This window comes from Nicotiana tabacum, chromosome 16 (assembly GCF_000715075.1).
Source record: "Nicotiana tabacum cultivar K326 chromosome 16, ASM71507v2, whole genome shotgun sequence".
In the NCBI taxonomy this organism is placed as follows: domain Eukaryota; kingdom Viridiplantae; phylum Streptophyta; class Magnoliopsida; order Solanales; family Solanaceae; genus Nicotiana; species Nicotiana tabacum.
In genome coordinates this window covers 101,997,923-102,070,011 of record NC_134095.1, presented here as the reverse complement: position 1 = coordinate 102,070,011, position 72,089 = coordinate 101,997,923, and the positions used below count along the sequence as shown (strand labels likewise).

The following is a 72,089-nucleotide window of genomic DNA, read 5'->3' as shown; positions in this document are numbered from 1 at the left end:
GTGCGAGGTGAATTCCGCATATGCGATGCCCGCATATGCTCTATAATGTTCGTAGAAGCGGCCAAGGACCGCCGAAGTGGGGGAGTGTCCGTAGGTGCGCACACGCAGGTGAAGCCACCATGTCGCAGATACGTGACTTGAGGACTTAAGTGATTTTTATACCTGCAATGGTTATATCACAGGTGAGGTACAACAAATGTGGTTGAAGCTTCTTAGAAGCGAGTTTGTTGGGCAGAAAAGAGAGAATTTGGAGAGTTTGAATTCATTCTTCATTCTTGGACTTGAGAGCTCAGAAATTGGCGATTCTTTGAGGGATTTTCAGAGAAATCTTTGAGGTAACGATTCCTAACTCGTTTTTGGTTGTATTACATTAATCCATAGTGTTTTCGTCATTAAATTAAGGAATTTGGGTGAGAAGTTAGGCAAATGGGGGGAAACGTTCTCCAACTGAATTTCTAAGTTTTGATTGAGATTTAAACATCAGATTTGGATTATTTTGGTACAAGTCAACTCGTGAGTTAATGTGAGTTCATAATTTGTGACTTTTACCCGATTCCGAGACGTGGGCCCGGGGAGGCTTGTTGGTCGATTTTTCCAATTTCTCGTGTTAGCTTTGATTTCATTAGCTAGATTAGTTTCTTGTAGTTATATTTATGTTATGTAATTGATTTTTGCTAAATTTGGGCCACTGAAAGCCGGATATTCGTGGGAAAGGCATTGTGATGGATTGATTTGAGCTTAGTTTGAGGTAAGTGGCTTGCCTAACCTTATGCCGGGGAGCTACCCTTAGGATTCGGTACTATTTTCGATATATGAGCGTTGTGTACCTGAGGTGATGAGTGTGTACATGGGCTATTAGTTGCAAAACTCCATTTTCGTTAAGTAAAATACCTGTTTTCCTTTAACTGAGCTACACTAGCATATATATTTATGCTGTTGGTTTAGAACAACATGTCTACGTGTCTTAATTGCTTATCTGAACTCTGTGCAGTATGCATAGTGAATTTTCCTACTTCTTCCTTGACTTGTACTTAGTCTAAAATGTATGATTTCACGTTATAGTTGTATTTCTATTGTTTGAGCTGCATATTTACTTTGGGACTACGGAAAGGTATTCTAGGAGATCCCCCTATACTGCATATTTACTTGGGACTACGAAATGACTGCACTGCATATTTACTTTGGGACTGTGGAATAGTATTCCGGGAGGTCCCCCTACACATTTACATTTGGGACTACGAGACGGTATCTCGGAAGATCCCCTATTGTTATCTCTATGTATTGAGCTGTTACCTTCTGTGATTTCATTCTATTAAATTTCAGTCTTTATTTTACTACAATATTTCATTCCTGCCTTGTCTGACTATATATATATATATATATATATATATATATATATATATATATATATATATATATATATATACCAGTAGGGCCCTGACCTGACCTTGTCACTACTCGATCGGGGTTAGACTTAGCACTTACTAGGTACCGTTATGGTGTATTCATGTCCTTCCCTGCACATATTTTTTGTGTGCAGATCCAGGTACCGCTTATCAGCCGCATTATTAGTAAGGCGAGACAGCTATAGAGACTTCAAGGTACATCTGCCGCATCCGCAGACCTCGGAGTCCCTATCTACTTCTCCCCATGTCAAACACTTCTTGTATTTCCATTTGTTAGACTCTGGAGTATAGATCTACTGTTTTCTTTTTGTAGTTTGTGACTTACGATATTCCGGGTTTTGGGAGAGTTTATGCACATTTCGAGAGTGATTATTGTATATGACAAGCAGCATCTTAATTTCTTATTTAAAATTTCCTGTTAGTTGTTAGCTTTTATGCTTTCATCTCATTTTTCCGCAAATATTTGGCTTACCTAGTCGTAGAGACTAGGTGTCGTCACGACGGTTCATGGAGGGAGAACTTGGGTCGTGACATTACCAATCATCCTTGCAAAGCAAAGACCTCGTGCCACAACATAAGTCTCAAAATTTGCTCATCATTTTCAACAATAGGAACCAATATCCTCAACATTTCTCTAGCTGGGTTTATTTTACTCACGTAACCGATTAATTAAATAATATATAGAATCAAGTAAAACACAAAATCAAACAAGTCACAGAGTAAGCTAGAATCTACCCCGATCTTGAAAACCCATTGAACATGTATATACGCTTGTCACCTCATATATTCATTACCCCCGCATGTCGCAAACAATATTAATTAGTAGGAAAAATTTCCTCAACTAAACTTAGGCAAGAACTTACCTCATCTGGGCTAGTCCAAAGCTCTAAAATCACATTTCCTTTAGAAAACAACTCTAACCAAACGTCAATGAAGAACGTTAACCAATGCCAAAAGAAGTAATCCCAATCAATAAAGCCTTGATCTTTAAGGAATTCCCCAAAAGTTAACAAAAGTCAATCCCCGGCTCGCGTGCCCGTAACCAGAACGAATAAAAAAATCCGATGAACCATAACCCGTTGAGTCCAAATATATCATTAGATTCAAAAATCGAATCCAAATCGGTACTCAAATCCTCAAAATACATTTTCTTAAAGTGTAGTTAAAAACCCCAAATTTTGCATTAAAAATTCATGTTTTTGGTGTAGAAATCCATGTAGAATCTTGAAATATAATCACAAATATGTAGAAGTCACTTATTTCTTACTTTATATGAAAATTCCCATGAAGAATCACCCCGTACCAAGTCTACGGTTCAAAATATGAAAGAATGAGTTGAAATCCCAAAATTCCAACTCTTAACCCAATTGCAGATGTTGCTTTTGCGACTAAAATTTTGTATTTGCAAATGCTTGCCATTGTGACCACAGGTTTGCAATTGTAGAGTTCGCAATTATGACTACTTGTTTGCGCGATCAAACTTTCGCAATTGCAATAAAATGTTCTCAATTGCGAAGTATCTGCACCAACAATCCTAAACTCCATCAAAATGATTTGAAACTCATTCAGAACCTCCCAAACACAAACCATATATGTATTTCAATTATAAAATATGCTACAAATCTGCTCGTGCATGCAAAATACCAAAAACAGGTCATCTTTGTCACGCCCCAAACCTGGGGAGGCGTGGCTGGCACCCAGTGCCATACTGCCCGAGCGAACCACTCCGTAACTTATTTTGTTTCTTCTAACTATCATGGGCCAAGATGGCCACAACTTGTAATGTATAACTATAAGTGGGCAAGCGTTGTATCTATGAACCATTATTCTTAAAACATGAATACATATGGGTCGTCAAGGCCTCTGACATACTGTACAAAATGAACCCCTGTCTACAAAGCCTCTAAGATTATTTGACATCAAATGGGACAGAGTACTGGCTTACCCATAAGTTTGTAGCAAAACTCTAACACGATGACTTATAGACTCGGCTGCACTCCGAATGAGGTAGAGGCTTACCATCCTTCACTAAATGCTAACCTCGTCCACTATGAGGGATCATCAAACTGATTATCTATACATGCAGGCATGAATGCAGCATCCCCAACAAAAGGACGTCAGTATGAATAATGCATCGAGTATGTAAGGCGGAACTGAAACATAACAATAAGTCAACATTAATTAAAGACATATAAGAATCAGCCTGAATCTCTGAAGTGCCACACATATATACAATGCTTCTATTTGAGACAATTATTCATATATTATGATGCATGACTATCGAATTGATCAGTGGTACCTGCCCGACGGGCCGTAGCACGGTGGTAAATGCATAGTTGCCCGATCGGCCATAGCTCGATGGTAAATGTGTAAGTGCTCAATCGGCCGTAGCGTGGTGGTAAATGCATGACTGCCCAACCGGCCGTAGTGCGGTGGTAAAGGAATATGCATGATTGCCCAACTGGCCGTAGCACGGTGGTAAATGCATGAAGATGCACGGCTCACTCTATTATACACATTAACATCTTTATCATATTCATCGATAGAGACTTAGGGACATAATTATACATACTTTGAATTACACTCTATAGGAATGAATAACGTGGACATCCTTAACTTCTAAGAGTAGAACCATTTATGGAATAACATTACGTTTACGTATCGTTACTTAGATCATGCCAAAAAGGAAAGAAAGCATAGCCTTAACATACCTCGGCCTATTCTCTTGACAATCCCTCTGACACACGTTAATTGCGACAAAGCACGTAATAGCAGATCAAAGTAGGGAAATATATGATATTCTTGAGAAATATTGCACCATAGTTCCTTAGAATCGCAAATCTCACGTTACTATAGTACTAAGTAGTCTTGTATGAAATTTTGTTATAGCAAATCATGGTGCTATCATATAATCTTGTATTAATTGTTGATGATATTCATTATGTTGTAGAGATAATGTAATGAATTAGATATGTCTTTAACCTTTGGGTGAGGGCCCCACTTATGTGTTAACTTAGCCACCAAAATCTTCTAAATGTACCACCTTTCACATGGATTAAGAGTCACATTTACTTAAGGTCCTTGGCTTCCACATGGAGTCTCATTAATCTTATCCAAGTATCTTAATTAATTAGTTAATCTCTCACTAAAAATCAATAATTACCCAATTATTCACAAAAATTATCTCAAATTACTTAAAATACTACTCACTTTTAACATACCTTATTCATCTTACTATCATGGTCATGTGGTACCTTATATGACACTAGTCCTTAAATATCGGATATTATAGCTTGGACTATATCTTATCCCAAAATGTCAAACTTCGACGAAACTCATTGTTTTCAACTCATTTACCCTATGACCTTCACGGCACATACTTATCACTTGTTATAAATAGCATAAATAATTATAACCTCAAAAATAGTCTTGTTCTCATCCTAAAGTACTACTATTAAAATATTAATAAATTATGGCACCATATAAAATTAATACATACACTAATACTTTATTAAAACATCCATGTAAAAATACATATATTTTCTCAACTTCTAATTTTTCTAATTTCATATAAAGAGTATAAATTTTAGTACGCTTAATTCTTAAAATGGTAAAAAGATTTCTTTTCTTGTGAAAAAAATAATCTATCTTTACAATAAAGAAAATTTCATAAACTTTCTCATATTATGTGTATAATTTAAAGCATATTCAAAAGTAGTAATATTAATAAGTATATAAAATCATGTTTTTTCACTTTGTTTTCAAAAATATTCCACTCAAAATACCATATCAAATGTATATAATGGTATCAAGGTTATTAAACTTATGGGGTCTTACAATAACATAGTCACAAATCCTCTATAATCTCATGAATGGTCTTAATCCCTTCAAGTTCATATGACTTATTACGACTCATCTTAATATTAAAGTACCGGATATAACAGTCTTGACCTAATTTTGACCATGGTCAAACTCCAAATCCTTAACTTAGCTAGTCTCTTAACCAATGACTAAAACACACTCGAGATCCTGTAAAATCATACAAACAAGTACAAATACCTTATTATAACTTGTCCAGAGTCTCAAAACATGAATTAAAACATCAAAACCATGAATAGAAGATCGAATTCATCTATTAACTTTCAAACATTCAAACTTAGCCAAGCACATCCGAGCGTACCAAATCAACTTGAATGAGACCAAACTTTGCATACAAGTTTCAAATGACAAACAAACCTATTTCAACTTCCGAAACAATGATCCAATCTTGATACCATCAAAGTCAACTCCCAGCAAAACTTATTAAGTTTCGAAACCTTCAAATTGCCAACTTTTGCTATATATAACTAAAACAAAATAGGAACCTCCAAATCCAACAGTATGAATTCGAGACCGGGTCATTATATTCTCTCCCTCTTAAATATACATTTGTCCTCGAACGTGCGAAGAGTCGTTCCAAATCCATAAAATCACTGTATAAACTTACCATACACATACCATGATTGATACCACGTTACCTCAATCCATATAAACCTGTCAACACAACCTAATTGAATATTTTCCTTCAACCCTAGTCCATAAACCATAGAACCCAAGCTTCAGCATCCGAAGTTCCTTATAAGATTTGATCCTTGCATATATACACTGTATCTATCTCAACAAGCAACATCAAGCAGTCAATACACTGCCAATTACTAACCATATGATGTACCACATAAAGCATCTACTCGTAGCAATATATCTAACCACGATAGATGCTCATTACTAAAACCGGTACCTGATGAGTGGTGATTTTACCATTTATTTTAGTCTTTTTTCTTTTGTTTTTATGTCCTTTAATTATAAGACGAGGTAACTTATGGTGTGCATTGCTATATTTTCAGGTACAATGAGTCTTGAAGAGAATTGAAATCAAATGAAGTGAAATTGAGGAAAAGAGAGATGAAGTAGTGCAATTCCTTTGGTGATCTCGCATCTGCAGAACACTATTCTCTTCTGTGGAATTGAATCTGCGAGTAGAAGGTCGTATCTACAGAATTTCCAATCTTCCACTAGGATTGCATCTATGATTGGACATCCACATCTGCGGAACCGCTTATGCGCAAGAAGTCTGCATCTGCGGAGCCATTTCTGTGGCGACATGTCCGCATCTACAGAGTAGAAATGCTCCATAAGATTTGTGTTTGTGAGTAAATTTTTGCATTTGCGGAGCCGCATCTGTGATGATTTTTCCTGTCACGACCCAAAATCCTACTAGTCATGATAGCACCTAACCCAACCCGCTAGGTAAGCACACTAACAATTGTCCAATTCCAATGAAATTAATAAAACAATTAAATAGAAAAAATTAACTGAATCTTATACATTTTCCAAGAACTAGTAGGACAAATTATGAGCTTCTAAGAATAGAGTTTACAAATCTGGAGTAAATATATAATCTATTGAAAATTACATAAACAGGGTTGTATGAATCTAAGGCTACTGTGAACAAGAGGCAGCTACAACCGGAACGCAGGCACGTCTTCAAATCCAGCTCTCATCGAACACATCCACATCAGCAGTCAACATCTACACGCAAGGTGCAGAAGTGTAGTGTAAGTACAACCGACCCCATGTACTCAATAAGTAACAAACCTAACCTTAGGTTGAAAGTAGTGACGAGATGGAACAAAGATCGGGTCTAACACCAATAGCCAACAACAGTTCATAACAATGTAAAGCAAGTAATAAAAGAAGTAACTCAGAGTTAAAAATTCTCAGCTTATTCATAGCTTCCGAAAATAGTTCCGCCTTTCAAGTATATAAGTGAAAACCCAAGTCCTTTACCGAAATCGTCGAAAATATGAGTGAGTTTGGAAACTGTAATTTTACCCAAAAACCATTCAACAATACATAATATGTTTCATTTTTAAATAGCATGAGGAAAATATATCTCTATGTCTACATATCAATACACAGGTAAAATCATGAATGTCACCCAAAACCAGGTAGCAGAAGGAAATGCATCTTTATGCATGTATCTCAAGTACGCATGTCAAATACAGTCATCTCAGTGATGAACTCATGTACTCACACTCATGGAGTACTAAATCTCAATGTCTCATACTTTCTACTCATCACGCTCAATCACTCGACACACTCGATCACTTAGTACTGATTAGGGCAGATCCAGCCCAAACATAATAACTGCTAGCAACTACGTTCACTGGGGTGTACAGACTCCGGATGGGCTCCTGCAGCCCAAGCGCTATAATCCCATGGACAACTCATGTGCTGCACAAACGACTCGCGTGTTATAATATCAAAATCTGGGTCTGCACGGACTACTCACATGCTGCACGAACAACTCACGTGATATAGTATCAATATCTATATCCGCACGGACAACTCACATGCTATAGTAACAATATCCTTACAATCAGGCCCTCAACCTCACTCAGTCATTAATCTCTCCAGTCTCTCTCTCACGGGCTCACAATGTCATGAATCTAGCCCGAAAATGATGATATTATATATCAATAAATAACAACAGAGACTGAGATATGATGTTTAATGAATGAATATGGCAGAGTACGAAATTTCAATGAAAATCAATAAGTCAATAGCAAGAAACGACAACTATGGGTCCTAACAGTACCAACATATAGCCTAAACATGATATCTATCATCATTGATAGCTCAATTACTTTAGTATGTAGAGCTTTTTTGGTTACAGACAAGATCAGGTAACTACACAGTGCCACAGAAATAACGGAGTCACAACTTACATGGTGCACGCCGACACGCCCATCACGTAGCATGTGCGTCATCTCAGTACTAACTACATAACACATAATTCGGGGTTTCATACCCTCAGCACTAAGTTTAGAAGTATTGCTTACCTTCAACAAGCCAATTCCAATACCGAGAAGGCCAAACGATGCTCCAAGAATGCCATCCTACACGTACCGACCTCCGATCGACTCAAAACTAGCCAAAAGCAACTCAAATGCTTCAAATAATGCCAAAGAAAACAAACCCATCGGTAAATGTTGAATATTTAATCAAAAGCCCAAAATCGGCTAAAAAGTAAAAATCTGGGCCCGCATCTCCGAACTCGACAAAACACATAAAATCCGACAACCCATTCAATTATGAGTCAAACCATACTAGTTTCACTCAAATAAGACTCCAAATCAATATTCAAAACTCAAAAATTCACATTATGAAACTTTAGGCCAAACCCCCCAATTATTCTTTAAAATTCATCAACCAATTACCAAAAAATGAAGATAGATTCATGAAATAAGATCAAAACCAAGTGTAGAAAACTTACCCCAATCCTTGTGATGAAAATTGTTTCAAAAATAGCCTCAATCCGAGCCCCACATCTTAAAATATGAAGAAAGAACCAAAACCTCGATTTTTATAGCTTCTGTCAAGCTATTTCTGCTTTTGCAGACACAAGAGCCGCTTCTGCAACGTCGCTTCTATGACACGAGCTCCAATTCTATAGACTGCACTAACCAGTTGACCCCTCGCACCTGCAAATATCCCTCTGCTTCTGCGCTAAACCTCGTTTCTACGTCCAAGACCTTCGCTTCTGCGGGGCCGCAGATGCGCCCCAACTTTCACTTTTACGATCTGTTCCATCCAAGTCTTCTTGCGCTCTTGCGACCAACTGTCCACGTCTCTGGACTCACATCTATGCCCATCCTTCTGCAGATGCAGAAACACCAGAACCAACATACCTAAAACAATGCAACATGGAATAGAAATGATCCGATCCTCGCCCGAAACTCACCTGAGCCCCTCGGGACCCTGTCCAATTATACCAGCAAGTCCAATAACATAACACGGACCTACTTAAGGCCTCCAATCATGCATAACAACATCAAAACGATGAATCACACCTCTACTCAAACTTTATGAACTTTGAACTTTCAACTTCTATAACTCTTGCCGAAACATAGCAAACCAACTCGGAATGATCCCAAATTTTGCACACAACTCCCAAATGACATAACAAAGCTATTCCAATTCCCAAAACCACAATCTGAATCCGATATAAAAAATTTCACTCCCGGTCAAACTTTCTAAAAATCCAACTTTCGTCATTTCAAGCCGAATTCAACTACGGGCCTCCAAATCACAATCCGGACACGCTCCTAAGTCCAAATTACCCAAGGAGCTAAAGGAACCATCAAAACTCAAATCTGAGGTCAAATACTAAAAAGTCAAAACTTGGTCAACTATTCCAATTTAAAGCTTCCTAGTTGAGAATCATTCTTCCAGATCAATTCCGAATAACCTGGAAACCAAAGCCGACGATTCACACAAGTCAAAATATATCATACAAAGACACTTATGCCCATACACTACCGATCGAAGTGCCAATGCTCAAAATGACCGGTCGGGTCATTACACTTCCGCAGGTGCAACCAACAGGCTTCATCTCTGGACATACTTGACATTTCATATTTTCTTGAACCCAAACCCATAAATACACGACCTAGCTTATTGGAAACACATCTTTGGCTAATTTTTTTTATCTTCTTGACTTAGAAAGAAATGGAGCTAGGGTTTATCACACACACTTGGGACTTGATGATTTGAAAACTTTGGTTGAGAGTTTCTTACCCATTTTTACTCATTTCTATACTTTCTTGCTTTTTATTGAATATTTAAGTGTGATGCATTTATTCAAATATTTGAATCTTCTTTATGGGAATATGAATATTTAAAGTTTGGATTAAATATCTTGTTGTGCTTATGTTTCGAACGATTTTTATTTGTTATGAAGTGAGTTATTGTTTGTTTAATTACTATTATTCCTTAATGTTTTCAAAGAGATTAGCTAACCCTAGAACTCGCCCATTAACTTTCAATTAATCTTGGAAAAGATAACTTGGGGTTGGGAACGATTAATTAACAAGAACTTGAGGCGTTAACCCTCATTTTATAGATTCCACCTAGGGATGGAATTAAACTACTTATATTCATAATTGTGTGAACTTAATCTCTTAATTCTTTTAGGGATAATATAATTAGAAAATCTTGTTAGTATTCGGAAGAAGCTAATATAGAATTAATATCTGGGACTAATTAATATAAACTCGCTCATATTTGTAAAATCTTGAAATACATTAGATCGTTACTTGAGTATACTTCTCTGTGTATCCATGCTTGTAGCCATTGATCATTTTACTTACTTTTTAGGTTAGTTTATATTTTCGTATTTAGACATAAGTATTTTCTCAAAATCCTTTTAAATGATTGGCTAAGCATAATAAGCGATAATTTTCTTACTTGCCTAATCGCCTACATATTGTTCTCTGTGGGATTCGACCCCGACTCATAGTTGAGTAAATTATATTGCATGTGACCGTGTCTACTTACTTTTGAGTAGTGAATTTGGACATCATAAAAATTGGTGCCGTTGTCGGGGAACAATTTGGCGCATTTAGGTTGTTTGAGTAAACGTACGAGCTTTGGTCCAAACTTATGAATATTTGTGTAGCTATTTTTCTTATATTTGTTTATTCTCTTATCTTTGTTTATTTTTTTAGTTTTTAAAAAATGGCATCATTTAACAAAAATTGGTCGGATGGTAGTTGTTCATACTTTGATGACCCTTGTTCTTACTATTGAGGACCACACTCATGGCATTTTTTGGCTAATTTTTGGTCTTCTTGACTAAGAAAGAAAAGCATGGAGCTAGCGTTTATCACACATACACACATTTGGCACTTGAAGATTTGAAGACTTTGGTTGAGATTTTCTTGCCCTTTTTTCTCATTTCTTCATTTTCTTGCTTTGTATTGAATATTTAAGTGTAGTATATTTATTCAAATATTTGAATATTATTTATGAAAAATATTCATATTTAAAGTTTGAATTAAAAATTGTGTTGCTTATGTATTGAACGATTATTATTTATTACGAAGTTAGATATTGTTTCTTTCATTATTCTTGTTCCTTAATGTTTTCAAAGGGATTAGCTAACTCTAGGACCCGCCCATTAACATCGAATTAATCCTGGAAAAGGTAACTTGGGGTTGGGAAAGATTAATCAATAAGAACTTGAAGCGTTAACCCTCACTTTATAGATTCTACCTTGGGATAGGATTGAATTACTTATAGCCATAATCGAGTGCACTTAGTCTCTTAATTGTTTTAGGGATAATCCAATTAGGAAGTCTTGTTAGTTTTCAAAAAAAAGCTAATATATAGTTAATATCGAAGGCTAATTGGATCGTTACTTGAGTGTAATTCCCTGTGTATTCATGCTTGTAGCAATTGTTCACTTTACTTGCTTTTTAGGTTAGTTTAAATTTTCGCATTTAGAAATAAATATTTTCTCAAAACCCTTTTAAGTGTTTGGCTTAGCATAATAAACGATAACTCTCTTACTTGCCTTATCAGCTACATATTGTTCTCCGTTAAATTCGACTCCGACTCATAGTTGGATATATTATATTGCATGCGACCATGTCCGCGTACTTTTGAGTAGTGAATTTGGACGTTATCAGTAAAGGTAACAAATGTCATATCAATTAAAACCTTGTTCCAAACCTTCATAACACTGCTAATGATGCAAGAAACATGTAGAAACTCTTAAGCACTCACCTAATTAACAAGTCGTGGAGTTTCCTCGCCCGATAAGAGCCATTGTAAAACACTAAGATGAGTAATGCCATTCTTATCCAAACATACCTCATCCAAGTCTTATTGCACTAATTTTAGTTCTTGTTTATTAAGTAGTAGAGGAGGATCATGGTATTCCACAATGATGGATGGATTTGTCCGAGGCACATCTCGTACCTCTTGCAAAAATCCTGAACGTTTGGGTCCCGGACGCAATGTGAAGGGATAAGTGTAAACACTTAAGTACCACTCTAGATGGGTAGTAACGGCGTCCTCGGGCCCGGGGACTACTACATCCTTACCTTCCTAATTCCAGTCCTTACAAACTGTGGGAAGATCGTCCTCGGTCACAGAACATATACATCTCGAGACTCTTTTGCCTCGGTCCTGTTTGCGCAATGGCATCTCAACCTTGAAGTCGTCTGCAATTGAGCATCCCGCGGTGATAAACACCGGCAATGGAGGCTTGGTGACTGGTTCATTAGTAGTCGCAATGGGGGAAGTTGTTTCAAGGGAAACCACCTGATGGTTAACCGCTTCAATACTAGCGGCCGGTTGAGAAGATGAAGAGGAAACTTGTTGAGGAATACTTTTTGATATTTCTACCATTGTCATATGGAGGAATGTTTGAAAACTTGAGGAATAAAGACGAAGTATCTGAAAAACGAGATTTTGAAGATGAAAAATAGGGTATGAAGATTTGAAGAAATTTTGGGAAAAAATCTTGAGATTTTTGTGAAGATTGAAGAACAGGGATGAAGATATGAAGATTTTAAGAAGGTTTTGATATTGGTTGGAAGGCTCGAAGATAGTTGTTTGATCGGAAAGCAGAAAAAGGACAAATAAATGAGGCTTTTATAGGGAAACAACCGACGCGATTGAACGACGTGATTGATGGGACATTTTGGCTCCCAATCGTAACGTACGAATGAAGGAAACGGAGTCAACTGTCGTTTTCTATCATTTCAGCTAGCCTATTCTTTGGGAAACGAGGGGACTACCTATATACAGGTAAAACTGTGGCCCCTGCATGAATCGACTTCCCGATGAGCCAAGTGAAGCAGGAATGTGACCGTAATTTGTCGGGGCCAGGACGAATAACCCCTCGTATCGGGGCTCGGATATACACCTGCCCTCGAAGATATCGGGGGCATATCTACGAGATCCGATTTAAGGACTGAGACTTCGAAGAGCATTACCAAGCAGCTGCACACAGCTAACAAAAGGGTCATGATGTCCGTGCCTAACCGGATATCACGACGTGAATCTCGGCTCGTGTCGGTAGAAAATCAGTGATCGGCGAAACAAATGATTTTTACCTTTTTTAGAATTGTACTTAGGGTAAAACTCCCCTACTATATAAAGAGAAAGACATAATAGTCATGGGACACATTGTAATACGTATATCAAGGCAATATACTCTTATACTCTATGTTATTAAGAATTCTTATTTTAGTTCATCAGTTCTCAATTAATGCGAGCCAGGGATAGAAGGTAGGCGTTTCGTTAAGGCGTTACCGAGATCGGGATCACTCTCCCTATTAGTTTGACCATTTATTACTCCCTCCGTTTTAATTTAGATGAGGTAGTTTGACTCGGCACGGTGTTTAAGAAAAAAGAAGAAGACTTTTGAAACTTATGATCTTGAAAGTTTAAGGGATAAAAGCTTTGTGGGGTCATGACATTTGTTTAGCTATAAAATCTTCTCATTAAGGGTAAAATAAAGAGTTTAAATTTGAATCATTTTCAAATTTAGAAATGTGTCATTTATTTTGGAACAGACTAAAAATGAAAGTACCTCATCCAATTTTAAACGGAGGGAGTACATCTCTTATCCGTTTAATCTAATGTCATTTATCATTTGTATTGAATTAATCCGCATATCCTTAAAACCACATTTAAATTTAATTGTTATCCGTTTTTTAGGGTAAACAACTTTATTTCTATCCTCATAGAATAATAGCAGATTAAATTTGTTGCTCTTGGTCTGCACGCAGCGAGGGCTAACATTCACCAGCGCTGGAAACTTGGAGGAATAACCATTACCAGCTCCAAGAAATTACTACAGCAATAGAGAAAAGGAAATCTGAAAGGAAAGAAACTGGACTGAGAGGAATTACTACAATCAGGTACTTGAAAAACTAAAAAGAAAGAGAAAAACAGAAAATACCAACGAAAAAAAAAAAAGAAGAAGAATCTGAAAGAAAAAAGTAGAACCAAATGTTAAATGCCATACATGAAACCAGCTCCATGAAACTTTTCTTTTGTCAGTGCATCAATATGCTCAATTGTTTTAGCGTCCAGATAGCTTTTATGATCCCCAATGTTACGTTGTCTGAAGTAAGAACTGAAAGGAACTGGAAACCAAGAAGTAAAATCCCCAGATTTGTTCACTTCATGGCTGGTCAGAATGTCGAAGCTGCAATTCTTCACTACCTCCTCAACTTCCTCCTCTTTGTCAAATGGGCAACCGAGAAACTCAGCCAATCTCTTGACATGAGTTTTTGTGTCTTCCATTAGCTCCTCATAAGTTATAAAGAAAATATATTCAGGTTTCTCCAAGCTTGCCGTTTTAAATCCCATAACATGGTCATAATAAGGCCCACAAGGAATTATTTCAGAGCAAAAATTCTCTATGGCCTCTTCAAGGGGTAACGATCCATCTGCATCCTTCATTTTATTTGTGAAATGCCACATTGATATGAGCGTGTCCTTTGGATTTCTTGTAATGTAAATTATTCGACAGTTAGATAAATCATGAGTTGAGCCTAGAATCTGGTACGGAGTATGGGTTGCATAGAGCCTCCTTGAATCATGAGTTGATGATTCAAATCCTTCAAAACCCTGGACCTCAATCGTAGGAACAAGTACATGTGGGTGGATATTGGCTAATGACTCTTTAAAAGAGCGATAGGTGATGGAGAAGAGGAGAGATTTTAACCATGTAGTGCCCGTTTTTGGAAAAGAGGCCAGAATTACATCATTAGGAAGTGGCTTGAAGTCATTTAGAGCTCGAACTGCGTTTGGCACATATTTGGGATCAATCCCGACACCATTAAGCTTTACGAGATCGTTATTTCCCCACCGGTGTACCTTTGGTATGGACTGAAGGAACTCATCGAGAGATTCCTCGCTATTCATCATAAGTAACTCCTCGAGAGATTCCGAGCTATCCATCTTGAATAGATCGAGCGTTAGTAGAAACAAGTATACTGAGACAAGTATATCTAATGAACCAGAGAAACTGAGAAAGATGCTGAAAAGATTTCAAGTATATATAGTGTTAAAGCCTTTTAGCTCAAGACTGGTTTTGCTCATGGTAAAAAGTGGTGAGAACTTGCAGTTTGTAGGTTTTCTATAAGGCAAAATAAATAGTTTACCCATCGATCTTGCAGCGAAATTCATGTTACACACCTCTCGTTCACAGAAAATATTTTACTTATCCACTAATATTTCAAAAGTGTATCTAAGATAAATCACATTAATGTGATTTGTGAGAAAAACATTAAAATTCAACTTCCCATTTTCTATCCTAAGCACCATTGTTGCCGCCACCATGGTTATTTGTGAGAAAGTTTTCACCAACACCAAAATTCAACCACACTATCTAATCAACTAGTCGGAGAAAATTGAGCAACAAATTGAGTTCAACAATCCAATAATCAACAAGACCAATTGAATTTTTAAGCTTTTTGAATACCCCAATAGTGGTGGAGTCTAGATTTTTCTCACAAACCTTTAATACTATTGTTAAAACTTTTAAATCTATCACAAATAAATGACTTTCACTATATTTAGATAATAAACCAACAAAAATCGCTTTTAGATCTGAAATTTTATGTTCTTTCAAAACTTCTATGTGGGGAAGAAAACCATGGGGAGGGGGAGGGGTTCTTGTGCGGAAGGGAGATAAAATATGGAATTTTTTATGGGGTTCACGTGCGTTTTTGTGTGTGTAAACACGTGAGTGCTACTTGGTCAATAGTAGTGTGTCTTAGACCCACTTTTGAAAAGTTGATCGGGTAAAAAGTTTTTCGCGAAAAAGAAGTGTGTAACAAGGGATTTCGCTGCAAAGCTGATGGGTAAATTATGTATTATGCCTTAATGTAATTCAATACTTTGCGTTAACTTCTATAAAGGTCGGCTCCTAATATCGCCAACCTCGAAAAATCTATCACGAGGGGTGACTTATTGGACCTTGTGGTTCGGTATTTGCTTAGCAACCAATGTACATATAAAAGAATATAAAAATTCTTTTTCGTGTATTGTTGAAGCCTGCGAGGAAGCAATTTAAAGGCTAGCAGTATTAATTTAATTAACTGCTCAACTGTTTTGTAATCTCATAACCAAATCGGTACGGTTTGATCAGGTTAAATTATTCATCAGTCACTATATGACGAAGTTCAATTAGCTTTCAGCAGTTTAAACACATGTATTGTTAAAAAGAACATTATTGCTTAACGCTAAAGATTGGAGGCGACTCCAATAATCATCCATAAATTAAGAAGCGAAGTTCGCTAGATCCGAAATATTTGACAGATAGAGAAAATGTTAAAAACAATATTGCACAAAAATCACGCACTTCTAATGCTAAATTTAATTATATTTGTATACGGTAGAAATTAGGGTTACCCGATTTAGTGGGCTCGAGGGTCACTTGAAGAGCGAGATCGAAATAGACTTGGAGCGAGCACGATGTATACGGTCAAAATCATATGCCTCCGATTTTGTAGGCTCGAGAAGTCGCACCGAGGACAAAAGTTCGATATAGCCCAACCACGGGCTCGAAAGTAAATAAGAGGCGCGAAGACCTAAGTGCTCGAGGAACATGGGAGCCAAGTACGACAGACTCCGAAACAGTGCCGTTATGAGTTTGTTACAGAAGGACAAGATTCCCGCCACGTCCCCAAGATCATAGAGTAAATTCCAGAATAGATTTGTACGAATTAGTACAAATCCGTACTAGGCGGTTATACAACTATCACCAATAAGATTCCTTGCTGTAAATAGAAATGTACCCTATTTTAGGGTTCCCCTATTATATAAAGAGGACCTCAATCATTTGTAAAGATCATCTAATCATTGACAAAAGAATATACTATCTCACTTTTCGCTCATTATTCATTAGAATTGTCCTTTAACTTTATATTTCTTGCTTTATTTTTCTTGACTCACCTCGAGGTCGCTTGAGCTCGAGGTCGATACTGCCTACTAACTTATCTACTGGTTTGATTTTGCTTATTTCCTTCATCTATACTTCATATTTCTTAATTATTAATTGGTATTGAACTAAATCACGTATCTTTAAAACCACAAATCAAATTTAAGTGTTACTCATATTTTCGAGGTAAACAGTTTAACGCCCACCGTGGGGCTAAAGATAATAATGATTATTTCAGTACTGATTCTCATAACACACGTTATTTTTACACTTGTTCTTGTCAAGAATTTTTGTTCTCATGTAAAAACATGTCAGACTCGCAAAATGCACCTATACACGACAACGATGGTCTTGGATTTCATGGGAAAAACAACAATGCAGGGGTCGGTGTACCATCGATAAACCCTGAGGAAGTGGCAAATGTGGAACTAGTCGATGTTAGTTCACACATTGCTATGAATGCGGATCTAGGCGCGGACCCCTGAGGAAGTATACGCAGGGAAGCCCGATCCGGGGGCGAAGGAACATAGGGTATAGGAGCCGGGGGGAATCAGCCTCCAAATAATATTTGAGATGCTACAAGCTCAACAGATTGACATCGCTCAACTTCAAAGTCAGGATAAAATTCCAAGTGTGGTTGAAACAGGGAATACTCGACGTACTGAGCCGGTGCCAGAGAGACCAAACGGTAATGGCTCAGGGACTGACCCCACGATTATGAGGATGCTTGAGGAACTCACCAAGAGAATTGAGTCTGGGGAGAAGAGGATTGAGGATAATGACAAAAATGTGGAGACTTATAATTCCCATGTTAATCAAATACAGGGGCACCCCCGATCATATAAGGACTAGATTCTAAAAAGTTCGTGCAAAGACCCTTCCCCCTAGTGCGGCTCCAAAGCCAATCCCCAAGAAGTTCTACGCTCGAGATTCCCAAGTATAACGAGACAACCGATTCGAATGAACACATCACCTCACATACATGCTCTATAAAAGGAAACGACTTGGAAGATGACGAAATTGAATTTGTACTGCTGAAGAAGTTTGCGGAGACTCTATCCAAGGGCGCCTTTGTCACGACCCAAACCGATGGGCTGCGACGGGCACCCAGTATCTTACTCAACTGAGTACCAACGTAATATATCTTTTATATCATTCTATCATAGGTAAATGAAACGGAGTAAACATGAGGGAATACAGACTTATACATATGAAGTACAAGCTATAAGACCAAGATAACCACTCGTGTACTGAACATGAGCCGACAAGGCCATACAATCTTTTACGTACATGACATCTGTCTAGAAGCCTCTAAGAGTAGCAAATTTTTATAAAGGTCGGGATAGAGTCCAACCATACCAACCACTACATGTCTAAATCATACTAACCAAACAAGCAACTCCGAAGCAAATGGAGCACACCAACATTTTCCACTAAGCTGATAGTCTATTTGGAGGACTCTCGACCTGTCTATCGGGATCTGCGAGCATGAAACGCAGCATCCCCAGGCAAAAGGGGCGTCAGTACAAAAAATGTACCGAGTATGTAAGGCACATAAATAAGTACATAACAGACATGGAAGAAATATAGAGTAATTAACTCAACCTGTAAGTCTGGATAACTCTATAAATCATAAAATACTTATAGTGTCATACATATGCGTATGAATGTCATATCGTGTTACATGTTTCATAACATCATCAGCCTCTGAGGGCATCCCATCATATCATCTCGGCCATTGTGGGCAAATCATCAACGTATACCAGCTGATCAGGTGGTGGTGCGTATATAATGCCATAACTTTTTCCATATCCCATATACATACATATATAATACATATATACGCGTATATAATGTCATCTGGTCATGGGTCAATGTACATGAATGCAATGCATGAAAAGTACGTTAATAAAATCTCTTGGAGTGTCATAAGACCATTATGCCTTTGAATAATATCATGAAGTAAAGTTTTTTAACTTACGTATTTTTCTGAGACCCATAAACAGATGATAGAATAATATGACACATGGGGGATCAAGAACATAAGCATTTCTAATATTTCTATGAATAAAGTCATGTATGAAAATTGTGCATTTGCACGTTTCGTTTATGTCGTATGGATCATGCCAAAAGAAAGAAGGGATAGCTTTAACATACCTGAAGTAAGAAAAATCCGTATGATATTTTTAAGAAAGATTATACCGGCTTCTTTAGAGTCACATTGCCAAGATGCTTAATCTTGAACTCCTGAGTTCTTGTGTCCTAAGAATTTTCTATGAGACCTTTCTATAAATTCACATGATCAAAAATGACGTGAGCATGGATCTTGGAACATATGCTCTTCATAATTTCATATCATTAAGGTGTTCTAATTCCTTATCTTAGAAAGAAAATTGGACAAGATTTTGCTCCCACATACTACTTAAATTTTCCACCATTTCACTCATAATATGAGTCATAATTGGGATAAGGTCTTGCTGCCACATACTACTTAAATTTTCCACCATTTCACTCATAATATGAGTCATAATTAGGACATGGTCTTGCTGCCACGTTAGACTCCGTAATCCCATTACCCAATTAATTAACCAATTACCCGCATAATTAAGAATTATCTCAAATTACTTAAAATACTACTTATTTTATATACCCTTTTATATATCATACTATCATGGTCATATGGTATCTTGTATGACACTAGTCCATAAATATCGGGTATTAACGCTCGGTCCGTATTTTCTCCCAACATGCCAAACTTGGACGAAAATTCATTTCTTTGACTTGCTTCCCCTCTCATCTTTACGAATTTACTCATCACTTGTGAAATAACATAATCCTTATATTCTCTGAACATCTTTTTCTTGGACTGATGTCAGTTACCTTACGATAAATTCAACGTACAACACTATAGGGTGCAACATCGTCGTAATTTAATACTGCAAAATGCAACATCATCGTAATGTAATACTACAAGGCGTAACATCATCGTAATATAATACTGCAGGATGTAACATCAATGTAATATAATACTGTAGGATGTAACATTATCGTAATATAAACTGTGAGATGTAATATCAGCGTAATATTGTGGGGCATAACATCATTCGCCCCTTTGGAGCATTCTTCCTCAAATGTTGACTGATGCTCTTATCATTTTCATAACTTATAGATCTTGTGAATACCTTAACACTCTCCTTTCCATTTAGGCAGATGTTCTGTGAATAAATCGAAAGGCCAGGGAATTCCCCCCTTTAGGACTCTTTCTCATACCACTACTCGTGGTCGAAATCTTTCCAATCTCGTAACCGTTGCTACCTTCTCTCATGCAGCCTGTATGACACTGACCTTGTAAGTGCGCCTATGCGTTTTTTTTTGCTCTAGCTTCTAGCCAATCTGTAGACCTCACTTTTCAAACACATATAGAGCTTGATAAAATGTCCCTCTAGGCATTAGTAGGTATACCAAATTTCTTTGCTCGGTACTTCGCTAAAATTACGAATATTGCTACATCTTGTTTCATAGACCTGGTTACCTATTTGCATGATTTTACTGCATCTAGGTATGTCATATTATACCATAACTCTTACTTCGATTTATTGTTGCTGAGAGCTGCTACTAAATTCCAACTTACTCTTGTTGATTATCCTATATATATAAATCTAAGTCCTTTAATGCTTCCTCATTATTGTTCATCTTAAGAATGACGACCTAATCTCAGCTCACACTTTGTGAATTTTGTCCATCCATTTTGATTTGCCTCAATATTGATCTACAATGTACCACTGATAACTTGAAACTTCTTACGTAATACCTTGCCACTAGGGCTTACATTGCATCGAGAAATATTTGAAGTGATTTCCATAATCGTATTTCATAGTATCTAAATGTGATTCACCTTATGGGGGAAGGGTGGGGGTATCCGAATCCTATGCAGTCCATGAAATCCTTTTTTTCTTCAAATCATTACTCAATCGAATGCCCAATGTCATTCTTTATCTACCACAATTACATCGTCATCTCTTTCAAATGATATTAGTCTTAGACTCCTTTGAGTTCATTCAGGCTATACTGAGCTTTCTATAACTTAGAGAAACTATTAGCTCGCTTGTTTTGATGGGTTTAATCCCGAGGACTTATTCATTCTCGTCACTTTCTCACTTGCCCTTTCGTATCCTTACTCTTGCCTTCTTAAAACCTTGTTGCTCTTCCATACTTAAGCTTGCGACCTACCCATATCTATTTATGTTACTCGCAACCTTCCTTCAACTTGCTTGCATCATAGGTTTCCTTAAGTCATTCTGGAACATCAAGCGAGACATCACATTGTCTCTAACTCTTCTTTTACTTTCTTAACTAGACCTTTCGATACCTAGAAATCATATGCTATAAGATATGCCACTGATGATGCCACTATCATTTCTGGATATTAAATCCTCGTGCTTCCAGCCTTTTATCCGAAGTATAGACTATTCACAACCTACTGTATTTGATTATCTCGTACATTGTTCACCTTTACCTTACTTATCTTAAATCTTGCATCGTATTTTCTATTTCTTTCATGATCTCCCTTCCACATAAGTATAACTCATGTCCATAACTTGAAGCTCTATTATAATACTTGAAACTCTAGTGTATACACACTTCGATGAGAGCTTCATATTGACTTTTTATAAGGCTGATACTCTTCTAACTGACTTTATTGTAGACCATTATAGAATATGGCTACTGTGCTATCTCTATTGTACCTCTGATATTAAGAGCAATCCTGCAATGTTCTCAATCATGATTTCTATAATTTTCTGTGTCCAATAATCAGACTCCTGATTTACTTTGTTATTGTAATTCTTTAGTTTCTTCTTCCTTGTGATCAGCCTTTTTGTAGGCCTAAGTTATCTCTCGATCTGCAGCTCATGGTATTAGTCATTACTTTAACCTTTCATGGGCATTATGGAATATCCATGATATAATCTTCTAACAACTCAATACTTTGTCTATGCCCTGGGCTCAATTCTTTCCTTTAACTTATACCGAAGTCTTCTATGTTTGTATGATTGTCAACATATATGTTGCATGTATAAAACTCCAAACTCTTAAGTGCATTCATAACATAGCTAACTATTCCTTTCATTCCTTCTCAGCTTTCTTTAAATGTAGGCAATTACTTTTCCTGGTCTTTCTACCCCTCTGTTGCGTTTATACTTAGCTTATCCTAGTTCCCACTCATGCCGGAAATTTTTATGCAGCTCACATGATCTTGCATATTACTTTTGATTTTTCTTCCCGTTCCTTAGCCATGGTAGGTGCCACTTTCTCATGGAGTGCATACAATATTGTAGTGAGACTGTTTTTTTATATGACCATTTTCTCTTTAGGTCACTGTGCTTAGGTTGAAGCCTTCTTCCTTATTTCACCAGTTAATCTTTCGTTGTAGCACTTAGGGAAGACCTTCTGGCTTTTGTGAAGCTGCGAGCTTATTACTTTGTGTACTTGGCAGAATTTTTGATGTTCTTCCTTGCCTATAATTATCTGTAGTTACTTATTTCCATGCCCTTGTGCTTGTAGGGTTGCTCCTGAACTGATGTTTTGACTGTCTTCCTAGTGAGACTATCTTTTATTTCCATAACATTCATATGGTACCTTTAACTTCCCCGATTCCAATCTGAACATTTCTCAAGTATTATAATATCACATCTGCGAGACTGAATTTCCCGTGTTGGGATTCACTATGTTTATCTTGCACGATCTGTTGATTTGTCTGTATCATCTTGTCTAGACATAACTAGGCTCTTCCTGAATCAACTACTAACTACTTAATTGGCTCATTCTCATGTCAATATTCTACGTAATCTTTCATGGGTCATCTCCTTTATCTTAACTTACGTCCCGCACTGGATCCTTGTCTATCAATAACATCTCAGGCATGATGTAACATTATTGTAATATAATATTGTGAGACGTAATATCGACAAAATATTGTGGGGCGTAACAGCCTTGGTATGGTATCATAACTTACGCCCTAATTCTTTTAATTCATTTGCCATGCTTGCAGATTCCTTTGTAAAAGCACATGTCGGAGCCATTAAAATTGCAACGAGGAAGTCAGACCTTTTCAAAGTAAGGCAGAAAGATAACGAGATGCTCAGGGAATTCGTATCTCGGTTCCAAGCAGAGAGAATCGATTTGCCTCCGGTCACCGATGATTGGGTTGTTCAAGCTTTCACTCAAGGTCTCAAAACTTAGAGTTCTATAGCTTCACATCAGTTGAAGCAAAATTTACTCGAATACCTGGCAGTCACTTGGCCGATGTACATAATCGATACCAGTCGAAGATTAGAGTTGAGGATAATCAACTGGGGATTCCTTCGAGGTCCGTTTATCCTTGTAGGCCCATGGATAGGATCAAAAGAGACGTCGATCGAGAGCCGAGGTCGGCTAGAGATCGATATCAACTGTATAACACAGACCGTAGAAGCAGCAAGCCAGGGAAAAGCTTTGCACGAAATGATATGAGAAATGATCGAGGTCAAAATTCATGGGGTTGGATGCCGAGGAAGATCAGGTTAAATATCCACCATTCGAATAAAGATACGACCCCAGTCCAATCCTTTCTATTTTTTCGACTAACACTTACAGGTTTTCAACAAGGATCGTCATGAAGCTTTGGACCTTAAAGAACGCGTTGCACTCTTTTTACCGATGTTACATCTCGCGTTTTCATACGTTAATAGTTTCATCTTTAGTTAATCGACGTAGACTTAGGGATGAAGTTATCTTAAGGTTAACGTATTTATGCTATTTCTAACAAGCGATAGTAAGTGTCATGAATGATAAAGGTTACACAAATTAAAGAAAATGAGTTTCGTTGATGGTTGCTGATTTGGAATAAAATACGGTCCGAGCCATAATACCCTGTATTTATGGACTAGTGCCATACAAGATAACCATGACCACGATAGTAAGGTACGTAAAGTGTATTAAAATAAGTAGTAATTTAAGTAATGAGAGATAATTCTTAATTATGTGGGTAATTGGTTAATTACCGAGTAACGGGATATTACCTAATTACCTAATAAGTGGATAAAGATTAATAATTTTCACCCTACCCCTCCAAAAAGGTGGCAGCCAAACACTTTTCAAACAATGTCTCATGGCAACAAATGGATAATTAAAGACAACACTTCATATCTTGAAAGCATGAGCAACACCACTTCATTTCCTAATAATTCCTTACACAAAAGATCCTAAACATTAGCTTTGCACTTCAGATGTGAGCTTATTTCAAATGTGATCTTCTTTCTTTACCTTAGATACATAAATTCTTAAAAATATTCCTATAACATGCCATACTTACAATTTGAAACATTAGCTATAAATTGATAAGTTAAGGAGCACTACAGGACATTAGCTATTCTTAAGGTTTTCATAAAAAACGTGGATTATTGCAACTAAAGAAAATCCAACGAGAATTGTTAGAACTGTAGCAACGTAAAATTTTGCGATTCTAAAGGAGTATGGTACAATCTTTTCCAAGAATATTGTACGGATTTTTGCTTACTCCAGATATGTTAAGACTATCCCTTTCTTCTTTTTGGCATGATCCATATAATACAAATGAAATGAGCAAAATACGCAACTTTCATAAATGACTCTATTCATAGAGATATTAGGGGTGTCTATATTCTCGATTCCCCATGTGAATTATTATTATATATTCTGTTCATTGATCTCAAAATAATACGTATTTGATAAAGTTTATCCGAAAGGTATATTGATTTTTATGGCATTCCGAGAAGATCTTATTAACGTATATTCTGATGCATTTCATGCATTTATACATGTACATTGACCCATGACAAGATGACATTATATAACGTATACATGTATATTATATTTATATGGGATACAGGAAAAAGTTACGGCATTATATATGCACCACCACCTGATCAGTTGGTATATGTTGATGATGTTGCCCACAGTGGCCGAGACGATATGATGGGATGCCCTCAGAGACTTGATGATATTATGTACACCTATGCCTATGCATGACACGATATTTATATGAACGTGCATGACATTATAAATGTTTCAGAATTTACCAAGATATTCAGATTTACAGATGGATTTCTTATTTCCATGTTTCATCTATGTCTTTTACGTACTGATTTTGATGCCTTACATACTCAGTACATTTTTTGTACTAACACCCTATTTCATGGGGCCTGCGTTTCATGTCCGCAGGTGCAGGTAGGCTAGCTGACGATCCCCCTTCTTAGAATCCTTGATCAAAGAGAGTTGGCGTGCTCCACTTGATCTGAAGCAGCTTTTGATTTTGGTACGATATGTTTGTATATATATATATATATATATATATATGGGTATGACGTGGCTATGAGTATGATGTGGCTTAGTCCCATCATTGTACAGTTGTTTTTCTATTAGAGGTCTGTAGTATGTGGCCTTACCGGCTTCCAATTTTGAGGTATATAGTTGTCTATAGAAGCCTTGTCGGCTCGCCCTACGTATGTTGTACGTAATAGGTACATATGCCTTTTGGGCAGGTTTCCTTCATGTATGTTATTCTCGTAATTTAGCAGATATTATTCAGGTTTATATCTTAGACGCATGGTTAGGGGTGTTTGACAGGTAGGACTCGGGCACCCGTCGTGGCCCATCGGTTTGGGTTGTGAAAAAAGTGGTATCGGAGCAGTTCTGTCCTAGGGTTATCTACAGACCGTGTCTAGTTGAGTCTTTTTTATGGGTTTGTTGTGCACCATACTTATAGGCAGTTGGCTACAGGACATATAGGATGTTATCTTCTCTTTTTATCTTAGATTGTGCGATATAAGAGTTTATGTTCCTAACGATGTGTTACATTTTCAGCGATGCCTCCGAAGACTACAACCGCTAGCACGGGTCAGAAGGCTACGAAGGTGTTAGAAAGAGATATAAATTATACTATGGATTCAGATCCATCGAAGATCGTGGGTTCTATCGAGGAGGATCCATCCGAGGATCCATACGAGTCATCCGTTCGAGTTGTTTCAATTTCGCCGGCAGTAGATGAGGTGGTGGGAGTTTCAACCTCAACAAGGCCCTTAGTTTCATTATCAGGGACCATTGATCAGGGTATAAGAGGAATGGTGCATGGATTGGCAGAACTAGGTTCCCCTCAGGCTTAAAATTATATCAAGATATTGGCAGACACCAGCTCTTCTAAGGTTCCAGATAGTCCACAGTCTTGGGAGTCCATCAATCAAGGTTTGTCCGTGTATGTTATGGGATACGCAGAGGAAGAAAATAGTAGTTAGGACAAGAGGAGGAAGGTAACTGATAAGGATATGAAGATTCTGCTTCGAAGTGTGTCTGATCGAAGTTCTCATATAAGACGAGGCAAGGACCCTCTACTGTAGACTTCCTCCAGATGTCAGCTTTTGGTTGGTGAGCTCCACTTCTTCTGGGAGTATTACCAATTCAGGGTTCTGCATATGTTAGGTTGTTTTATAAGGATGTAAGGAGCCTTGTCCCAACTTGTATATATATTATGGTTGTGTTTACTTAGAGGTTTTGCAGACAGTATTCTGTATATAGTTTTGGGTACGACATGTCTACGGCCTGGTCGACCCCTATGTATATAAACCTTTTTTATAAAATAGTTATGCGAGTTATGTTTTAATATTGTTACTTATATATATGGATATGGCCCGAAATGGCCCATGATAGATTTGATAATAAACAAGGATAAAGTACGTGGTGTTCGGTTGGGTAGAACTTGATGTTATAATGGGTATGGATTGGTTGGACTTTTTTTTATGATAACATCAAGTTTAGATCAAAGATGGTTTGATTTCAGTTCCCGGTAGAGCGTGTTTTAGAATGGAAAGGTAATACAGCATCGCCGAGAGGTAAATTTATCTCCTATCTCAAGGCAAGGAAGATGATCAGGAAAGGACTATATTTATCACTCGGTTAGGGTTTGGGATGTAGAAGTAGAGTTACCAACCATTCAGTCCATCCCTATGGTTAATGAGTTTCCCGATGTTTTTTTCCGATGAGCTTCAGGGTGTTCTACTAGAGCGAGAAATTGAGTTTGCTATTGACCTACTACTAGATACTCATCCAATATCTATTCCTCCCTATAGAATTGCCCCCAGCAGAGGCAAAAGAGTTGAAGGAACAACTAAAGGAATTACTTAAAAATGGCTTTATCAAACCTAATACATCACCATAGGGAGCACATGTGTTATTTGTGAGGGAGAAAGATGTTTCCTTACGGATGTGTATTGATTATAGACAGTTGAATAAGGTGACGATCAAGAATAAGTACCCGCTCCCGAGGATTGATTATTTATTTGATCATTTGCAATGTGCCAAGTGTTTTTCAAAGGTAGACTTTAGGTCCAGGTACCATCAGGTAAGGGTTAAGGAGGAATATATTCCGAAGACAACATTCAGGATCAGATACGGGCACTTTGAGTTTCGTGTTATGTCATTCGGTTTGACCAATGCCCTAGCAGTATTTATGGATTTGATGAACCATGTGTTCATGCCTTTTTTAGATCTGTTCGTAATTGTATTTATCGATGATATATTGGTGTATTCTTGTTCAGAGGCTGAGCATACAGATCATCCTAGTATTGTGCTCAGAGTTCTACAAAAAAGGAAGTTGTAGCAAAATTCTCTAAATGTGAATTCTGGTTGAACTATGTAGCTTTCCTTGGGAATATCATTTTGGGTGAAGGCATCCGGGTGGATACACAAAAGATCAAGGCAATAAAGACTTGGCCTAGACCCACAACACTGACGAAGGTTCATAGCTTTCTCAGTTTGGTAGGTTATTACAAGACATTTGTAGAGGGATTTTGTTCCCTTTCATCACCTTTGACAAGGTTTTAGGAAGGCACGGGGAAGGATAAGAAAAGATGAGTGAAAAGGTGACGAGAATGGATAAGTCCTTGGGGTTAAGCTCATAAGAGAGCTGATAGTTTCTCTAAGTTATAGAAGTCTCAGTATAGCTTGAATGAACTCAAATGAGTCTAAGACTAGTAACATTTAGAATAGTTGAAATGCTGCCCTAGTTGTGGAATAAGGGCGTAATTATGATAGATAAAAGATGAAGTTTGGGCCCTCGAAGAGGGAAATTTCATGAATTGTGAAAGACTAGAATACATATGTAAGTTAACTCATAAGGGAGCCAAGTTTTAATAGACCGATGGTTGCGAACGAAGTTTCCAGGCATTAAAGGTTAGATTAACTTCAGCACCGGTTCTAACGCTCCTAGAAGGAACCGATGGTTACATTATCTATTGTGACGCTTCAGGAGTTGGATTGGGTTATGTGCTGATGCAGCATGGTAAAGTTGTAGCTTATGCTTCTACTCAACTAAGAAAGCACGAGAAGAATTACCCGACCCACAATTTAGAGTTAGCCACAGTGATTTTTGCACTAAAGATGTGGAGGCACTACTTGTATGGCATTTATGTTGATATCTATACGTATCATAAAAAGCCTCCAGTATATCTTCAAGCAAAAGGAATTGAATTTACGTCAAAGGAGATGGTTGGAGCTACTTAAAGACTATGACGTTGATATTTTATACCATATGGGGAATGCTAACGTAGTAGCCGACGCCATCATCCATAGATCTATGAGTAACCTGTCATATTTACAGCTTGAAAAGAGGAGAAAAGCCCATGAGATTCATCAGCTAGCTAGTCTTGGAGTTCGGTTACTGGACTCATGTGATATTGGAATTACTATTCAGAATACAAAAATATCCTTGTTACTAACTAAAGTGAAGAAATGCCAGTACAAGGATTCTGTGTTAGTTCATTATAGGGATACCACCCCTCAGAATGAGAAGACACCGTTGACGATTATGCGTCCCTAATGTTGCAGGGTTGTGTCGGTAGATTATGGGAGAAACTCACTATTCTCGTTATTCTATCCATCCCAGAATTACAAAGATGTATCATGATATCAGGGAAGTATATTGGTGGGACGAGATGAAAAAGGATATAGCGGAGTTTGTTGCTCAGTGTCATAACTGTCAGCAAGTTAAGATTGATCATCAGAAACCCGGTGGATTATTGCAGGCTATAGAGATTCTGACTTGGAAATGGGAAGTAATCAATATGGATTTCATTGTAGGCTTACCTCGTACCCAGCGTAAGTTCGATTCGATATGGGTGATTGTTGATAGGCTTATAAAGTTAGCCCATTTTCTGCCTGTTAGGACTACATACTCCGCAGAGGATTATGCAAGGCTTTATATTAAGGAAATAGTACGACTACATGGAGTCCTTGTATCTGTTATCTCGGATGAAGGAGCTCAATTTGCAAATAACTTCTGGAGATCCTTCCAAAAGGGATTAGGGACTTAGGTAAGTCTCAGTACGACATTCCATCCCCAGATAGACGGACATGATGAGCGTGATATTAAAACACTTGAGGATATGTTACGAGCTTCAGTGATAGACTTCAAGGGTATCCGGGATGATCATCTGTCCTTTATTGAGTTCACATATAATAATAACTACCATTCCAGTATCCAGATGGCTCCGTACAAAGCTTTGTATGGGCTCATGCGTAAATCTCCTATAGGGTGGTTTGATGTTGGACAATCTATACATGGGCCACACCTCATTCAGCAAGCCATAGAAAAAGTAAAGCTTATCCGGGATTGACTGTTGACAGCTCAGAGTGGTCAGAAGTCATATTCTAATGTGCGACCACGAGATTTAGAGTTCGGGTTTAATGACTGGGTATTCTTAAGAGTGTCACCTATGAAGGGTGTGATGAGGTTTGGCAAGAAAGGCAAACTTAGCCCATGGTATATTGGGCCTTATAGGATCATTCAGAGAGTGGACCAAGTAGCTTATGAGTTAGAATTGCCCTCGGAAATAGAGTCTGTCCATCCGCTTTTTCACGTATCTATATTACGGAAGTGCATTGACAATCCTACCCGAGTGGTATCCACAGATGATGTACATATTACAGAGGACTTGTCATACACGAAAATTTCGGTTGCCATCCTAGACCGACAAATCCGCAAGCTATGGAATAAGGAGGTAGCCTCCGTAAAGGTACTTTGGAGAAACAACAATGTGGAAGAAATGACTTGGGAGGCCGAGGAAGACATGAAGTCTAAATATCCCTACTTATTTCCTCCTCTAGAGAAGGGTCCGACTGAGACGTCGTAACCTTAAGGAAGAGTTGGTAGTAGTGTTGTTGCAAAGGCGACTCTGCCAAGGTTATATAGATCCCGGAAAGTCAAATATTTGGGGACGAATGTTTCTAAGGAGGGAAGAATGTTACATCTCACGTTTTCGTATGTTAAAAGTTTCGGCTTCAGTTAATCAACGTAGACTCAGTGATGAGATTATCTTGAGGTAAACGTATTTATGCTATTTATAACAAGTGATAGTAAGTGTCATGAAGGATAAAAGGTACACGAATTAAAAAAAATGAGTTTCGTTGAAGGTTGCCGATTTGGAGTAAAATACGGTCCGAGCCATAATACCATGTCTTTATGGACTAGTGCCATAAAAGATACCCCAAGACCACGATAGTAAGGTACGTAAAGTGTATTAAAAATAAGTATTAATTTAAGTAATGTGAGATAATTCTTAATTATGTAGGTAATTATTAATTTACCAGGTAATAGGACATTACCTAATTACCTAATAAGTGGATAAAGATTAATAATTTCCATCCTACCCTCCAAAAATGTGGCAGCCAACCACTTTCCAAACAATGACTCATTGTCACGTTAGAATAGGTGGCAACAAATGGATAATTAAAAACAATACTTCATATCTTTAAAGCATGAGCAACACCACTTCACTTCTTAATAATTCCTTACACAAAAGATCCTAAACGTTAGCTTTGCACTTCAGATGTGAGCTTATTTCAAATGTGATCTTCTTTCTTTACCTTAGATATATAAATGCTTAAAAATATTCCTATAAACTTCCATCCTTACAATTTGAAACATTAGCTATAAATTGATAAGTTAAGGAGTACTATAGGACTTAGCAATTCTTAAAGTTTTCATCAAAAACGTGAATTCTTGCAACTAAAGGAAATCCAACGAGAAATGTTAGAACCGTAGCAACGTAAAATTTTGCGGTTCTAAAGAAGTACTGTACAATCTTTTCCAAAAATATTGTACGGATTTTTTCTTACTCCAGGTATGTTAAGGCTATTTGTTCTTTGTTTTTGGCATGATCCACATAATACAAATAAAACGAGCAAAATACGAAACTTTCATAAATGACTCTATTCATAGAGATATTAGGAGTGCCTATATTCTCAATTCCCATGTGATTTATTATTATATCTTCTGTTCACGGGTCTCAGAAAAATATTTATTTGATAAAGTTTATCCGAAAGGTATATTAATTTTTATGGCATTCCGAGAAGATCTTATTAATGTATATTCTTATACATTTCATGCATTTATACATGTACATTGACCCATGACCAGATGGCGTTATATACACGCATATATGCATATTATATTTATATGGGATATGGGAAAAAGATTACGACGTTATATACGCATCACCACCTGATCAGTTGGTATATGTTGATGATGTTGCCCACAGTGGCCGAGACGATATGATGGGATGCCCTCAGAGGCTTGATGATATTATGTACACCTATACCTATGCATGACACGACATTTTTATATGCACATGCATGACATTATAAATGTTTCAAAATTTACAAAGATATTCAGATTTACAGATGGATTTCTAATTTCCATGCTTCATCTATGTCTTTTACGCACTGATTTTTATGTCTTACATACTCAGTACATTTTTCGTACTGACACCCTATTTCACGAGGCCTGCATTTCATGCCCGCAGGTGCAGGTAGACAAGCTGATGGTCCCCCTTCTTAGGATCCTTGATCAGCGAGAGTTGGCGTGCTCCACTTGATTCGGAGCTGCTTTTTATTTTGGTACGATATGTTTGTATATATATATATATATATATGGGTATGACGTGACTCAGTCCCGTCTTTGTACAATTGTATTTCTATTAGAGGTCTGTAGATAGTTATGTACAGTTGGATAGTATGTGGCCTTGCCGGACTTGCTGGCTTCCAGTTTTGAGGTATACAGTTGTCTATAGCAGCCTTATTGGCTCGCCCTACGTATGTTGCACGTATAGGTACATGTGCCTTTTGGGTAGGTTTCCTTCATGTATGTTATTCTCGTAATTCAACAGATGTTATTCAGGTTTATATCTTAGATACATGCTTAGGGGTGTTTGATAGGTAGGACTCGGTCACCCGTCGTGGCCCATCAGTTTGGGTCGTGACACCCTTGGACCGGTTTTTGTCCCAAATGGGAGATGAGGTTTTTGATGAGGCAACCATTGTCGTGTTGACTTAGAGAAATTCAACGGTATCCGAGGTTCCCTACAATAAGCCTCAAGTACTGTAGGGCATTGCCCTCGAATGTCTACTTTGTTGCAAGGAAATTACTTCAGGACATCGGTCTCGATAGGAGAACTTTGTAATGTCCCAAACGGTTGGATGAACCGTTTCCGTATAGAATAGTCGAGCCCCAATGGCAAAACATGTACGCATGTGTCACACCTCCTTTTTACTATACCCTAGAAGGATATATAAGGGAGTTTTTCCAATTTAAGTGACAATCGAAACGTGATTATTTTATTTTTAAAAAATCAGAGTCGCCACTTGAAATAATTTTATGGTGTCCCAAGTCACCAGTTCAAATCCCGAATCGAGGAAAAGATTGGCTCTGTGTTACAGTCCACGAACGTAGAAATTCGGGTAAGAAATTCTGTTAACCCGGGAGAATGTGTTAGGCATTCCCGAGTTCCGTAGTTCTAGCACGATCGCTCAACTGTTATTATTGGCCTATTTATTGAAAACACTTAAAAACCTATGTGTATTTTTAAATTTAAAACCGCTTTTATTTAATTATTTTTTAGGAAAGATTCAACGTCATCTAAGATACGTCTTGAACCACGTCACATAAATGCACCCGCGGTCCATGACACATTTTATCTAACGCTGTTGAGATTTGGATTTGGGTCACATAAATGCACACCCAAATTTTTAGAAATTAAGCATCGCACCTCGTCATGGGAACCGTACCTGTAGCTATGACAATTTTATTATAACGCGCCTAAAGCAACTAGCGCATTTAAATATTATTCAATCTCTACCTTTGAGAGTAATTGTAAAGGTCATGAATTAAAGAAATATTGAAGTAAAGAATTATTCATTTTATGGAGCTTGGGTAATTAAGGTGGTTACCATCAGTAGTTGGGTTTCTCCGTGAGTTCTACGCGACAAATGTGAGGAGACGGTGTTGTGCCAAATGAATAAAAGAGTCATCAACTACTTTTATACTTTTCTTTATAAGGTTAATTTAATTTTTATTTTTTTTCCATCGTACCCTAAATTTACACCTTCAGTCTTAAAAATCACCTGACTCCTAAACATTTAACATAAATTCTTATAAGCCAAGAACTTCTCCAAATAACGGGCCAGTTTCTACCATTATACATACTAACAACTGTTTGATTAAAAAATATATATATAATTCACTATCCACACAGCCACGTAAAATTGAAATCAAAACATGTAAACAAGGAGAAAAGGGACAAAAGTAGCAGCCTGTAACTGATGGAAAAAATAGACGAAGGAGTTAAAATATCGGACCTTTGGGTTGAATTTGAGCCTCAGTTACAATCGACTCGAAAATTAGACAACTCTGGACCGAAATGCTTTCCAACGACCTCATCGCCTCGAATGACCTCAGAACCGCCTCTCCGACAGCCTGGAAACTCGCTGGAAAACTCGAACTAGACCGCTGAACTCCGGTTGATTTCGAGGTTGTTTTTGGCTATTTTTCGAGCTGGATTTTGGACTATTTTTGCTGGTTTTTAGGAGAGGAAGGCGACTGGTTGATGCTACTGCTGATGCTATTAGAATTGCTAAAGATATCGGGAAAGTACATCAAGAAGATCCAAAGCAGCAGAAGGTTCCAACCAATTGTCGTTTCATCTCAACCTTTTAATCAAGTGTGCGGCTGAAGCTCTCCAAAAATGAAAGAGTTTGTGGAAGAATTTTTGGAATTTTCCCGCTAGGTTAGGGTGTCTTCATTTTTTTTTTGTTTTTTCTTTGAATTCTGAAGAAGACCAACGGCGGACTCGATTTCCTAAGGTCTGCTACTGTTAAAAATGGAGAAGACGATCCAAAAGGGGTGGGGGTTTTTTTATTGAGTTCAGCGGCGGATGTCAGTATATTTAGGCGTATTTTTTGTGTGTGTGTTTTTAGGTCCCCTTCAGCATTAGGCATTACCCCTATTATATAGATCTAAGTCTAAATGTATATTTTTGTGCTAATTTCTCTTAGGTCCTTATGGTCTTTTTATTTATTTAGTGTTCCAAAAACAGTCTAGAAAGGTCCCTAGGATTAGCTTAGTGGGTATTGGGTATTGGGCTTAAGGAATGAGATAGAAACTTGGGCCTTTATGACTAGCTAGGCTTAAACTTAGCTTAATTAACTAAAAATATTATCAAAATTATTAATTAGCCCTACTTAAGTAAAAATAATTATTAAAATAAGACTGACCTTTAAAACAAAACTATTTTTTGGTATTCTTTTCAAGGTTTAAAAAAATGACTATAAAACATTAATGAACCTATTTTTTGTAATTTTCGTTTTCTTGTAATAAAATAAAAGTAAAAGAGTAAAAATGAGTTGAATAGCTATATTAGGCCTAAATTAAATATTTACATGCTAAAATATGTAAAATCTTGGGGAGGGTAAAAAATCACATGTCTACAGCTGCCCCTCTTTGACTGGAAAGATGAAGTATTTTCAGACAAAGAACGACTAGACAGGTTTTTTGACCCGACCCTTATATAAGGAGACCAAAACTAAGAGAAAAGGGGAGTGTGACCAAGTCCTGATATCTGAGCTGCCTACATATCCTTGGCTATAAAGGAATCGGGCCACATGTAGTTCAGAGGTGAGTAAGATGATGGAGAATGCCGAGGTAGAGAGCCGGTCGAGGTGCCATTCCGCCGAGTTTCCGGTCCACGGTCCCATTATTACATCAAAATCAAAAATGAAAAAGACTAACTAAGCCTATCAGTTACGAGTTACAAAATTCCTATCTATGAGTCTTTTGAAGCTTAATCTTGAGTCTTGGTTGGTTCTTCATACGGACTCTAATCTGAATCTTGATGCTTGTTAGTTGCAGGTGTTGGTTCAATCTTCTTCAGATTTTTCAGATCAAGACGGGACATGCAGAGCTTGTGAATTTAATTATGTCTTGAGCAGCCCACATCTTTTCTCCGCTTCTGCACTTTGGTTCAGTTTTTTTTCTTTTATTCTTGATTGAGGCTTCTTTTTTGTTATCTCGGACCCCTGTCGACCCGCATTTTTGAGGCGAGCTTCTGCTACTTCTAACTTGAATTGGATTCTGAAAGGATTTCCCTTGTTCTCCAGGTGGGTGCCTGATTGCTGAACTTGACATGTCTTCCTTCGAAACTTGAACCGTTTTCCCTTATTCTCCAAGTGGGCGCCTGATTGCTGTACTTGAACTGCTTTCCTTTGAAACTGCTTTCCCTTGAAACTTGAACTGCTTTCTTTTGAAACTGCTTTTCCTTGAAACTTGAACTGTCTTCCCTTGTTCTCCAGGTGGGCGCCTGATTGCAACAAAATTGATAAGACAAAAGAATTTTTTTGCCGCAGTTTGCACTAGGAAGATTTGTAAGTTGTTAGCAAAACTGTAAACCACTTATGCTATTGATGCAATGATGAAAGTAAAATAAAGAATAAACTAGGAAAACTATAAACTAAGCTTGACTAAAGTAAAGACTGGCCCTATTCTCCAGGCGGGGCCCCTGATTTCAAGAAAACTAAACATTGATAACTTAAGAAAACTAAAAATTGACCCATTTTTTTTTCAAATCTAGACTTCCTTTTTTTTTCAAAATATCCTAGGAGAAAATTCGTCAAACTAGGTTTTCTAGCTTAGGAGAAAGATTCATCAGACTAAGACATTAATCCTAGGAGGAAATTTATCAGACTAGGCCTTTTTTTTTTTGTTTTTTTTGTTTTGGTATCTTAGGAGAAAGATTCATCCGGCTAAGACGTTTACCCTAGGAGAAAATTCATCAGACTACGTTTTCTATCTTAGGAGAAAGATTCATCAGGCTAGGTCTTCTATCTTAGGAGAAAGATTCATCAGACTAAGATTTTGATCCTTGGAGAAAGTTCATTAGACTAGGTCCCTTTTTTTGTTTTCTTAGGTGAAAGATTCATCAGACTAAGATTTATATCTTAGGAGAAAATTCATCAGACTAGGTCTTCTATCTTAGGAGAAAGATTCATCAGACTAAGATTTTGATCCTAGGAGAAAGATTCATCAGACTAGGTCTTCTACCTTAGGAGAAAGATTCATCAGACTAAGATTTTTATTGAGAGGAAAATCCATCAGACTAGGACTTTTGATCCTACAGGGAAAAATGTGAAAATCAATTGCAAGATTTTATGCACAATAGCAAGACAAATAAAGGAAAAGATTTGAGAACTTTCCCTTTGTCGGCTTTCCTTGTCTTTTCTTTTTCTTCTCTTTTTTTTGTTGTTTTTTTTCTTCTTTTTTTCATTTTTTTCTCTTTTTGAATCACGTTCCTTGCACCACTTTGTTCCTGTTTCATACAAAGAAAAATTTGTCTGTTTTGAAAATGGTGGTCGATTTGTGGCCTTGAGTCCTGGGCAGCTTGGCTTCTGCTCAATCAGATTGAGTTGGCTTCAAGAGACTTTTGCTCAACATTAACCCTAATTTTTTCACACCTAGTATCATTTGTACTTGCGGCTCAATCAGCCTTATCTCAACTGGAGATCTTTTCCTAGGTGACCCTTTCCGATATCTTGAATGACTTTCTGCTTTTTGAGCAATTTGTCTGGCAAAGAGAATCACCAGTTATCTTTCTTGCACCAAGTAGGTTGAGAAGAGTCTTTTTGGGGAAGCTTTTGTATGAATCCTCAAGGTATATTGACAGAAACAACTTAGTGCTGGCCAAATTTGCTTTATGCAATTGAAAAGCTGGTAGCAAATTTTGAAATCTTTTCTTGCTTGTTTTGACAAGGATCGACTCGGAGTGAAGGACACAATGATACAAAGAAACAAGTATTAACAAGAAATGCCCCTGTCGAAAGGACAGAAGGAAGAGTTCTTTTTTCTTTTCTTTTTTCAATAACTAGCCTTAATGATTATGACATGCATTTTTGACTTAACGGATGATCTACCAAGCTAATCCAATCTTTCCTTTTACCATTATTATGACCTTTGAAGTCGGGCTTGTTTATGCAAATCCTTTGCTTCAGCTTCACGACTCACTTTCGACTAATGGTGCCCCAAGGAATTTTCATCAACAAGCCTCTCTCATTTATTCATCTCTACTTACCGTCACCTTACTGTGCCCGTGAGGGTTTTGACTAGTAAGACTCTCATTTTTCTTTTTCTTTTTCTTTTTATTTTTCTTACTTTTTGTGAGTAACTTGACAGTGTTATATGTCATGTGACAACCGTTGCTCATTGCATGCTTCTCTTGGCATTCTTGAAGGCATGTCGGGAAGTTTTTATTTGGAAGGTTTTTGGATAGGGTTGGACGAAAAGCCGACATGAGGCTTAAAACAGACTAAAGATGACGGGGTTGTATACTGACAATTTTTGGGATCGACTTATTTAAAAATGAAATAAAATCTTTGCCCCAGTTTTAGCTATTGGGGATTTTTTGGGATTTTTCTTTTTTTTTCTTTTTTTTTTGAATTCTTATTTGGCTGGACCGAACCGTGAGGCTGCCTACGTATCCTCTTTTAAAGGAATCAGGTCTAACGTAGTTCAAACATCTGACCTAACTAATTTTTTTTTTCATTTTTCTTTTTGTGTTTTTTGTCTTTTGTTTTTCTTTTTTCTATCTTTTTGTTTCTTTTTGTTTTCAAAACAAGTTGCCTCAGCTTCTATTTTTTGAGGGCATAGACCTTTGACAATTCTTTTCTTCTTCATTTTTTTTCTTGAACTTTCTAAGAATTGCCCTAGTTTGTACTTTTGGGACATGGACTCTTTTTTTTCTTTTTTATTTTTTTTTAATTTTTTATTTTTTTTCGACTCTAAACTTGATTCCAAAAGAAGGTGGCCAAAGAAAATAACACAGGCTCAAAGGGGTGACAAAGGGTATAAAGTGTTTGGGTAGCAGAAAAAGGGCCTTCCAACCTCGAGAACGCCAAACATAGTAACTTTTCTTGATCACAACATTGACGAACATGTCTGTCTTCGTGGTGTGACGTGGTCACAAGACACTTTCCATCCCTTAATGTCAAACTTTTCAATAAACTTCAATTGATTAAACATCCTCAAGCCTGATCTTCACAATGATTTGAAGGTGAATTTTATTCGACCTTATTTCCAAAGTACTTCAACTCTTTATTCATCCTCAAAAGTGTTTTTATCCAATTCTAGATTAAATCAGTTTCTAAGCTCTGGCCAAAATTTCCGCATGCATGTCATGTCATTAGAACTAGCGAGAAAAGAACTATAAATAGAATGACATGAAAGGACAAACTGTATTTTATTGAATAAAGATGAAGGGGTAAAAAACATAAAATCCGAGTTACAACCCAAAAATAACCCGGATAATGAAAATAGAAACTAAATAGACAGACAAGACTCACACAAAAAGAATGGAGGGATAGAAGAGTTTGACTCAACAAAACAAATAAAATCTGGATGACAACCCTGAAATAACCCAGATAGTATAAAAAACATAAAAACAAGCTACCAAGATTCCTTCCTAGTAAGGAGAGAATAACTTTTCAATTTCTAAGCTCGACATTTAGCCACAAATTTGCTCATGAGAATCACCATGGCCTTCTCCAATTTCAGTCGGCAAGCTCTCGCGAGGATTCTCATACTCCATGTCACCGGGAATCATCCCCACAAAGTGTGCATCATCATGTGCAGGTAAAGGGTTCTGCACAATATTCTGGGTGTCACTGTCTTTGGTCACAATCAGTTTTTCCTGGATCATCCTTTCTATTTCTCTTTTCAAATCCCGACAGCTTTTAACATTGTGCCCCTGGGCATTGGAATGGTATTCACACCTTTTAGAAGGGTCAAAGCTTCTTGCACATGGGCCCACATGATTTGGATGAATGGGTGAAATCAAGTCATGATGCCTTAACTTCTCAAATAAGCTTGCATAGGACTTTTCTATTGGTGTAAAATTATCTTTCAGCTTTTATTCCCTTCTATACCCCTGGCTTTGATGTGGGCCGTATGACACTTGAAAATTTTGTGATGCTCGTGCTCGCCTTCTTGGGTGATTTGGTGGTTGAGCAACATACTGAGGTGGAGTAACAGAGTATTGTGGGTTCTGAGGTGGATATTAATGCTCAAGGGAGTTATCGGAAAACATACGAAGCTGGCCATACCTTTGAGACATTCTCCTAGGACCTCTTTTCGACCCTGATGTCATCATGATTTCTTCATCCTTCTCATTCGTGTCACTGAATTTATCAGATTCAACCTGGACAGCCTGAGTTGTGGCTTTAAGAACTGCTTGACTTATAATTTTGCCTGTCTTAAGACCATTCTCTACCATTTCTCTCATTTTGATTGCTTCCGAGAAGGATTTGCCCACTGTGGACATCGTGTTTTGAAAATAATCTTGCTCTTGAGCCTGAAGGAAGACAGTGATTAACTCGTGCTCATCCATGGGTGGCTTAACTCTGGCCGCTTGCTCTCTCCAATTAATGGCATATTCCATGAAACTTTCAGCTAATTTCTTCTTCAAGTTTGAAAAAGAATTGTGGTCTGGGGCAATGTCAATGTTGTATTGGAACTGTTTGACAAAGGCCTGTGCCATGTCATTCTAGACATACCAGCGAGACGTGTCTTGATCCATAAACCATTCGGAGGCTACTCTCGTAAGGCTTTCCCCAAAATAAGCCATCAACAATTCTTCATTTCTTCCCGCACCTCTCAGTTAATTGCAATACCTTTTCAGGTGGGTTATGGGATCATCATGCCCATTATACTTTTCAAATTTGGGAGTCTTGAAACCAGGCGGCAAGTGGACATCGGGGAACATACATAGATCTTTGAAGGCAACACTCTTTTGACCTACCAACCCTTGCATGTTTTTCAACTGTTGTTTTAAGCTTTTCACTCTTTGGGTCATTTCTTCCTGTACCATCTTTCGGGAAGGCTTCTCAATGTTTGTAGGAAGATCAAACGAGTACGAGCGGTACTCAGGAGAGTGGTACTGCTCTTGCTCTGTAGCAAATTATGACTCATGACGAGGCTGTCCTTGACCACTGGCCCATGCTTGACACATTTCAGTCATTTGTTGTTTCAGTATTCTATTTTTCTCAAACACAGTAGACTCTTGTTGAACCCTCTGACCTTGAGTCTCTTGAGCACTTGTAACAACTTCGATGTAAGTTATCATTTTTCCTTGGATCTTGTGTTTCCAGCTTACCACAAACCGACCACCTCAACTTTCTTCACAATTCAAAACAAAACATGTTAGAATGGACTCAGTCGGCCCTTATTATTATCAATATTTTTTCATTTCTTTATTTTTTTCATTTATTTTTAATGGTGATCGAACCTGATGTGGGTTGCCTGCGTATCATGTGGGAACATGAATCAGATCTTGCGTAATTTGGGAAGATCATGAATAAAGTAAATAAACTAACTTTTTTTTTTGAATTTTTTATTTTATTTTTTCGAAAGAAAGACTTATAAAGAAGAAAGGGAATATTTTTGGATTTTGATTTTTCTTCAGCATTTTTGCAAAGAAAGACTTCTAAAGAAGAAAGATTTTTTTTTTAATTTTTTTCTGGAATTTCGAAAGAAAAACTTCTAAAGAAGAAAGAAAATATTTTTGGAATTTTATTTTGAATTTATGAAAGAAATGCTTCTAAAAAAAGAAAATATTTTTGAATTTTGAATTTTCTTTTCAATTTTGAAAGAATAATGAAAATATTTTTGGATTTTTGGAAGAAATTAAAAGAAAATATTTTTGTATATTTTTTTTAAAAAAATAATTAGAGTCTAAAAGAAAGGCTTTCTAAAGAAGCAAGCAATGGAAAATATTTTTGGATTTTTTGAAAATTGGGGTCTAAAAAAAAAGACTTTTCTGGAGAGGAAGTAAAGGAAAATATTTTTGGATTTATTGAAAATTATGGGCCGGAACCGATGAGGTTTGCCTACGTATCTCACATCCGGTGAGAATCAGACCCGCGTAGTTCGCCAGTTTTGACATGAAAAGGAAAAAAACAAAAAATCATTTTGGACTAATTCTTCTCTTTTCAAGACACTTTTTGTTTCAAGGAATCCTTTTTCTTCTCTTTTTTTCAAAAATTCGGTAGTGTTTCGGTACATTTTGGGAATCATTTTTGGGAAACGGGTGAAATCCTCTCTCATACCTCAACTCGGTTTTTCTTTTGGTTTTCCTCGCTCAATCTAGAAGCCGGTCAACATGCAATCTGAAACAAATTAAATGCACAGGTAGCACATAAAATGCATTAGATGGTCTTTTATTTTTCGGGTACACCTGTCCTAGATGGACCCAACCCCTGTGTTGAGTTCCCAAAGTCAAATGCACATGATGCAAACAAGCGTTCCTACTAGGGATCCGACATGAGGCTGAGTTATTCTAAGTTTAAAACCCGGGTGTATTGTTCTAGACTTGGCTTACTCGACCCAAGCGGACAACTCGAGCTGACAGGGGGGGGGAGGGCAGCGTACCGGTAAACAAAAAGATCATCCGGCTTTGCAACTTGTCTGAACCTTGTTCTAAATTGGGATATCACACTAACAGAAAGAAGTCACGCCAGCGTGCATTCCTCAGAAGATAGAAGAGAGGGGTTTCGTAGCAGTTTATATACAGTTCAGATAATATCAAAGCGGTAAAAAGCAACATTTAGCACATTAGGCCCAAACATGTAAATAAAATCAGACAATAAATAATGCCAAATATAACAATTATTCTAAGCTCGAATTCTTGAACCCTGAACCAGAGATTCTGGGTTCTTGTCCCCAGTAGAGTCGCCATAGCTGTCACACCTCCCTTTTACTATACCCTGGAAGGGTATATAAGGGAGTTTTTCCAATTTAAGTGACAATCAAAATGAGATTATTTTATTTTTAAAAAATTAGAGTCGTCACTTGGGATAATTTTATGGTGTCCCAAGTCACTAGTTCAAATCCCGAATCGAGGAAAAGATTGACTCTGTTTTACAGTCCGCGAATACAGAAATCCGGGTAAGGAATTCTGTTAACCCGGGAGAAGGTGTTAGGCATTCCCGATGTCACGACCCCAAACCGGCCCGGTCGTGATGGCGCCTCTCGTGAAGTCAAGTCCAGCCAACACAACACTCACCTTAACCCTTTAAGCATTAAGAGTCATTTTTAAGTCTTTAAATTAAACAATGTTTCATAATAAAATCCTGGAATAACAGTGCGGAATAAAATATCAGCCCGACATCAGGGTGTCACTAGTCATGAGCAACTATCAAGGTCTAAATACAACAAAAGTCTAAAAATGTACTAAATACAGTAACAACAATGAGGGGAAGGAAGTGATGCTGCGAACGTCATGCAGCCACCTTGCTAACTCTGATGACTCCGCGGCTGAGCTATCAACACCCGCTACCGGGTTCCGATATACCTGAATCTGCACACGAGGTGCAGGGAGTAATGTGAGTACTCCAACCCAGTAAGTAATAAGAGTAAATAAAGGCTGAGCAGTAGGAAACAATGAATCCACATTCACGTTAGACTCAATAACCACAACAGGCCTTCAAATCATAATACGAGTCAATCTTCCCTTTTAAAATCCAGATTTTAGTAAAAATCATTTTGAAATACTTTCCAGCAGTTTCGGTAGGGGTTCAATACCATTTAAGATAATAATAGAGATTAAAGCCATGATCGGCCCCTCGGGCAAAACATAGTTTGTAAAACAGCCCCTCGGGCAAAACAGTAATCATAAACACTTCATAACTTAAAAATCTCAGTGGAAATAACCAATGCCAAATCAGTGATTAATTTCTGAACATCTCATAAACCCCAGTTTAAATAAAAGTTGTTTTAAAACATTTGTTCAACTTTCCGACAGAGGCTCAATATAAAGATGAGTGAAAAGAGTCGATAAATCAACATATTCGATAGAAATTCACTTTAAAGAGGGGTGAAATCAATAAGTCCATAAACATCACTCATATGCATGTATATATCTGTCGCCCTTCGGGCTAGACTCTCTATCACTCGTAACTCAACTCTTACCAATCAGTACTCGCACTCAGCATTCACGCTCAATTGGTACCATACAGTAATCGCTGCGGCGTGCAGCCCGATCCGTATATCTCTCACAATAACTAAAATCAAAGTAACCGTTGCGGCATGCAGCCCGATACATGCATCGCTGTGGCGCACAACCCGATCCATATAAATAGTCGACTGCGCTCACTGGAGGTGTGCAGACTCCGGAGGGGCACCTACAACCCAAGCGCTATATTTCTGCGGCGCGCAGGCCGATCCATATAAGTATCGTTGCGGCGTGCAGCCCGATCCATATACATATATATATATATATATATATATATATATATATATATATATATATATATATATATATATATATATATATATATATATATATATATATATATATATATACATTGTTGCGGCGTGCAGCCTGATCCATAGATATATAATCCTCACAACTAGGCCCTCGGCCTCTCTCAGTCATTAACCTCACCATCAGACTCTCTGTCTATCTCAGTCATCAATCTCACAATCAGACCCTCGGTCTATCTCAGTAAAACAGGGAACTCAGCCCGAAATAATTTCCACTTTTAAAGAATATAGTGATAAAGCCAGATTTGAGCAGTAAACAGGTAAAACATGATTGAGAATATGCTTTCAAACAAATAGAGTGTGGAAAGATAGTAAAAATGCCCCTAAGGGCCTCAACAAGTCGGCACAAGGTCCCAAACATGGCATACAACCCAAAAATATAATAATGTCAAACAATTAACTATCAAATACGCATTAAAAAATTCGTTCGGGATGGACTAGGTCACAATCCCCAGCGGTGCTCTACCCCACGCTCGTTATCCAGCGTGCAAGTCACCTCAAAGTAACACAACGACGTATAATCCGGGGTTTCAAACCCTAAAGGCAGTATTTACAATTATTACTTACCTCGAACCGGCTAATCCTCTAGCTCGCGATGCCTTTGTCTCTCAAATCGACCTCTGAATGCCTCGAATCTAGCCACAATAATTCGATTCAGTTAATAAAAATTATAGGAATTAATTCCATATGAAATTCTACATTTTCCATTAAAAATCCGAAATTGCACTCACAATTCGCCCGTGGGCCCACGTCTCGGAACCCGACAAAAAATTACGGAATATGAAACCTCATCCAACCACGAGTCCAACCATACCAATTTTATTAAAATCCGACATCAACTCGACCCTCAAATCTTAAAATTAAACTAAGAGGGTTTTCAAGATTTTCCCAACTAAAATCACCAATTAAATGCCAAAACTAGTAATAGATTCGGGTAATCTAACCAAAATTAAGTTAAGAACACTTACCCCGTTGTTTTCTCTGAAAATCTCCCGTAATTGTCGGGGGCACTATTTCACGCGTTTGGGTACTATTCACGCGGTACTGTTCACTACACTATTCACGGGGTACTATTCATATGTACTGTACACAGTACTGTACACGGGTACTGTTCATGTTTACTATACATGATACTGTACACGGATACTGTTCACACGTGCGAAAAATGCAGAAACTACCCAGAAAATTGCAGCAGCTTTTCTTTTTACTAAAAAGGCTCTAACTCCATCATACGAACTCGGAATTCGATGATTCTTGTTCCTATGAGTCACAAATAATAATACGAACATAACCCTTCAGTCAAAACTCAATTCGGAGTTCATTTGCTTAGTTCATACCCATTTCGCTTGTTAAACAATTAACTCATGTTTCGTGTCAAAAACCCAATAGCGGCTTGATGAAATTAGACCAAATTTTCCAGATCAGTCCTCTAATTCATTATCAAAATTGCGGAAGTCTCGAAATCAAATTTCGATCTCTAGAACTAAAAATGGACCTTTGGATCATTACATGCTTATGCTCACAACGACAAAATCTTCCAAAAACTCTTCCAAAACATATCCGAGCCTCATGGGACCCTGACCAAACATGCCAACACACCCCATAACATAATTCAAACTTGTTCCAACCTTCGGAACGCTCAAAACAATATCAAAACATCAAATCACCCTCGAATTCAAGCCTACGAATTCCAAAACTTCCAAAATCCAAATTCGATCAAAAAGTCGATCAAACGACGTCCAAATGACCTGAAATTTCGCACACACATCACAAATGACATAACGAAGCTATAACAACTCTCGGAATTCCATTCCGACCCTCTGATCAAAATCTCACCTATCAACCGGAATTTGCCAAAATATTAACTTTGCCAATTCAAGCCAAATCCTTCCACGGACTTCCAAAATGCATTCCGATCGCGCTCCTAAGTCATAAATCACCCAACGAAGCTATCCAAGTCATAAAATTTCCGATCTGAGCTCATATACAAATAAGTCAACTCTTAGTCAAACCTTTCAAATTCACTGCTTTCAACTGAGACTGTTCCTTCAAATTCATTCTGATTTTTCCTGAAAACCAAAACCAACGATCTACATCAGTCATAATACGTTACACGAGGCAAGTCATGCCCGGGAACTGGCGATCAAAGTGAAAAAGTTCAAAATGACCAGTCGGGTCGTTAAATCCTCCCCCACTTAAACAGACATTCATCCTCGAACGTACCCAGAGCTATTCTAAAAGCCCACCAATCGCTGAATAGCCTTACCATGCATATAGCCAGGGGTGATCCCACGTAACCCTATCTCATATAGGTCCGATAACACAGGTTAACTAAAATTAAATAATCCAATCTAGCCCATAAACCATAGAACCTCATTTTCACTTCTGAAACCATCAATACGATCAAAACCTCACACCTATGCTTTGAATAGACCCAAACTAGCTGTAGTAACCCATGCCTGCCACCTCGGGAGCAATCCCATGATATACCATATAACTCTAACGCTCACAGCAATAACTTCTATTCACAGTAGCTGCCCATAACAACCAAATACCGATAGAAAACCTCTTATTAGCTAAAGTCTCATTCCAACACTTTCATATACTGCCAATGATAAATGAAACACGCAATAAACCATAACCATTTCTCAGATCAACCATTCATGAAGCCATTTCTCCTCTAGCAATTACCATAGCAATTTTTTTTGAACCGAACCTCGATGTTTACCCATCAAACATGCTGAAATTGAATCTGTTTATTTTCATTAATGATCCCAACGATCTCCTCTGACCCAACACACTACCCTGGTGACATGTCACACCAATAGAGGCCTAAGTCACATCTAGCATATTACACGCACCAATAAGCAATGGTCCGAATATACTCAAATCATGAAAATGACTCAAATGAAAGGGTTGTGCCTCAAGCTCACCAGTACCACCACAACGCAGGGCTAAGAACTCGTCTCACATCATAGAATAGGACACACGAATCTAACCCGCAAGGTCATATCTCCACATAGCTTCGCTACAATGCGCGATCCTATCCAAACACTGCCCACATGGGACACCTCAAGTCACTATGCTCGAAATTGACAACTACGCATAATTTGACGTCTGGAACCAAAGCAAATCGTTACACAAACGGTGAAACAAGTAACATATATCACGCAAACCCGATAGGACGTAACCGATACACCATTCACCGAGCAACACCCGATTACTCTTCCCGCTCGACTTCCACTATGAACCCCATTAGAACCGCACCATATGTGCCCATAACCAATAAATCATAATGTCTCGCAACACAAAAATGCAACTCATAGATCTCCCTAGATCACTAATATGCTCAATAACGGTTGAATCAACCTATCCCTCAACAATACAATTCTGGGCCAACCAAGCTGACTCGAGCTAGAACACACATCCACAGAGGTCTATCAATGGACCATACATCAAGTCTAGTCACACACAACAGATAAATAATCCTCCGAATGTTCACAATGACTGAATCATAGCACATACTACCCTCTGACCAACCTTAGCTATTTTCTCACAGTCCACAACCGCAATACCTATGATGTATTATTAACTCAACCACATTTCCCTCTTTCTGAAGTGCATACCGTTATCAAGACACACCATTTAGTAATATCATTTACCTAGTCATCTGAAACTGACTGTGTTGTCTAAGAATTTATGACCTTCCTTTAAAAACTAAATTGCAACCTTACATATGCCAATCCCTGCCTTACACAACATACCACATATAACATGCCATCCTATGATAAATATTAGAACTTTAAAATCCCTTTCCGAGCCACAATCAACTACATATTCACTAGTCACGAACCATCCATTGATCCCATCTAGAAGGAAAATCACTATACATCCTATGTTCAAAGAAAATATACATTCCCAAACTGCGGTAAAACATCAAGAACTCTCCGAGTTCCCTTTGCACAAATCAGACATGTCAGGACTAAATCCTTCTAACTCGATGAAGCTAAGCAAGTCATCAAAACCTAAGATCATTGCCGCAAAATACCTAAAAGACCTCATTACCTCGAACACACGCACAAAATTAATCATATCCTTACCATACCGATTCGGTCTACTATCAAATTATTCCATCTATCTAAATTTCTTTCTGATTCATTTTCAACTTGATATTCTCTCTTGCCGTAGCACCACAATTTCTCAACCCAGGATTACCACACGAGACCCAAGCATAAAACTACACTGTCTAATACTCATAAGCCACTGAATACTCTCTTAAATATTCCGAAAAGCACCACATTCGAAATACTCCGCTCTGAAGAACTTCCTGCGGATCTAAATCTGTTAACTCATAATACTAATACATAGAATCCCACAATTAATATAAAAAACACCACAAGTCTTGACGTCTTCCAAGGAAAACTCAGTTTCTATCCATAAGTATAACTTGAAACTCCAATTATTGCATGTAAAATTTGGAACACAATAGGACCATTCTCTAGAGGCATCCACTCTACTCAAACCGCAGTTAGATTGATTAAACGAACCGAACAACCTGTGCTTCATTTGCACTCCGACACTGCAGAATGTGATCTCATTTCAATATAACCAAGCAACTTCCTGCCCTATGCACCGAGCATTCCTTACCAACCACAACTCAAGTCATTCCCCGATTCTCGTACACCCAAAAAGCATAACATAACCTTTATTGAAATTTCTTTTACTCGAGCCATAACTGATTCACAAATACGCCTCAAATTGGAACCGTTAGAGCACATAACCGTGCAATCAACTATTCAATAGAGGACTCCCCCACTTGGCTCGAAGCCATAGTTCAACACACGCTCAATAACTCATAACAATTATACTCTATTGATGCCATGATACCATAATGAGATTAAACTCAAATCTTTTATAAGCTTGTGAAAACACAAATCATCTAGAATTTTAACTCTTCTGCAAATCTCGCATTTCACTCTCGCAACAGTTACACCCACTCACTAAGCGACCCAATTTAAGTTGCAACACATATCCTTCGCTCGCAAATCTAACAGACACATAAGGATCGTACAACCTCAGAACACTTCGCATGAGATAACCCACCCTCTTCGCCTTAAACTAACATTTATGTATACCTTCCACCGTCATAACCATTATGCAGTCACTTAGTCTTCCTGAGTCTAAACTCATACCGCAACATGAAATTTACTTCACTCCTAACTAGGACACATGAAAAGACTCTTTGCACACCCATAACTCGGGGCTATACCTCAAATCAAGATGGATACATCTCGCAGTACTAACATACTCATCACATAGTTATCCAGCCATCACTCCCACTAATAGGGACACTACCGAACATATAAGTTCAAAAATACTTGCTCACACAATCAGCACCTCGGTGCTCAAGCCATAGGCAAATATTCGGCCTCAAGTCCTCCAGACTGGCCCAACATCAAACTCACAGAGATCACATCTCGACCCTCGATCGAGGAATCACAAGACATCAAGGCACATTTGATACTAAGCGCTCATGCGCGCATACGAACGCGTGGAAGGAATTCAATGAGTTACATTTCAAGTTGAATCAAAGGACGCACGATAAGAATTCAAGAATGTGAAGTTTTCCTAAAGGTTCTGTAGCCTCTCGAGGATAAATATAGACGGCTCCGTACCGATCTGCGAGACTCTACTAAACCTGCTCATGACTTGTGAGACCTATGTAACCTAGGCTCTGATACCAACTTGTCACGACCCCAAACCAGCCCGGTCGTGATGGCGCCTCTCGTGAAGACAAGGCCAGCCAACACAACACTCACCTTAACCCTTTAAGCATTAATAGTCATTTTTAAGTCTTTAAATTAAACAATATTTCATAATAAAATCCTGGAATAATAGTGTGGAATAAAATACCAGCCCGACATCGGGGTGTCACTAGTCATGAGCAACTATCAAGGTCTGAATACAACAAAAGTTTAAAAATGTACTAAATACAGTAACAACAATGAGGGGAAGGAAGCGGTGCTACAAAAGTCATGCAGCCACCTTGCTAACTCTGATGACTCCGCGGCTGAGCTATCAACACCCGCTACCGGGTTCCGATATATCTGAATCTACACACGAGGTGCAGGGAGTAATGTGAGTACTCCAACCCAGTAAGTAATAAGAGTAAATAAAGGCTGAGCAGTAGGAAACAATGAATCCACATTCACGTTAGGCTCAATAACCACACCAGGCCTTAAAATCATAGCACGAGTCAATCTTCCCTTTTAAAATCCAACTTTTAGTAAAAATCATTTTGAAATACTTTCCAGCAGTTTCGGTAGGGGTTCAATAACATTTAGTATAATAATAGAGATTAAAGCCATAATCAGCCCCTCGGGTAAAACATAGTTTGTAAAACAGCCCCTCGGGCAAAACAGTAATCATAAACACTTCATAACTTAAAAATCTCAGTGGAAATAACCAATGCCAAATCAGTGATTAATTTCTGAACATCTCATAAACCCCAGTTTAAATAAAAGTTGTTTTAAAATATTTGTTCAACTTTCCGACAGAGGCTCAATATAAAGATGAGTGAAAAGAGTCGATAAATCAACATATTCGATAGAAATTTACTTTAAAGAGGAGTGAAATCAATAAGTCCATAAACATGCCTCTCAGGCAAAAAAATCACTCATATGCATGTATATATCTGTCGCCCCTCGGGCTAGCCTCTCTATCACTCGTAACTCAACTCTTACCAATCAGTACTCACACTCAGCATTTACGATCAATTAGTACCATATAGTAACCGCTGCGGCGTGCAGCCCGATCCGTATATCTCTCACAATAACAGAAATCAAAGTAACCGCTGCAGCATGTAGCCCGATCCATGCATCGCTATGGCGCACAACCCGATCCATATAAATAGTCGACTATGCTCACTGGGGGTGTGCAGACTCCGGAGGAGCTCCTACATCCCAAGCACTAAATTGTTGCGGCACGCAGCCCGATCCATATAAACATCGCTGCAGCGTGTAACCCGATCCATATACATATATATATACATTGTTGCGGCGTGAAACCCGATCCATAGATATATAATCCTCACAACTAGGCCCTCGACCTCTCTCAGTCGTTAACCTCACCATCAGACTCTCAGTCTATCTCAGTCATCAATCTCACAATCAGACCCTCGGTCTATCTCAGTAAAACAGGGAACTCAGCCCGAAATAATTTCCACATTTTAAGAATATAGTGATAAAGCCAGATTTGAGCAGTAAACAGGTAAAACATGACTGAGAATATTCTTTCAAATAAATAGAGTGAGGAAAGATAGTAAAAATGCCCCTAAGGGTCTCAACAAGTCTACACAAGGCCACAAACATGGCATACAACCCAAAAATATAATAATGTCAAACAATTAACTATCAAATACGCATTAAAATATTCGTTCGGGATGGAATAGATCACAATCCCCAGCGGTGCTCTACCCCACGCTCGTCATCCAGCGTACAAGTCACCTCAAAGTAACAGAATGACGTATAATTCGGGGTTTCAAACCCTCAGGACAGTATTTACAATCATTACTTACCTCGAACCGGCTAATCCTCTAGCTCGCGATGCCTTTGTCTCTCAAATCGACCTCCGAATACCTCGAATCTAGCCACAATAATTCGATTCAGTTAATAAAAATTATAGGAATTAATTCCATATGAAATTCTACATTTTCCATTAAAAATCCGAAATTGCACTCAAAATTTGCCTGTGAGGCCCACGTCTCGGAACCCGACAAAAATTATGGAATATGAAACCTCATCCAACCACGAGTCCAGACATACCAATTTTACTAAAATCCGACATCAACTCGCCCCTCAAATCTTAAAATTAAACCAAGAGGGTTTTCAAGATTTTCCCAACTAAAATCACCAATTAAATGCCAAAACTTGTAATAGATTCGGGTAATCTAAGCAAAATTAAGTTAAGAACACTTACCCCGTTATTTTCTCTGAAAATATCCCGAAAATTGCCTCTCCCCGAGCTCCAATTTGATAAAAATAGAAAATGGGACGAGTCCCATTTTCAGAACTTAAGAATCTGCCTAGAAAATGTCGGTACTGTTCACGCGGTACTGTTCACTACACTATTCACGGGGTACTATTCATATGTACTGTACATGGTACTGTACACAGATACTGTTCATGTTTACTATACATGGAACTGTATATGGATATTGTTCACGCAGGTGCGGTTACTGTTCACACGTGCGAAAAATGCAGAAACTGCCCAGAAAATTTCAGCAGCTTTTCTTTTCACTAAAAAGGCTCTAACTCCATCATACGAACTCAGCATTCTATGATTCTTATTCCTATGAGTCACAAATAATAATACGAACATATCCCTTCAGTCGAAACTCAATTCGGAGCTCATTTGCTCAGTTCAATACCCATTTCGCTCGTTAAACAATTAACTCATGTTTCGTGTCAAAAACCTAATCGCGACTTGATGAAATTAGACCAAACTTTCCAGATCTGTCCTATAATTCATTACCAAAATTTTGGAAGTCTCGAAATCAAATTTCGATCTTTAGAACTAAAAATGGACCTTTGGATCATTACATGCTTATGCTCACAATGACAAAATCTTCCAAAAACTCCTCCAAAACATATCTGAGCCTCATGGGACCCCGACCAAACATGACAACACACCCCATAACATAATTCAAACTTGTTCCAACATTCGGAACGCTCAAAACAACATCACAACATCAAATCACCCTCGGATTCAAGCCTACGAATTCCAAAACTTCCAAAATCCAAATTCGATCAAAAAGTCGATCAAACGACGTCCAAATGACCTGAAATTTCGCACACACATCACAAATGACATAACGAAGCTATAACAACTCTCGGAATTCCATTTCGACCCTCGAATCAAAATCTCACCTATCAACCGGAATTTGCCAATATATTAACTTTGCCAAATTAAGCAAAATCCTTCCACGCACTTCCAAAATGCATTCCGATCGCGCTCCTAAGTCATAAATCACCCAACGAAGCTATCCAAATTATAAGATTTCTGATCCGAGCTCATATACAATAAGTCAACTCTTAGTAAAACCTTTCAAATTCAAAGCTTTCAATTGAGACTGTTCCTTTAAATTCATTCTGATTTTTCCTGAAAACCAAAACCAACGATCAACATTAGTCATAATACGTTACACAAGGCAAGTCATGCCCGGGAACTGGCGATGAAAGTGAAAAAGTTCAAAACGATCGGTCGGATCGTTACACCCGAGTTTCGTGGTTCTAGCACGGTCGCTCAACTGTTATTATTGGCCTATTTATCTGATTTGAAAACGCTTAAAAACCTATGTGCATTATTAACTTTAAAATTGCTTTTATTTAATTATTATTTAGGGAAGATTCAACGTCATCTAAAATACGTCTTGGACTACGTCACATAAATGCACCCGCGGTCCACGATACATTTTATCTAACGCTGTTGAGATTTGGATTTGGGTCACATAAATGCACACCCGAATTTTTAGAAATTAAGCATCGCAACTACGTCATGGGAACCGTACCTGTAGCTATGATAATTTTATTATAACGTGCCTAAAGCAACTAGCGCATTTAAATATTATTCAATCTCTACCTTTGAGAGTAATTGTAAAGGTAATATTGAAGTAAAGAATAATTCAGTTTATGGAGCTTGGGTAATTAACGTGGTTACCATCAGTAGTTGGGTTTCTCCTTGAGTTCTACGTGACAGATGTGAGGAGACGGTGTTGTGCCAAATGAATAAAGAAGTCATCAACTACTTTTATACTTTTCTTTATAAGGCTAATTTAATTTTTATTTTTTCTTTCCTTCTTACCCCAAATTTACACCTTCAGTCTTAAAAATCACCTGACTCCTAAACATTTAACATAAATTCTTATAAGCCAAGAACGTCCCCAAATAACGTGCCAATTTCTACCATTATACATACTAACAACTGTTTGATTGAAATTAAAAAAAATATAATTCACTATCCACACAGCCACGTAAAATTGAAATCAAAATATGTAAACAAGGAGAAAAGGGACCAAAGTAGCAGCCTGTAATTGATGAAAAAAATAGACGAAGGAGTTAAAATATCGGACCTTTGAGTTGAATTTGAGCCTCAGTTATAATCGACTCAAAAATTAGACAACTCTGGACCGAAATGCTTTCCAACGACCTCGTCGCCTCGAACCTCAGAACCACCGCTCCGACAGCCTCGAAACTCGCCGGAAAACTCGAACTAGACCGCTGAACTCCGGTTGATTTCGAGGTTGTTTTTGGCTATTTCTCGAGCTGGATTTTGGACTATTTTTGCTGGCTTTTAGGAGAGGAAGGCGACTGGTTGATGCTACTGCTGATGCTATTAGAATTGCTAAAGATATCGGGAAAGTACATCAAGAAGATCCAAAGCAGCAGAAGGTTCCAACCCATTGTCGTTGCATCTCAACCTTTTAATCAAGTGTGCGGCTGAAACTCTCCAAAAATCAAAGAGTTTGTTGCTGAATTTTTGGAATTTTCCCGCTAGGTTAGGGTGTCTTCATTTTTTTGTTTTTTCTTTGATTTCTGCAGAAGACCAACGGCGGACTCGATTTCCTAAGGTCTGCTACTGTTAAAAATGGAGAAGACGATCCAAAAGGGGTGGGGATTTTTTCATTGAGTTCAGCGGCATATGTCAGTATATTTAGGCATATTTTTTTGTGTGTTTTTTTAGGATCCCTTCAGCATTAGGCATTACCTCTATTATATAGATCTAGGTCTAAATGTGTATTTTTGTGCTAATTGCTCTTAGGTTCTTAGGGTCTTTTTATTTATTTATTGTTCCAAAAAAAGTCTAGAAGGATCCCTAGGATTAGCTTAATGAGTATTGGGTATTGGGCTTAAGGAATGGGCTAGAAACGTGGACCTTTATGACTAGCTATGCTTAAAATTAGCTTAATTAACTAAAAATATTATCAAAAATATTAATTAACCCTACTTAAGTAAAAATAATTATTAAAATAAGACTGACCGTTAAAACAAAACTATTTTTTGGTATTTTTTTCAAGGTTTAAAAAAATGACTATAAAATATTAATGAACCTATTTTTTGTAATTTTCATTTTCTTGTAATAAAATAAAAGTAAAAGAGTAAAAATGAGTTGAAATAGCTATATTAGGCCTAAATTAAATATTTACATGCTAAAATATGTAAAATCTTGGGGAGGGTCAAAAATCACATGTCTACAGCATGTATCAATTATCCAAAGAAGCATGCTTTCTTTATCAAAACACTTTGTGTATCAAAGAAACTTTCTACTATATGAACATCATAGTTGTGATTCCACGAGAAACGGCTGAAGGGCCAAAACGCAAATACACCTCGAATACTCGGGGACTGTCATCGATAGACAACACATTCGATTATCTGAACTCAACTTTATAAGACCTCAATGAGACATCCCTCAATGAAAAGGCCAAGGCCATCATACTCTAGGACTAACCTTTCGGATATGTTCGAAATGTCATCGGGAAACAAGTCCAAGAGACATGCCCAAAATTAAAGGCTACGGTCATGTAAAAGGTTACGACCGAAATAATGCGGCTCAGAGACGTCCGACTTTCGCCATAAATTAAACGCCTTCAAATACTTCAGAAAACCAGTTAAACTCAGCTCCCCTCGGCAAAAGCAAAAGGGGCTTCGATAAAATTAGCCTTCAAATAATTTAAAGGCTTCGATAATGTCAGCCTTCGAAAAAGCCTCAAGAGGTATTAACACTAACAATTTCTGATCGATTGAACCCTCGAAAAACCCAACGGGTACAAAAAACACATGCTAAGGCATAAAGAAATTTTCACCAAGTCTTTTAGCGGAATAGAGGAAAAAATTATAGCCGTCTTAGAGGCCGAATTGGGGAAACCTAAAGAGCCTAAGGGCTGATCTAAGGGAGCCTACGGGCCAATATAAAAAAGCCTAAGGGCTAACTTTACTTCGAGTTCGAGCAAATCCTCACTCGATCATAAAGCCTAAGGGCTATTTTCATTTCGAGTTCGAGCAAGTACTCACTCAATTACTAAGCCCAAGGGCTACCCGAGTTCGAGAAAATTCTCACTCGGGGACTATCTTTGAAGCCTAAGGTCTAACTCTATTAGAGTTCGAGAAAGTCCTTACTCGATCATAAAATCCCAAGGGCTACCGGAGTTCAAGAAAATTCTCACTCAAAGACTATCTTTCGAGCTTGAGGTCCATCTCATCTCAAGATCGAGCATGTCCTCAATTGGCCATAAGGCCTAAGAGCTACTTTCATTTCAGGTTCGAGAGTACACTCACTCAACTATAAAGCTCAAGGGCTACCTTACTTCATCGACTGTTGAGCCTAAGAGTTAATCAAACTCAAGTTTGAATGGTCATTCGGAGATCATTGATCAGAAACATTTGAGGGCAGAACTTATTATCGGTCATTACAATCTCAAACTTTGGACATTCAAAAGGAATTTTATGATAAGGCGCTTTGACCCGCACAAAAGGGTAATAGATTCAGAAGCCATGGAAGGAAAAAAAGGCTTTGTATAAACCTTTACAAGAGCTATAGGTCACGATCAAGAGTTCCTCGCAAGGGCTGATTAGCCTCAAAAGCAAAAAATTACTAAGAGCACAAAACCCAAGTGGAACGGTCCTTATCGGCAGAAGTGTCTTCGCCTTAAGAAACTTCCTCGTTGCCAGACTCGCTAAAAGTTCTCGGCGTTTTCCTCGAGAAAGACCAACTTCCAATCTCTCGTTTCCTCATTCACTTACATCACTATGATGATGTCATGGCTAATCGGGATAATGATCAAGGACTCAAATTGTTTCCTATCGTTATACTATAAGAAACACAGAGACTATTTGTACACAGTAGAAATTGGGGCTACCTGATTTCATTGGCTCGAGGGTCACTTCAAGATCGAGATCGAAATATACTAGGAGCGAGCCCGATGTATAAGGTCAAAATCATATGCCTCCGATTTTGTAGGCTCGAGAAGTCGCATCTAAGACAAAAGTTCGATATAGACCAAGCACGGGCTCGAAGGTAGAATAAGAGGCTCGAAGACCTAAGTGCTCCAGGAACATTGGAGCTAAGTACTACCGACTCCGAAACAGTGTCGTTATGAGTTTGTTACAAAAGGACAAGATTCTCGCCCCGTCCCCAAGATCCTGGCGTAAATTTCGGAATAAATTTGTACGAATTAGTAAAAATACATACTAGGCGGTTATACAGCTATCACCAATAAGATTCTTTACTGTAAATAGAAATGTACCCTATTTTAGGGTTCCCCTATTATATAAAGGGGACCTCAATCATTTGTAAAGATCATCTAACCGTTGGCAAAAGAATATACTATCTCACTTTTTCACTCATTATTCATCAGAATTGTCCTTTATCTTTATATTTCTTGACTCACCTCGAGTTCGCTTGAGCTCGAGGTCGATACTGCCTACTAACTTATCTACTGGTTTGGTTTTGCTTATTTCCTTCATCTATACTTCATATTTCTTGATTATTAATTGGTATTGAACTAAATCACGTATCTTTAAAACCACAAATCAAATTTAATTGTTACTGGTATTTTTGAGGTAAACAATATTATAATTTCTTAAAATACGAAGTTCTCGAGATGAAGCGTTCGACATTCAAGACTTGAGGAAACAGTCTCATATAATGCTATATATTCTGTTGGGGCTATTGGTATTATTTATAATGCAAAGTCAAAAATTTCTTTTTGAAAATTCATTAACAACCAATATCCATCCATCCTTTTATTTTACAAATGTTCTATCTATTTCCAAGTGACTTCTTGCATGAAAGCCGTAATGCCAAGTGTTGAATGGCTTTGACAAGTGGCTATGCAAATCTACAATATGTCTTCATACATAGAAGACTAGGCACACTTATTAATATTGAAGTCATGTGGACTAATATATTTGGAAAAGTGTTAAAAGACACTCCACGCTTGTCATACATGTAACCTCCCTAATTGCTTACAAATATCATGGTCATTAGACATCATATTCACTCAATTCTTAACCAAGAATTCATCTTTCTAGTCATTACTTTCCTTCTACAATAGTTTAATTTTTGTAACAACTACAGATTAATTCCTTCATCTGTAGTGTAACAATACGGCTGGTCGTTTCAAGAGTTATAGCCTCATTCCACCATTTTTCTACTTCTTTTGGATTCTACAGCTGTATTATGATTTATCGGTTTAGTTGGTTCAGGTCCGGAGTGGTTTCAGAAGGAATTGAGACACTTAGTCTCTTATTTGGAAGCTTAAGTTGAAAAAGTTGACAAGATGTTGACTTATGTGTAAACAACCTAGGATTTGAATTTTGATGGTTCTTAGATCCGTTAGGTGATTTTGGATTTAGGAACACGTCCGGATTATGATTTTGAGGCCCGTAGTAGGATTAGGCTTGAATTGGCGAAAGTTTGAATTTTGGCAAATTTGACTGGGAGTGGACTTTTTGATATCGGGGTCAGATTGGAATTCCCAAAGTTTGACTAGGTCCGGGGTGCTATTTATGACTTGTGTGTAAAATTTGGGGTCAATCGAACGTGATTTGATATGTTTTGACGTCGTTTGTACAATTTGGAAATTTCAAAATATTTTAGGCTTGAATCAGTGTATAATTCTTGTTTTCGATGTTGTTGAAGGTGATTTGAGGATTTGAATAAGTTTGTATGATATTTTGGGACGTGTTGGTATATTTGGTTGAGGTGGTTAACAGACTTGGTTTTAAGTTGATGATGTTGCTGAAGATGGTCTATTGTTGGTGTAATCACACCTACGAGGTGTTAGAAGCAGAAAAGAGTTGAACTGGGCAGTGCTCGCAGTTGGGGCTGGCCTGGGGCGAACGCAGGTGCGAAGGAAAATGCGCATCTGCGAGCCCGCAGATGCGAGAAAGGCTCCGCAGACGCGAGGGTTGAAGGCTTGGCTGCTTCCGCAGAAGCGGACAAAGGGCCGCAGAAGTGCCGCTGTAGGTGCGAGACCTGGAGCACAGGTGTGAGCCCATGGGATTTAATGAATTCCGTATGTACGGAAATTGTTGCGCATGAGTGGTTCCAAAGGTGCGTAAATTAGGCCACATGTGCGAAAAGCCTGGACAGAACATATAAATACGTGACTCTGAGATTTTCCACCATTTTCATCATTTCTAAGCTCGGATTTTGGGGATTTTGAGAGGGATTTCGAAGTGATTGCTGAGGTAAGTTCCTTGTGACCATTTATCTTCAATAATGGTGTTTCCCCACTGATTTTACCCCTAATTAGTAAGATTTGGAAGTTAAATTTGGAGTTTAGGAGTTGAGAATTGGAGAGTGAATTTTGGGGATTTGGAGGGCCAAATGGTATTGGATTTTGATAAATTTAGTATGGTTAGACTCGTGAGTGAGTGGGCTTTCAGGTTTTGTGACTTTTGTCGGATTTTGAGACATGGGCCCGAGCCGGGTTGAGCCAATTTTGAATTTTTGGGTCTAATTTAGTAGTTTTCTTATTGAATTGATCCCTTTAGCCTATATTAAATGTATTGTACTACTTGTGTCTAGCGTCAGGACATTCTGAGGCCGACTCGCGAGGCAAGGGCATTTTGGAGTAGAGTTTCACTCGGATGGAGGTAAGTAATAGTCATAAATCTGGTTTTGAATGTATGAATCCCCAAATTTTGATGTCGTGTGAGTATTTGGAGGTGACACACATGCTAGCTGATGAGCATATGGGCGTGCACCAAAGGGATTGTGACTTGGTCCGTTCCGTGAAGCCAAAATGTTGAATAGCTTACTGTTAACTATGTGTTTCCTATGTTTTATGGAGATTTGACTAAAATGTTAGAAATCATGCTTAGGCCATATGATATCACTGTTGGGACCCGTTGGGGTTGTGTACTTCTTGAATTAGCTGTTATTTGCTGTCTTGTATTGAGTCGTGATTTTTTACTTGTGTACCATATCTCTATCTCTTTTTATTCCTTGTAGATACATGTTATTATCTCTGCTTGGGCTGATATATATTATACTATAGCACGTGAGTTGTCCGTGCAGCACGTGAGTTGTCCGTGCGGGTCCAGATATTTATACTGTAGCACGTGAGTTGTCTGTGCATCACGTGAGTTGTCTGTGCGGATTATAGCACTTGGGCTGTAGGAGCCCCTCCGGAGTCTGTACACACCCCCAGTGAGCGCATGTACTTATTGAGTGCGAGTATGGAGGACTGAGGACTGAGAGCCGAGTAATTGACTTTTGAGATGAGTTGTTTGTTGCCCTAAGAGGCTGTACTTGCTTTTATTTTTTGTTGTACTTAGTTGATATCTGTCATTATTGTGAAATTCCTGGAAGATTTTATATCCGATCTATGTGAACTTGTAACTGTGTAAAATTGACTTGACTTATACTGCCTCATTTGAAAGCATTCCTATTTTTTACTTAAATTACTGAAATGAACTATACTTGTATAGCTCATCACTGCTTCTCAGTTCCTTATTTGTTTATGTTACTTACTGAGTTGGAAGTACTCACATTACTCCCTACACCATGTGCACATATCCAGGTGTGACCAGTCACGGAGGTCAGTGAGCTCGTGCGTTATCGATTACCGGAGATTTACGAGGTAGTTGTCGGCATCCGAAGTCCTTGTTCTCCTTCTTTGCTATTTTTATTTTCTGTATTGTCATTTAGACACAGACTATTGTAAACACTATTTCGTAGAATGGAGGTCTAGTTGCTCATGACTTGGTGACACCCTGATGTTTGGGGCTATATTATATTTTGAATTTAACTTAAGTTTTAATGAAAACTCTATTAAGAAAAAGTTTTTGATTTATCTTTTATGAAATATCAGAGTATTTTGAAAAAATGGCTTGCCTAGTACCATCGATAGGTGCCATAACAACGGGTTAGAGTCTTGGGTCGTGGCAAGCTGGTATCACAGCCTAGGTTACATAGGTCTTACGAGTCATGAGAAGGTTTAGTAGAGTCTTGTGGATCGGTATAGAGACGTCTGTACTTATCTTTAAGAGGCTGCAGAACCTTTTAGGAAACTTCACATTCTTGAACTCTTATCGTGCGAATTTGTTGATTCTAGTAACTAAACTTCTGTTATTCTATTCTCTCACAGATGGTGAGGACATGAGCTATTGTGCAGGACGGACAGCCACCAGTACCACCAGTTGGGGTCACGGGAGGTTGAGGTTGCTGTAGAGGCCGTGGTAGGGGCAGAGGTACAGCTCGCACAACAGATAGGGCAACACCTGCAGATCTACCAGTTGCCACAGTTCAGGATCACGTCCAAGTTGTGGATGCGCCATTAGGACCAGCTCAGGCACCAGCTGTGCCAAATGTTATTCAAGGCCTTCAGGAGGCCTTGGTTTAGATTTTGACTGTGTGCACCAGTCTTGCCCAGGTGGTCTCTGTTCCGGCCGCATCAGCCACTTCTCAAGTTGGGGAAGGTGCTCAAACTTCCCCTGCCCGCACATCCGAGTAGGTGATGCAGGGACTCCAGAAACTGGGGGTACCACCAGCCCACCCGCTTGCAGCTGCTCAGGACTATGTGGTTCCTGACATGCCTAATGATGAGCAACGTAAATTGGAGAAGTTTGGGAGGATCCAACCTCCGTCTTTCAGCGACACAGAGGGAGAGGATGCCTAGGGTTTCTTGGATAGATGTCAGAGGATCCTCCATACAGTAGGTATTCTTGAGACTAGTAGGGTCTCATTCACTACTTTTTAGTTCATTGGAGCTGCCTTCACTTGGTGAGAGGCTTATGAGAGGCATATACCGGTTGGTGTAGCAACATTTACATGGCAGGAGTTCTCCATTATCTACTTGGAGAAGTATGTCCTACAGTCTCGTAGAGAGGAGCTACGCAGATAGTTTGAGCAGTTGCATTAGGATGATATGACTATGATGCAGTACGAGATGAGGTTTTCTGAGTTAGCCCATCATGTTGTTTGGTTGGTCCCCACGGACAGGGAGAGGATTAGGAGGTTCGTTGATGGCCTCACATTTCAGCTGCGGGTGCTTATGACTAGAGAAAAAGGGTGATTGAGGCTACTTTTGAGGAGGTGGTTGACATTGCTCGGGAGATAGAGTCTGTTCGCCGCTAGGAGCGGGTTGAGAGGAAGGCCAAGAGGGCTCATGGATCAGGTAGTTTTGGTGGAGTTCCTTCTAGAGGTCAGTTCTAGCACGGTAGGGGTCGTCCCTATAGACAAGCTCAAACGACCCGACTAACTCATGGTAGTGCGTCAGTCAGCCATAGTTCTCACATTGCTCGCTCAGCTTAAAGTTCTCACCACACCTCGTCCTCTCAGGTTTATACAGGTAGTTCCTCAAGGTATCAAGAGCAGCAGTTCCATTAGAGGAGGGGTTGTTTTGAGTGACAGGATCTTAGTCATATCAAGAGAGATTTCCCTAGGTTGTTAAACGGGACTCCACAGCAGTGTTCTCGATCGATGGCACCAGCACCAACAGCTACACCACCCACTCAACCAGCTCGGGGTGTGTCACGACCCAAACCGATGGGCCGCAACGGGCACCCGGTACCTTACTCAACCGAGTACCAACATAGCGTATCTTTCTTATTACATCATTATATACACGTGACATACGGGCCTAGTAGGCCAATATAATCATTTATAAACTCAAACATAGGCCGACAAGGCCGTACAATCTTTCATGTATACGACATATGTCTACAAGCCTCTAAGAATACATAAATGTCATAGAGGTCAGGATAGAGTCCCGCCATACCAAACAATACACGTCTAAATCATAGTAACCAAACAAGCAACTCCGAAGCAAATGGAGCGCACCAACATCTTCCGTTGAGCTGATAGCCTACCTGGAGGGCTCTTGACCTGTCTATCGGGACCTGCAGGCATGAAACGCAGCGTCCCAAGGCAAAAGGGACATCAATACGAATAATGTACCGAGTATGTAAGGCACATAAGTAAGTACATCAGAGACATGATAGAAGTATAGAGTACATGACTCAACCTGCAAGTTTGAATAACTTTGCAAATCATAAATTACTTTTAGCGTCATGCATGTGCGTATGAATGTCATGTTGTTCATAGATACATGTTTCATAACATCATCAGCCTCTGAGGGCATTCCATTATATAATACCGGCCACTATGGTCAAAATCATCATCGTATACCAGCTGATCAAGTGGTGGTGCGTATATAATGCCATAACCTTTCCCATATCCCATATACATATATATACATGCATATATATATGCGTATATAATGCCATTTGAGTACATACATGTATATGCATATATAACGCCGTTTGAATCATATTTCAGCAACTGTGGACAACATCATCATCATATACCAGTTGATCAGGTGGTGGTGCATATATAACGCCATAACCTTTTCCCATATCCAATATACATATATTTACATATATACGCGTATATAACGCCAACTGGTCATGGGTCAATGCACATGAATGCAATGCATAAAAAGTACGTCAGTAAAATCATTCGGAATGTCATAAGACCATTTTGCCTCTTGAGCAATATCATAAAGTAACACCTTTTCAACTTTCGTATTTTTCTGAGACCCATGAACAAATGATAAAATATTATGACACATGGAAATTAAAGAACATAGATATTTCTATTACTTTTATGCGTAGAGTCACTTATGGAATTTGTGCATTTGCACGTTTCGTTTATATCGTATGGATCATTCCAAAAGAAGGAAGAAATAGCCTTAACATACCTATACAAATAAGACATTAGCTCTCGTCACAAGACTCTAGACATGATAACCTCTTAGATCTTAATAATAACACAAGTAACCAAGAAGAGGCAAAGGAGTCAGCTGCAACCATATTATAGTAGCTGCGGTTGTTACAGACAAAGAGGATGAAACTGTAGAATCTATCAGCTATCTCAGCCTAAAGAATCTTCATATATATTTGATAGAGAAAACCCCAATCTTGGAGTGCTCAGCTTATTAACTTTGGGCTTCACTGCCATATGTGATGATCTTAAGGTATCAACTAGTGACTTGTATATTCCATAGTGATTTGTGACAAAATGGTTTAAAGATGTCTACATCTAAAGGGAAGGGAAAAGAGAATTGATTGCAACTAAAGAGGTGGATTTTGGTCAGCACTTACGGCCTCTCTTTGGCTCATATCCTTTAACTTTTCCACCATAATTCTTAATGTGACACATATAACAAATGGCTAATGAGTCATTTGTTTGGTTGGTGGCTTGTTGCCACGTAGGAGTGAGTGTGAGAATTTTTAATCTTTATCCCCTTATTAGGTAATTAGGTAATGTCTTGTTACCTGGTAGTTAACCAATTATCCGCATAATTAAGAATTGTCTCAAATTACTTAAAATAATACTCACTTTTAATATACCTTATACATCTTACTATCATAGTCATGTGGTACCTTGCATGGTACTAGTTTATAATTATCAGGTATTATCGCTCGACCCGTTTTTTTTATCTCAAAATACCAAACTTTGACAAAATTCGTTTTCTTAGACTTGCACCCCCTTTTACCTTTATGAATTTACTAATCACTTGTAAAATACCATAATCCTTATAATCTCCGAATAATCTTTTTCTTGGACTGATGTTAATTACCTTATGACAAATTCCACGTACAATACTACAGGGCACGACATCATCGTAATGTAGTACTGCGGAATGTGACATATCACTTCCGGGCTCTCATTAATTTATTTATGGCGTATTTTCATGTACGAAAATATGGGGTGTAACATCATTCCCTCCTTTAGAACATTCGTCCTCGAATGTTGACTAATGTGCTTATCATTCTCATATCCCATAGCTCTTGCGAATACTTTAGTAGTCCTTTTGCCATCTAGGCAACTGTTCTGTGAATAAGTTCAAAGGCCAGGGCATTCCCCCCTTTAGGCCTCTTCCCCACGCCATGACTTGTGTTCGAATTCCTTCCAATCTCGTAACTGCTGCTACCTTCCATTATGCAGTTTCTACGACACTAACCCTGTAAGTGTGCCTATGCGACTCTCTTCTCCTTTTTCCTCCAGCTTTTTGCCAATCCTGAAGTTCTTCGCTTGGTATTTTGTTGAACTTATGAATACTACTATATCTTATTTTATTGACCTGGTTATCCATTCGTATGACTTTACTGCATCTACATAGGTCATATTATACCATAAAACTTACCTCAATTTCTCGTTACTGAGGTCTGCTACAAAATCTCAGGTTACTCTCATTGCTCATCTCGTACGTATAAATATATGTCCTCTAAAGCCTCCACATTACTGTTCATCTTTAAGAATGACGACCTAATCTACTCTCATACTTTGTAACTTTTACCCATCCATTGTTGATTCATTTCAATTTTGATCCATAATCCACCCCTGATAACTTAACCTTTTATGTAATATTGCATCTAGGATTCACGTTTTATCGGGGAATATCTGAAATGATTAGATTGACCCACTTGGGGCGATACCCTGCTTTCATAACCGTATCTCACGAGATCCCAATGTGATTCACCTTGCGAGGGTATTTTAATCATGTCCAATTCATGAGATCCCTTTCTTTTATCCGTCAGATCATTACATAATGGAAGGCCCAAACGTCATTTTTTGTCTATAATAACTACCCCTCATTCTATTAATAGGGTAGCATTCCATTTTTTCTGAATGCTATAAATCTTAGATTCCTTTGAGTTCATTCAGGCTATACTGAACTTTCAATAACTTAGAGAAACCATTATCTCTCTTGTTTTCATGGACTTAATCCTGAGGACTTATCCATTCTCGTCGCCTTTTCACTTGTCTTTCCTCATTCTTACTCATGTTTTCTTAAAACGTTGTCGCTCTACCATACTTTAGCTTGCGACCTATAAATTTCGATTTATAATACTCGGAACTTTCCTTCAACTTGCTTACACCATATATTTCCTTATATTATTCTGGAATGTCAAGCGATACATCACACCATCTCTAACTCTTCTCTATTCTCTTAACTAAATCTCTCAGTACTTAGAAACCATAGGTTGGAAGACATGCTACCGACGATGCCTCTATTATTCCTAGTTATTGGATCCCAGTGCTTATAGCCTTCTATCCGAAGTATCTCGTACGTTGTTCACATTTACCTTGCTTACCTTAAACTATTGCATCGTATCTTCTATCTCTTTTAGGACCTCCCTCCTACCTAGGTGTAATTCACGTCCATAACTTGAAGCTCTATTATAATACTCGCACCTTTGGTACATACACAATCCGGTAGGAGCTTCATACTGACTTCTTATGAGGTCGGTACTTCTTCTAACTGACTTTCTTGTAGAGCCATTATAGATTGTGGTTGTTGTGTTATTTCTCTTGAACGTCTGATATTATGAGTGATTCTGTCATGTTCTCAAGCACAACTTCTATAATTTTTCTAGGTCCAATAATCAGACTCCTTATTTACTTAGGTGACGTAATTCTTTAGTTTCCTCTTCCTTCTGATCAACCTTTATGTAGGCTTAAGCTATCTTCCAATCCGTGGCTCATGGTATCAGTTATTACCTTAGCCTTTCATGGGCATTATGAAGTATCCATGATACAATCTTCTAACAATTCAATCCTTTTGTCTATGCACTTGGCGTAATTCTTTCTTTTAACTTATACCAGAGTCTTCTATGGCTGTATGATTGTCAACAAATATGCTGCCTGGATAATGCTCCAAAATCTTGAGTGTATCCATAACTTACTAACTCTGGATCATTGATCAAATAATTATTTTGTTCCATCTTAGCTTTCTTTTCAACGTAAGCTATTACTTTTCCTGATCTTTCTGCCCCCTTGTTGCGTCCATACTTATCTTATATTAGTGCCCACACTTGCCAGAGTTTTTATACAACTCATATGATCTCGAATATTACCTTTAACTTTTACTTCCCGTTCATTAGCCACGATAGGTGCCACTTTTCTTTGGAATGCTTACAATGTTGTTGCGAGATTGTTGTTATACGACCATTTCCTCTTTAGGTCGTTGTGCTTAGGTTGAAGCCTTCTTTCTTATCTCCTCAGTTAGTCTTTTGGTGTAGTACTTAGGGAGAACCCTTGACTCTCGTAAAGCTGCGAGCTTATTACGGACCCTTTTTTTTATGTCCTTACTTGCCTATAATTATCTATAGTTGCTTACTTTCATGCCCTTGTGCTTGTGTGGTTATTCCTGAACTAATATTTTGATTGTCTTCTCGGTGGCACTTTCTTTTATTTCCGTAACACTCATACGATACCTTTTTAACTTCCCCAACTCTTGTATGAATATTTTTCAAGGATCACGATGTCATAACGGTGACGCTGAATTCCCCATATTGGGGTTCCCTATGTTTATCTTGCATGATCTGTTGATTTTTCTGTATTCTCTTGTCTAGCCATAGCTAGGCTCTTTTTGAATCAACCGCTAATTGCTTGTTGGTCCATCCTCGTATCAATATTTTGCGTAATCTTTCTTGGGTCATTTCCTTTGTCTTAACTTACCTCTCGCACTGGCTTCTAATTAATCAATAATAACTCGGGTAGGAATCCTTACTTCCTTTCTCTGACGTCATGTTTGCATAATGCTCTGGTATCATAGCATATTTCTAGGCTTTGAATAAGTGCAATCTCATCCCTTTTTCGTGTTATTGCATTCTTCCTTCACCATTCTATAATTACTAGAACCACTTAATTCTGACGTAATGTCATGTCATTCCATATTCCCCCCTTTAGGGGAGTACTAAGAGTTGGAGCTATGATGACATGCCTATAGATGTTTCTGCTCTTCATCTTTGGCATCCTTTCACATCATCGATGACCCTTACTCGCCTTGCGGTAATCCTTCCATACCAAGGATTGGAAAATTGCTTACTCACGAGGGTGAAACTTAGTATAACTGGCACATACAGTCCCTTAAGCTAAACTTTTCTCACTTTGCTTGCTGTAGGGAAGCGTCTTCCTGAATGACCACTCTCTGAACTTCTCATGAATATTCTTTTGTCGTCCATTCTATTATTGGCGGAACAATATCTGATATTCTTATGATGGCGACTATCATCAGTCACTCAGTCCCTAATTCATGTTTAGTTTATCTTGTTTATCAATCCATATTGGTTCTATTACTCTGGTGTCTGACTTTTCCTCTTGGTAATCATGCTAGAGTTCCGAATTTATTTCTTGAAATGAGGACATGATTGTATGACCTATACTCTTTTGTTGTCCTATGGCCTGTCACTTCTCGTTTCTTCCTTCACTCGACTATAGATTTTGTAATATTGTCAACTTTTGATTTACCGTTTCCATCCATGTATCACATCTTACTCATAATGCTTTATTAACTCTTTTCTTTTTTCTCGCTAACATTTATGTCTATCATATTATTCTGAAAACTTGTACAAGACATTCCTTTGCTCCTAGCTTCTTTTTGCTTTATCCAATGCCTCTTCAAGTTATTTAACATTCTTGATTTACTAGGGACGCGAGCCACACTAAGGTAATATTTATCCCTTCAAGGCTTATAGTGCGATGTCTTTGTAGTACTCATATCGGGCTGCACTATTTCAGAGTGCACCATCTAGTGTCTCATAAAGAGATCTATTAGCATATTTGCAATATCCTTCGGAAATGTCAACTGACGCAATCAATTCATCCATCATATCTTCTTATACTACTTTTGTTAATCTCCATAGGGCATACCTGGAATGGTTGCGACCAATTGTATACACCTCCGTTACTATTGAATATAACTCAAAAAGCTTACGTTCCTCTGCCTCAATTATAAACGTCGTTGGCCTTCATTAATTTGGTGCCTCGTACTTTTCTTCCTCTTTCTTGTTTTGCTTGTTGAAACTTGTATTTATTTTCTTAATCTCTCATTATCTTTTACCATAAACATGGATAGACATTCTTGTCTTAAGGCTTCTTATAAGGAAGCTTGCACCGTTCCGTACACCCATGATCTGCGAAAGACCTCACATTTACTTATCGTAGGCATTATACAAAAATCCAATTCCTCTGACTCAGCTCTTCCACAACTATCTCTCTTTCCAATCCTTCTTTCTCGATGTAGGTATCGTCTTATTACGAATAATAGAAAAAAAAGAATTTCAGAATTTGAGTTTCTTATAAGTGAGCTCTACCACACGATCTAGAGTAAGAAGAACGAGTGACAATCCTAAATGCCATGTAGCCTCCTACTTATAAGTGTGGTGCACGACACACCCATAAACAAGACTCTACTAGACATGACTTGTAGACTCCCTAGGACAGAACTGCTCTGATATCACTTTTTGTCACGACCCAAACCGATGGGCCGCAACGGGCACCCGGTACCTTACTCAACCGAGTACCAACGTAGCGTATCTTTCTTATTACATCATTATATACATGTGACATATGATCCTAGTAGGCCAATATAATCATTTATAAACTCAAACATAGGTCGACAAGGCCATACAATCTTTCACGTATACGACATATGTCTACAAGCCTCTATGTCCATCAGGTTGAGTCTGATGGAGCGCACCAACATCTTCCGCTGAGCTGATAGCCTACTTGGAGGGCTCTCGACCTGTCAATCGGGACCTGCAGGCATGAAACGCAGTGTCCCCAGGCAAAAGGGACGTCAATACGAATACCGAGTATGTAAGGCACATAAGTAAGTACATCAGAGACATGGAAGAAGTATAGAGTACATGACTCAACCTGCAAGTCTGAATAACTTTGCAAATCATAAATTACTTTTAGCGTCATGCATGTGCGTATGAATGTCATGTCGTGCATAGGTACATGTTTCATAACATCATTAGCCTCTGAGGGCATTCCATTATATCATACCGGCCACTGTGGGCAAAATCATCATCGTATACCAGCTGATCAGGTGGTGGTGCGTATATAACGCCATAACCTTTCCCATATCCCATATACATATATATATATATATACACATGCATATATATATATATATGCGTATATAATGCTGTTTGAGTACATAAATGTATATGCGCATATAATGCCGTTTGAATCATATTTCAGCCACTGTGGGCAACATCATCATCATATACCAGCTGATCAGGTGGTGGTGCGTATATAACGCCATAACCTTTTACCATATCCAATATACATATATTTACATATATACGCATATATAACGCCATCTGGTCATGGGTCAATGCACATGAATGCAATGCATGAAAAGTACGTCAGTAAAATCATTCGGAATGTCATAAGACCATTTTGCCTCTTGAGCAATATCATAAAGTAACATATTTTCAACTTTCGTATTTTTCTGAGACCCATGAACAGATGATAAAATATTATGACACATGGGAATTATCGAACATAGATATTTATATTACTTCTATGAGTAGAGTCACTTATGGAATTTGTGCATTTGTACGTTTTGTTTATATCGTATGGATCATTTCAAAAGAAGGAAGAAATAGCCTTAACATACCTGTACAAATAAGACATTAGCTCTCGTGACAAGACTCTAGACATGAGAACCTCTTTAGCTCTTAATAATAACACAAGTAACCAAGAAGAGGCAAAGGAGTCAGCTGCAACCATATTATAGTAGCTGCGGTTGTTACGGACAAAGAGGATGAAACTGTAGAATCCATCAGCTATCTCAGCCTAAAGAATCTTCATATATATATTTGATGGAGAAAACCCCAATCTTGGAGTGCTCAGCTTATTAACTTTGGACTTCACTGCCATATGTGATGATCTTAAGTTATCAACTAGTGACTTGTATATTCCATAGTGATTTGCGACAAAATGGTTTAAAGATGTCTACGTCTAAAGGGAAGGGAAATTGGAATTGATTGCAAGTAAAGAGGTGGATTTTGGTCAGCACTTACGACCTCTTTTTGGGTCATATCCTTTAACTTTTCCACCATAATTCTTAATGTGACACATATAACAAATGGCTAATGAGTCATTTGTTTGGTTGGTGGCTTGTTGCCACGTAGGAGTGAGTGTGATAATTTTTAATCTTTATCCCCTTATTAGGTAATTAGGTAATGTCTTGTTACCCGGTAGTTAACCAATTATCCGCATAATTAAGAATTGTCTCAAATTACTTAAAATAATACTCACTTTTAATATACCTTATACATCTTACTATCATGGTAATGTGGTACCTTGCATGGTACTAGTTTATAATTATCGGGTATTATCGCTCGACCCGTTTTTTTTTATCTCAAAATACCAAACTTTGACAAAATTCGTTTTCTTAGACTTGCACCCCCTTTTACCTTTATGAATTTACTAATCACTTGTAAAATATCATAATCCTTATAATCTCCGAATAATGTTTTCCTTGGACTGATGTTAATTACCTTACGACAAATTCCACGTACAATACTACAGGGCGCGACATCATCGTAATGTAGTACTGCGGAATGTGACATATCACTTCCGGGCTCTCATTAATTTATTTATGGCGTATTTTCATGTACGAAAATATGGGGTGTAACAGGGTGGGGCCCATCCAGCTAGAGGTCGCCCTAGAGGGGGAGGTCGATCAGGTTGCGGTCAGGTCCATTTCTATGCACTCCCTGCCAGACTAGATGCCATTGCTTCAGACACAATGATCACATGTATTATCTCAATATTTCATCGAGATGCTTCTATATTATTTGACCTCGGTTCCATGTATTCGTATGTGTCACCATATTTTGCCCATTATTTAGACATGCCCCGTGAGTCTCTAGTTTCATCTGTTCATGTATCTACGCTGGTGGGAGATACTATTATTGTGGACTGTGTATACCGGTCATGTGTAATAATTATCGGGGGATTAGAGACTAGATTTGTTATGTTGCTGCTTAGTATGATTGATTCTGATGTGATATTGGGCATGGATTGGATGTCTACATGCCATGATATTCTGGACTCTCATGCTAAGATTGTGACGTTGGTGATGCCGGGTTTGCCACAGATTGAGTGATGATGTTTTTTAGACTATGTTTCCAGCAGAGTGATTTCATAGTTGAAGGCCCAACAAATTCTTAGGAAGGGTTGTCTTTCCTATTTGGCCTTTGTGAGGGATGTCAGTACGTAGACCCCTACTATTGATTCTGTTTCGGTGGTACGAGATTTTTCGGATGTGTTTCTTGTAGACCTGCCAGGCATGCCGCCTGCCAGAGATATTCAC

At 38.1% G+C, this 72,089-nt stretch overlaps 1 protein-coding gene and 1 long non-coding RNA gene across 2 annotated transcripts; both read right to left on the bottom strand.

Annotated features, from left to right (window-relative positions):
- Positions 1-14,119: 14,119 nt before the first annotated feature.
- On the bottom strand, positions 14,120-34,683 carry LOC107792747 (cytosolic sulfotransferase 17-like). Its single transcript, XM_016614977.2, has 2 exons — positions 33,895-34,683; positions 14,120-15,209 (listed from the first exon to the last, which is right to left on the bottom strand). Exon 2 carries the CDS (start codon positions 15,207-15,209, stop codon positions 14,256-14,258), a length of 954 nt encoding a protein of 317 aa, XP_016470463.1. The 5' UTR covers positions 33,895-34,683; the 3' UTR covers positions 14,120-14,255.
- Positions 34,684-49,848: 15,165 nt separating this feature from the next.
- On the bottom strand, positions 49,849-54,802 carry LOC142170745 (uncharacterized). Its single transcript, XR_012700191.1, has 3 exons — positions 54,027-54,802; positions 51,474-51,541; positions 49,849-50,004 (listed from the first exon to the last, which is right to left on the bottom strand). It is a non-coding gene; the product is annotated as an uncharacterized LOC142170745 (long non-coding RNA).
- Positions 54,803-72,089: the final 17,287 nt, after the last annotated feature.

What these genes read in the sequence shown, in the direction of transcription:
- LOC107792747 (XM_016614977.2), bottom strand. Translation starts at nt 15,209, where the DNA reads ATGGATAGCTCGGAATCTCTCGAGGAGTTACTTATGATGAATAGCGAG.